The sequence below is a fragment of the Trematomus bernacchii genome, unplaced genomic scaffold (genome assembly GCF_902827165.1).
Source record: "Trematomus bernacchii unplaced genomic scaffold, fTreBer1.1, whole genome shotgun sequence".
In the NCBI taxonomy this organism is placed as follows: domain Eukaryota; kingdom Metazoa; phylum Chordata; class Actinopteri; order Perciformes; family Nototheniidae; genus Trematomus; species Trematomus bernacchii.
Genome location: NW_022988050.1, coordinates 8916304 through 8981685, shown reverse-complemented (window position 1 = coordinate 8981685; position 65382 = coordinate 8916304). Strand labels below are relative to the sequence as shown.

Sequence of the window (65382 nt, the reverse complement as noted above, 5' to 3'; positions counted from 1 at the left end):
CATCCAGTCAGGCAGTGGGGCTCCTGGGGGATTTCTCTGTCTGTCGGATGGAACACAGCTTCTTCATTAAGAAGAAGCTGCTTGACGCAAATCCTCAGAGGTTCGACCGTTGGCCCTTTGGTAGGTTTGGTTTTGTGGTATTTGTTGGTAAAAAAATAATCTCAGCAAATTATATATTTTTTGTATTCAGTTTCACTATATAAAAAAATGTAAATTGATATGTATAATGCCACCATGTTTGATCCTGATTTTATGTTTTTATTACAGCAATGTATTTCAGTGATGCGTGTTGTGACTGTTCCTCATTGTGTGATTATCTACTTACACGCCTAATGAGCTGTTATGTTTCACTTTACAGATTACCCAGCCAGCAGGAGTTTATTGATTCAATATTTTTAGTTCAATGTTGCTTCAGTTGTGTCCTCAGAGAGGGTGCGCGGCACTGAATGGAGTCCTGGGAGCCTGTATGTGAATGAATGAGGAGTAGGCGTCTCTGGTGCTGAGCCTTCATGGAATCAGGACTTGAAGTAGGTGGGTCTCTCTTTGTAGCCGGCTGAGTTCAAAAGAAGCCTTTCGTGGCGTCTCCAGGGGGATCCATCACAGACACACGGGGGTTTCTTACTGGATAGATCCCTTTGCCGAGAACCCCATGTGTGTGTTTGACCTTTTGGCTACAGTCTGCCATAAAGTTACAAACATGAACAGTGTTTAGTCTCTTCAACATGATCACACTTTGACACATTTCACGGTTATGCAGTTTGGCGATGAACAGCTGGATCAATGATGTAGTTTCGAGCTGCTGCTATTTATTATATATGTTTCAATTTATAATTTAAACACCTTTGAGCAAAAACAATAACACACCCCTACCTGTCACTCTTCCAATACAAATGTTTTTCTTTGTACAGACACCCTGCCATGGATTAAGTGCAAAGAAAATTGCCCAATTGATTAAGAGAAGTTTGGTCAAATGCATTTTTGACATCATTGTTCGACTTTTGAGCATTGTGTTGAAGCATTAATAAGATTGTTACAAACGGTGGGCAAAGTCTGATGAGTGGATTGATGTTGAGAATCGGGGGATCAACTTTTCTTTTAAGAAGTACCTATATACTCATACAGCGCTACAGAAATGCTGAGTTTTTATTTAGCCTATAGTATGAATTATCTATGCTCCCCAAAGAGCAAATCAATTGCATCAACCAGTTCATGATTAGATTCTGTTTGAATCTGGAATGACATTGCCACATCATCTTTCCACTTTTCCTTTGTTTCCCTCCAAGAAGGTCAGCTCTTATAACGAGGCTACTGTATTATGAATGGAAAGGCCTATTTGAATTCATTATGATCTATTTACTTCATATTTCCTTATCATCAGTGGATTTCTTTGGCAGTGTTGGAGTGATGGAAGGATCTCTTGGCCACAGATTAAAGGAATTATCAGCTGAATATTGATATGTTTGATTGAACCCTGGGAGCTGTGGCTTACATTTGTTTGGACTGAACACATAAGACACAAATATGATTCGTAGTCATGAGCTTCCTTTTGGTAAATATTCATACTTCGTCCTTTCCGTTATAAACATCTTATTTAATGAAAAACAGAAGGGTGCTGCACATAATGCATATACATACCGGCGCACTGGGGTCCATATGGGATGCACCTCATTTGCAATTGACTTAATCTTCAAACATCTGCAATTAACTATTACTATTTGAAAATATTTTGGTAAAAGAAAAGAAACCTCTGCAGTGTAACGAAAAATAGAAATCGAGAACTCAAGGTTATATTTATTACTGTAATGAATTTGTGCCTTTTGCAATTTTCACAGGTGCATTTTGTTACAGTATTTGGCTTTCTGGAAAGGGACACAGTCCTTCTTGGTGAATCTGACACCCTTATTCAAAGGACACACATAAAAGCTAAATGTTATTAGGAAAAACTCTAGCAGGGAACAAACTGCTTAACACTAATCATTGTTATTGAAACAAATGACAGCCACTGAGATGAAAGACAATATTCTGTTACACACCCGCAGTATTTAATCCAAACCAGCAAGTATTATGTTGTGTTTGCCATGTCATGCTCTTCTTTAAATCAATTGTGTGCCATCATGATTAACTCATTTTGCATCATCTGGTAATGTCCTAAGCTTTCACTCCTGTAGCTGTTAGCATGTTTGAACTCGGGGTGACCTAAATGTTTCACCGCTTCCTCCGTGTCCTGTGTGGCGCCTCAGCAGTGTCATCGCTGCTATCGTTTGATGGTAATTGCGTCTCTCCTCCGGCTCTTAGCATGCTGAGATGGTTCCTCATCCAAAGGCAGTTCCTTTACTGCTCTGAAAACCTGCATGCATTGTCTTTTTTTATTCAATCCAAATAGCTTGTGGTCAAAAAACACTCTTAAATATGGGTTGCTGGAAAGGAGGCGGAGGAGGCGTATACATCCATAACAACAGCAATTATTTATTAGTGACAGCTTTCGATAGCCATTTTAGTTCAAATGCTTTCACTGCAATTGATCCCCAAAGAAAAATCAATGTTTATGTGAAAGCCGTAGCTTTTAACCAAACGGACTGCTGGCTCCGTAAGGTCAAGGATTGAGTGAGTGAAGTTATTTTTGCTCCTTGTGTTATTAGATTGCCTATCTATCATTGTAGTGTCATGTGATTGATACTGACTCTGCGTGAATGAAAGATGGAGCAAGGCCATTGTTGCTCCCACACAAGTGTAAAGTGCTGAATGCAACAGCAACTTGTGTAGAAAAAGGGTTTGAAATGAGCCACCAGCTAATCACCTACTGCTTCTGCTGCGTCATGGCTCTACATAACATTTACAAACTCAGCATGTTGAGTAGAAAAGCAGCAGTTGGATTTGCAGTTGTGGAAGGATGATTACCACCATGTATGTTCGCAAAATCTGTTAAATTAGGGAAAATCTACTCATCGCTGTCCACTTAAAATCGCATGAACTGTTCATTCGCTTTTTCGTATGCTTGATGAATTCATTTAACCATATATTAGGATTCTAACCATCACATTTAACTTTCCAGGTATGAAATAATTATTTTCTGTATACTGCTGAATTGGTTTACTCTCCTGAGCGTATCTGTTTTGAACTGAAGGCATCTCTTCAGGCCTTTAATTGCTCACGTGTTGCTCCTTCCATCCACGAGGTAGATAACACCATCTGCTCCTTGTCCGCACAAGTCCAATCATAATTTCAAAAAGAGAAAAATATATTCAGTTCCTTGGCAAAGATTTCATAGTGCTAAGGGAAGCTTATTAGAGAATATGAAATGCATGTTTTTATTTGTACTTTAAAAGTGTTTAATATTACACCATTATTTGCAGTGGTATGTGTTTGAACGAGATGTATGCAATAGGTGTTGATCTTTGGGATTGTAAGCACATCAGGCAGATGTCTCTCTCTGGGTTTCAAAGGTGCCAGAAACAGATGCTTCCCACGCATTTCAAAGGAGACATTTTCCTGGCGTTTGGCCTTGATCATTTTCCGGATATGATTAGATCCCAACACATGGCTTCAGTCATTAACTGGGAGACAAACAAAGTCAATCAAATAAGTTTGAGTGTGTTTTACTTCACCTTTAAGTGCGGTGCTGAAACGATTGGATATTGAATTGATTTGATCCATACTATTCTGATAATGGATTAATCGGCAACGCAATTTTGAAAGCAGGAGTCCCAAAGAATGACCAATTTCTCAAATGTGAGAATGTGTTACTTTTCGTCTTTTTCTATATCCTTACAAATTGAATTTATATTCAGTTTTTCTTTTTGTCAAACAAACATGCAATTTGACTTCTCCTCTGGTTCTTTTTCATCAACTAGACAAACATCTTATGCAAAATCTTTAAAAAAAAGGGATGGAATAATGTACAGTAAGCCTCCTTTAAGTGCAAACCTATAATGTGATGGTCAATGCTTGGGAGAACGGGACCCTCAGCCGGACCTTTCCCTGACATCTCAAAGTGCTTGATATGTTGTTTTCTGCATGCATGTGAGAAGTGTGTGACAGTGGGCTGTGGGGGATATCAGAGCAGAGCGACTGGAGGGCCTGTCACGTGTCGCAGGTTGACTCCGTCGGTCCACAGAGAGGAGGGAGCTGTCTGCATGGGCCTCTAGTGCCTTTCAGAGTAGCTTTGTTAGAGTGGACCTCGAGGCTCTGACTTGCTGTGGAGCTGTCAACGTTAGGGTGGCAGCGCACAATGCAACGACCCCTCTCCTGGAAGTTGGACAGGATGTATGTGGAGCGTAAAAAAAAAATCACAAGCAAATTGGTTATGTTAAGACCTCTGTTTGTGCTCTGTTGTTCACACATTAATTACAGTCAGTATTTGTCTGTTTTTTGTGACAAAACAGTCATTTGAAAGCACAATTAATTCACCAACAAGGGTGACCGTGGGTTGAGGATTTCCTGGTTAGAAAGTGAATCCCCCTGGGCCTTTTTACTGAATCTTAATTGGATTTCATCTGCGAAAGCCCTCCAGTCTTTACATAGACATCCTTTTTAAAACATAAATGAGACATGCTAAAATGATCGCAAGTATCATAACTCAGGGGGATTCATGACTTGTAATTGAGATCATTCTTTTATCTTTTCACTCTGCTTAGCATCTTATTAATGATCAAATACTTCATTTTTTGATTAAGACCATACTGTATATAAAAGCACATTGACAAAATGTATGATAAGATATCACTTTTTTCTAGAGAGATGTAAGTCTAATGACATAATGCTGCATACGATTATTTGTATTGTGGTGCAAAGTTATAACAAAAACTGCACTTGTTCACAGATCACATAAATAAACAAATACAACATGTATTAACTTGTATTTGAGAGAAAAAGGGCCCAGGAAAAGCTTACTTTAAAGAAACCTTTTTATGGCCCAAAATGTAGTTTGTAGTTTCAGTAGTACAAAAAAGAATTGGCAGTCATTTACCCACTTCAATTACTATGCTGACCAGCAAGCCCATGTATACTACAGTTTAACAACCAGTTCGATTACATGTCATTCACAACTCCCCATCACTGGTTATTGTTGCACAAGCACCTTTACAGCCATATTGGAAACTCCGCCAACATTTGCTCTTTTCTACATGTCAGTTATATGTTTATTGTAAATATAAAAGTCCTCAATTTGCAGCTGTTAGGGTTTGTCCAAAAAGCGGACTTTTCTGAGTCCGTTTAGAGACTGGAGATGCTATGAAGTCTGTCTCCCTGTTGGGTAATGGTGAACCACACTGACAAAGACTATTTGTTGCGCCCATCAAAGCTGTCTTGTGGGTCAGTTTCTCTGACAAGTGTGGTTAGAAGGGCCATAAAGCAGCACCACCACCATTTCTCAGTCCTGTCCATTACATATGAACAAGTGTCTAAACTGACAGGCTTATTTGCACCAGGACACATGTAGCTTAGATTACACTATTAAACTCCACTGGTTCACAAACAAATCTCATTGACAAAGTATTACGAGTGAAAGCTAACAGAGAGAGGGTAAAGAGAGAATACCAATATAAATCCACCAGTCAGTCAGTTTGCATACACTTCCTTTACGGATAAGGGAATGAGACCCTTTTTCCTCCTGCTGCTCAATTACCCAAGCACCCATAAAAACCTGAAGTTCTGTCTCCAGAGTGAGATATCGTCGCGCTGCTCCCAGCAATATAAGAGCGAGATTTAGGATGAGCCTTTCCTCTGTGACAGTGACTCGGCAGAGGGACCCTCTCTGTCACCAGATATTGCGGTCCCCAGCCGCTCATTAAAGATGGAACCATTACTTCACGGCTCCGGCTCGCTTCTCTCTGCTCCTTCTTCATCTGCCTTCACAACCCCCTGGAAGTAAATAGACACAAATTAGCTCAGGAATGTACAGAAAGCACATGAGCCGATTCTGTGAAAGGTGGCCGTACAGTACCAATTGTGTGGCCCATTAAGTTCCTAATGCCTCTCACCATATTTCTCATAGCGTCTCTTTGTGGTAGGATTAAGTTTAAACTCCCCTGTGCACCATGCAGCGTAATGTGTTTGTTGTTCATTGTGTGTGTGCGTTCCCCCATGGTGCAGTTTGGATTGAACTGTTTTGTTGGCTTCACCCAAAGAGGAAGGAAGATCACAGAACAAATTTATTCATTTTTACATTACATTATAGTTCTTTAGCTGACGCCTATACAAAGTAACTAACGATAAGTGCATTTAAACCATGAAGATACAACATAAACATGGCAACAATTATTGTTTGAAGGCTTGATTCAATGCTCTTTAACTCGACTGTACACATTGTATGTAAAGTTGCAACATGAACTGCATAGCTTTTCATATCAAATCTTAGTTGTCAGTTAACCTGAACTAATGCAAAGGCAATTGAAATATGTATAGTGTGTACAATCACCATAAGGTTAAACATGCAAACATCAGTAATCCTTGACATATGTTTATTACCATTAAACAGTCAAACTGATTCATCTTCGAATGGCAATTACCCAAAAATACTATAAGACTTTCACCTGACCCGTTAAACCTCTCATTATGGCAAAATAACAACATCAATGTCCTAATAAAATCCAAACAATCTATTAGGAAACTTTTTTAATGCTCTTTTTTTCCATTTAGGCTAGACTAGTGTCTCATTCCACCAAACACGGGAATGAAAACACCTCTGTTCTCCCATCTGTTGGCGCTGCATTGGCTTCCTCTTAATGGGTCACTGTAATTGGAAGAGTCAGGAAGCGGGCGCTGCTCCGTGCCGTGTGGTGTAGTTACTGGAGTCGTGAGAGTGATGGGAGCCATTGGCAGCTGGGGTCTGGAGGGTGCTGCTTCTGAACAGGCCTCTGTTCATCTCCTCTCCACCCCACACAGCTCTGCTCCAGAGGGACAAAGCTGCTGGGACAAATGGTCACCTGGGAGCCGAGCACTTAATGAAGCACACCTTCTCAATAAACCCCCTTTTAAAAACCGGCAACAACCTCCCATCTGCCGTGGCAGCACAACAGATCTGTTGGGGAACTTGTGAGGGAATTGCCTTTTTGCAAAGTGTGTGTCTCACATGATCAGAGCCACAAAGCCTACATGCATGCAAACTCATGCCTTTTTATTTGCCCTCCATGACAGTATAGCTATTAGCTGCCTGGTGGCGGTTTTCACTTGTCAAGCGTTATGAGATGTCCTTCAGAACTCATGGCCAGTTTACAAATGTCTCTGCTTTACCGAGATGGGCTTTGTGAGGAGAGTGCTGCGCTCTTAATGAGTTCCTTCCATCTAACTTTTATCCTTCCTGTCGTCTTGGATCCATTCACATTTGGCACTTATGCAATCGTCTCTCTGAGTTTCTCTCATGCTGAACTGTGAGGCCGCGCAGGACGAGGAGTTGTTACTCCGATGTGAGGAGAGCATTTAAGTGATTGTCTCTTCGCAGTGCTTGTGTGGATGATTGACTCGAGTCTTGGAATGATGGCCTGGCACAACCATTTACCTTCTCGACTCGAAACCAGTCGTGAACTCACTTCTTCCCTCTTTTTTTCTTTGTTTATCTCTGCAAGTGTGTGCTTTATAGAAGCATTTATACTGCGCTGAGCTGATAGAGTATATGATAATGATCAAAATGATACATCTAATGATTAATGACTGTTGGGATTTCTGTTCTTCACACTAATCATGACTTTCTGCACTTTCTCTAAATGTAACACCCTGACCCTTTCGCTTACCATCCCCACTATTCACTCGGGAAGCTCTTTCACTGAGGCCACTCAAATTAGCTCCGGCCCCTCGGTGAGAGCCCCACTGCTACAGGACCTGTCGCAGAACCCGAGGCATAAATCATTCCCCAGAGCAGGAGCTGTGGCAGGCCGAGACGCACATCCACCACCCGAGATTTACGCTGCACAGCGAAGCACGGCCCCCGCAATCTGGATCCTCTCCACCTGGTCATCTTCAAATTGGTTATTGATCTTCCAATCACAAAATGAATCATACGTTGCCAAGACTGTTTAGGTACCGCGTTTACAGTAGCTGTTGATGCTGATATGGAACCTGGGGATGGATTATTGTTTTAGAAACCAGCGAGAAAACAACTACCTGCACTGAACCGGGAGTAAATGGGAAAATAAATTAGAAGCAGTCTACCTTGAGATGAATATATGTCATGTTGTCATCCAGCAGAGCCTCATTATCACATATCAAAACAGCTGAAGAAACTCCTGACAGTCACTGAAGTGAAGAGCTTGAAGTTGGCTATATTCTCCTGTTGTGATATTCAACAGTGTGTGATTATGGCTGCAGTCCTTTTAATTTGTTATTCAAGAATAATTGCAGGGCCTGTGATCATATTATACTGCAGTTCTTTAGAAAGCATAACCAATTCATGCTGTAGGCTATTTTGTCTTTTCTTCTCCTTTATCTGATGGAAACAAATTCTTCACACACATTTCTAACTTTGTTTTGAATAGAAGCTTCTTCATCACTATACTTCATAACGCTGAAATACACACGATTCTGCCATAGCAGTATCACTACTTCTATCTACAGCTGACTCAAATCGGACAGGTTCAATAGACTTACTTGCTTTCAGTTCTTGGCATATACTGTATTGTGGCGTAATATTTAATGGGGCTTCACTTCTTGCCCAATTAGGCTCCAAGATGGTATGTAAATGTAGCTTCTGCCCTGGGTGCAGTTTCCTCATAAATGCCAGATTGGCCATTATCTGAACTCCTTTGTGAATGAAAACAGACAGCTATAATATAGTCCTTCACCACCTTAATTGAAAGATTGTAAGAGTGGTCCTGTCTTTGAATTTCCTTCTTAAATGTCAATATCTAAAACCAAAACACACCGTTTTAGATGGATAATGTCAAGCTCAGTTTAATTTTCAAAGGTGGCTGCATCATTGCTCATGACTCCCGAACTACCTAATCAATTAATCGTGCTGTGGAACACATTTATTTGACAGGATCAGTGTAACTAATTGGCTGTTGAATGGAGTCAGATAGTAATCTAGTAGCTGTTATTTGTCATTCCAGGACACAGGTTTAATTACAGAGGCTCATTAGGACTATATGGCGATGAGTGGTTACAGAACATGACATGATTTAAGCTGATGTGTTGCGGAGCATGTCCATGGTCAGATGTGAGGACAGGAAGCTGTGTTTCTACTAATTGACACCTTGCTCACTTCAAATGAAGCTATAGTCATTTATATTTGCTAACCCAATTTATGACCTATTCCTGCTAAGATCACCTTCAATGTCTTGTTGTACAGATGTGGATCTCTTTGTAATTCAACCTACCAAGGCATATTTTTTATGGAGGATGTTTATTTATATTAAAGGTCCCCTATTATACTGTTTTTTATCAATATATTATAGTTCTCAGATATATACAAAACATGTCTCTGAAGTGTTTGGCTCAAAATACCAAACAGATAATGCATTTTTGTAGCATCCCATAATCCCCTCTGTTTCAGCCCTGTTTCAAAAGTGCTGATTCTCTGTCTTTTACTTTAGATGCTCTAGGAGGAGATTCAGGTGATAAGGTGTGTGTGTGGGGGGGGGGTTACCTTGGTTGGTTATTGGCTAATGGTTACACAAGCCAAAAAATCGTTATGACATCATAAAGAGGCCAAAATCTGATCAGATCATTTTCAGACAGGTTTTTATATAAATGGATCAGGACAAAAAGTGAGCGAACCTTTTTGCCTGAAACTTTCAGAATCTCTTTACACAGAGGGGACACATGTTTATGTATAAAAGACATGAAAAAGTGGATTTTGCACAATAGGTGGCCTTTAAGTATGAGGGTCTTGATTTACAGATACACTGACCGTGCTTTGTCGTTCTCAGGTAAGGTAGAAATCCAGCCTCAGTGGCCTTTCATTTTTCTTGGACCCTGGCAGCCTCTAAGCAGGGAGGAGGGACTCTGGTTGGACAGCTCTGCTCCCCCCTGCTCCCCCCTGCTCCCCCCTGCTCCCCTCTGCTCCCCTCTCCAGTCGATAGCAGCCAGCAGGTAAGGCTCTGTCTCTGTCTGCAGTGTGGCAGACTCTTATTAGTGGTAATGTACTCCCATCATCCATCTCCAGGTGGGCTTCCACCATTGATCTCGATGCCAAGCCTTGTCACTTATTGCTCCTCACACAGTGAAAGCTCTGGTCGCCGCCAGCACGGGCTTTAGATGACCCGGCTTAATGTTCTGTCGATAGCCTCGCTGCTGGACAGCCGGTGTTAGAGCTGTGAGGAGACTTTTCCTCACAGTGAATTCAATATCTAAATCCAGCAAGGACAAAAAAGTTGATTGTTTGTTTCTGTTTGCGATCGTCATGACGGAAAATCCAATAATTGCTGCCGTAATAATCTTCCAGAGTTCAACAATCCTGTTTGTGAGCGTTAATAACCACTGTTCTGAGTTGTTGTAAAACGTTTATAAAAAACGTATTCCAACTAGCCGTCCTGAATCATATTTATTACCAGTATCTTAATTAACAGGGGCAAAACAATGTAGATGTTTAGATCAGAATTTGTGCTAGATAATAGGTTTACGGTTACAAATAATTTCAAGGTAAGTAATACCTCATAATGTTCCTATATTCTCATAAGTAGGGAAGTTTAGGTATAGGTCGGGCCTTGCTCATGCTCATCTTGGAAGGTAAAGACTAATGCTTGGTATTGAACGGAACAGTTTAAGGAACACTGAGAAGCACTTGGGATTGTGGACTTCTTCCTTAAAACTTTAAAAAACGTAATTTTCAATCACAACACCAGCATATGAAAAAAGAAATTGGGTTTTACACTTTCTGCGTGCAGGAAAGCTTGTGTGAGGGTGCAGTTCTTGCAATGATATCTGAAAGATCACAATACTTTTCCCTCAAAGTCTTCATTTTCTTTGTAGACTTAGGGATTTCACTCTTAACACACTGAACTGCTTTGTATTCCAAGTTTAATTGTACCAGTTCATGGGAGCTTGACTAAATGTTTAATTTTCTCCGGGCACTTGATCGACCTGGTTCAGTGATTTAACCAATGGAGAATTAAATGTGGGTTTCTCCCCGAACACCTCATCAGATGCCAGTGAAAACGAGGCCATCTGTTGGGAGTGTGTTAGTTAAGTGGCCATGCTGCAAACAGACAACCCCATGCAAATAAGTCCAGAGGTTTCTGCAGTTAAAGTTGTACTTGAGGCCAAATATCATGGTTTGAGTTTCCTTCACAGACATGTTAGCTTTGCTTATGTTCCTTAGCTTCCTGAATTTCCCAACGGGGATAAATAAAGGTCCATCTTAGCTTAGTTTATGTCAGAAATGAGTTTCCAACATTGCTGCAATTACTGTAAAAGCTGTTTTTCTGAAACAGTGACTAAATTAAGTTTTCATATCTATTCTGATTAAGAGCATAGCAACACACAAGAGGGATTTTATTTTTCTATCAGTTGTGGAAACCAATGTAGATTTCCAAACTGTATGTATGTCTTGTATCCGTCGAATGGCACAAATTAAATAAACACCCAGAAACAACATTTAATGATTTGACTGCCATGTCCGCATTTGACTATACATACGCATCAATCTACTCGAAGAAATGTATATTAAGAAATAAGATACACAAGGCATCCATTTAAAAAGAACACACTGACACTATTAGACATAATAGCACGATGTTCATTTTATTTTCTTAAATCGAGTATCAGATTTATCTAAACAACAGTTTTATCAGAACTCAAATTAGCAATGTCTTCTATCAACACCATTTTTTTGTAGCCTAAAAAAATAAATCAACATTTTCTTTTCTTTTCATAAACATATGAGTTTCCACTGAACATTCATTGAATATTAAATGGCTTCATAAAACACTATAATATCCCTGTCAAGGACGTGTTACACGTTAATTACCATTCACAAATGTTGTCATGGATGAGTGTATCAATGATTTATCAGGCCACATTATTACTATGCCACGGTTCAATGGATATCACAGCTGGATTTACTCACAGGGATTATATATGACTCTTTATGAACAAGACAAAGGGGGAACCCACTGAAGAACACATAACAAATAGTACATTCTTTTACAGATATCACTCAGGTTACACCATTAACACCAAGTAGAACAGTTCAAATGAACATCAGAGGTAAAACATGAAACATTTATAGAATATCTGGCAGGAAAACAGTTTGCATCACTTTATTTTAAGGCATTTTTCTTACGTTTGTGTACCTTTCACAAGTATTTTACTATATATTTAATCTTTTCAGGTGAACATATAAAAATACAGTTAGTTTGAAAGAATAAACATGCAACGTGTGTCGCTTATATAGTCTTTTCTTGAGAGGATGGTTCACATTCAGTTTGGCTGATTATTTGGAGATCAAACAACTGTCATCTGAATACAACAGGACAACACATATCCTCACATTTTCACAGCAGACCCCAGATTGAAACACAATATATCTTTTTTGAAGAATCCAAGTCACAGAACACTTTGAATGGACCATTTTGACAGCATGCATGTTTTAATGTCACCAATATCTCTGAGTATCAAAAATAGGTCATTTAATACTACACAAGCTCCATGCATCTACAGCAATTGTTGATTTGCTAAATTGCACATATACCCTCACTGCACTTGCTACTGTGTTATTGCACTACAGTATATCAATACATCCCCTACTCTACCATTAATAAAAAGCACTTCTACAGTATACACACGAACACAGTGGTCTGCCTCTATTACCACTGGACTGTATTTGACTTACAAAGCAGCACTGTTTATTAAAAGCTACACTTTTAAACTATTGCTATGGAACACATACATCTAAACTCCAAAAGTGCCACTAACACCACATAATGTTCTCCCTCTAAACACATGATTCATAACCAGTTCTCTATGTTTACAGTTATGAATTCATATATATATCAATATAATTATCTTAAAGTGCCTCATCAGACAGACTTCACGTATACACAACATCTTTGGCAACCTTTGTGGTGTCGTCAATAGAATACAAAAATACTTAACTTGAGCACAAAATGGATCTAGTATAATATAAAGTATATATGATCCAGTTTGTTACAATGGCAAGAACAACGTGAAACAGAATCACATTTACAGGATGTCATGATTGTTATAATTCACTTAAATATACTCTTATTTTCAGAAACCTCTCATATATTATACTCCTACTCTATATGCGTTATATATATTTATATTGGGATCACTCATATGATTCTCTCTGATGGAGGAGTTGCCCCTTTCATCAGTGTTACATAGAGTGCATGGCTTCAGTTTCCTAAAGGCAGCTTAACTTAACGTCAGTCTGCCGAGTCAAACAGGGCCATAGTTGGACCTGAAATCATTATGTCTACACACATCAACAACAAAAAGTTCCCTTTACATACTATATAATAAGTTTAAGGCTTTGCATTTTGTTGTTAAAGGAACACTATTGCACAGACAACAAAAAACACTCTACTCTAGTCTAGGTCTAAGGCTGCGGTCAAAAAGTAAAAAAAATCTTCCTTTGTCTTTCCCTAACCACTTTTCCTTAACCTTGATGAGGTCAAGGAAAGAAGCAATGAAGAATAATAAGGACAAAGGAAAGGACGTGTGAAGTAAATATTTTCCAACACCAAATCATTTGGTGATGCCGGATGTTATTAACGTGGTTGAGCAGTCAATTGAAATGTTGCTGCCACCAGGAATTGTGGGACCACATTATCTCCTGTCCAGTCTACCCTGTGCTAAAGAGGGTAAGAAAGGAAGCATTCAACCACATATCCTTGAGATTTAGAGAATACGCCTGAAACATCAGGTCATTTCCTTCAGTTAGGAACCGCCCTATCCAATAATACTAATGGACCGCAGCCTTAGGTTGTTCAGAGGAGCCTCTGAGTGGGAGATGCTCTCTGTGAATGGCTTACTTCCCTGATTTATAAGGCAGGCCGGCTCCCTGGCCGCTACCAGCCGGTTTGGTAGCCGCAGCGCTGCTTCTATTGCACAGGTCCCTGATCTCCAGCAGGCTCTCGTTCAGGGCTTTGACGAAGACAGCCGAGCTCGTCCCCGTGTTCTCCCAGAAACTAGACACACAGAATATGATGTGGTCCGACTGCGGGTTATAACAGGCACCGTAGCCGTTGGGCACCACCGGGCCGTAGCAACAGAACATTTCCACTGTGGTAGAAACCTGACGACAGGAGGACACAGAATGGGTTAGAACAGTTTTTCAACTAACAATTTGTATTGTTGTTTTATATGAGGAATCTTGGTGAGTCACTGTGCACGTTCAAGAGTATGTGGTTGATCTCCACTTTCTTGTAATCATGGTCATGTCATGGAAAAGCTGAGGGACTCAATGTACCTTCAAAAACGATCTCTTTGAAGCTTAATCAGGATCCAACAAGAATTAAGTACATTTCTGTTGCAGCGACTTGTTTCCTATCACATTTATCTTTGCTCACAAGAGAATCAAGTTTGATTCAAGGCAAAAATTACAAGGAGGAGAACATGTTATTTGTTTAAAATGAAAACAAAACCTGTTACCTGACTGGTAGAAAGGATGAACTGGTTACTGGTCGAATACGTCTCATCACTGAAGATCTCTGGCTTCTCCATGTTGAGCTCCTTTGCGATTCTCAGAAGCCCGAGGAGATGATTGTCTATTGCCATTCCTGTGATAGCCTACGAAATAATTGTTTTCTTAGTTTCACTTTTTAATAATTGAATTAATATAATGGCAAATGGTTTAAAATACTTACTGCAATTGTATAATTTGTCTGGGCATTAATTACGTCCCTCAGTCGTTTCATTTTTTCTGAATCCTGTTAAAGAAGTACAAATAAAATTGGGGAAAAAAAGCATGGCATTATTCCACAGTACAAAAAGAGAGCCAGTAAATTCATTTTTCATGGACACGTTTAAATCTGCAGGGACATCACCTGTTTGGACGGGGACACTGGTCGCACCTGTTTCATCTAAGCAGGCGTGATGAACAGTAATGTGGGAGTTATTCAGTAATTGGGGTCAAAGTGAGAAAAATGACTCACGGTGAAAGTGGCCCTCTCGTCTGTCATGGACATCACGAAGGCCAGAGCCTCGGGGGTGGCAGAGCGAATGTTATCTACCCGACCGTCTTGGAATCGCCGAATGGACGCGCTCTCATACGTGGACACCAGCCTTTTATTGCATCTATACAACGGGACAAAATCACATTAATTAATGAGTATATTTAAAGGGTTTATTAATGGCCACATTCATTGATAGAGATGATGAATTTACTTGTAAAATGCAAGTTGTAAGGCAACTTGTATAAATGCATCCGGGCTCATCTTCAGTTTTTTGATCAACTCTTTTCCATAAACGTTGAAGTTTAAAACATCCATGTCAAGATTATCCACCAGCCTGAATGAGAAAGCGCAACAAATATAAGACATGATGTTTATAGAAATGATTAATTTTAAAGTTTAGTTTCATGGTCTTGCCTCTGGAGTCTGTCTCCAGATGCTGCTAAGAGTCCTTGGATGTGTGGGTTACATTTCCAGAGCAGCCTTTTCGGAGGGGGCGGGTCTCTGATGCTGGACGCCCTCGCCATCTTGGAGGGACTTCCTGTTCTGTTCGGGAACACAACATCACATCCACTGTTGGTCTCAGCAGCATTTATTGAGACAATGATAATTAGAGTATCTTTCTCACTGACTTACATGTATTTCATCAGGTATTCAGAGAGCTGCACCATAACTATTCCCTCAAATGGGGAATGGTCGCACACCACTCCACATACTCCATCCATTCCTACAACAAACTGAGAGAAGGGGGATTAGCTAAAAGCCCAAACTCTACATTCATGTAGGATTGAAGTGTCTTGGTGCAGCCCTACCTGCATCGACTTGTCATACCAGCGATTCGCTCCATTCTTCTCCCGGCCTCCACCATGCAGCATCAGCACGGCCCGGGTGGTGTCTCTAGCCTCCAGACCACACGGCTCATCCAGACACAGCACACACATACAGCTCTCCATCAGAGCCAGAGAGTCCCTGTTGGTTTGATCTGGATGGAGGAGAGAAGTATCAGATTTCAGACTTTGTTTATTTGTCTGAAAATAGTTTATTGTTGATAAAAAGCCTCCTCAAAAGATGCGTTTCAGACCTTTCGTAAGTGCATCTCTGGCTTGTGCCCATTCTGTTCTCCCGTCAGACGTCAGGACGCCCAATGGAGGGAGTCTCTCTTTGGCGTTTTCGGACATTTTCATGATTTTCTCCAGTTGGGATAAGATCTCCGTCTCGTTGAGCTGCTTGCTGTTTGCGACTACATCCAACACGAAGAACTAGTGAGAAAAATGGATAACAGAAATCATATGTTTCTTCATTGTGTACTGTGTCACATGAGGCAACTTTAATAGTGGATTTTTGTTTGTGTTCAGATTTGCCTGCTATGAGAAATGTATATCTGAGCTTATTGTTACTGTGGTACAATATTGGACCACTCAGGTAAATAGGTAACTAGGTAATTATGGTAAGGACTGCAAATGGCCAGTTGCTGCCTTAAATATGGCTCCTCTACTGCAATCACTTAAACCGGCATCTCAAGGAAGCTCTGGCAGACTAAATCAACAGTAATGAAGTTAACCGCCTGTATCTCCACAGGGACGGGCCCTTATGTGCCACAGATTGATAGTTCCCAGAACCATTTCCAGGTGGGAGCTCCCACTGTGCCTTTTTCTGCGGTCATTTAAAGGCACAGTCTGCGAGCTAAATGTAATGAAAACAGGGACCTAAGACATGTTGGCTACGGGCGTTTTATACATTCATGGGAATCACTATTGTGGATTAAGAGAGTTGTTGTGCGGTCTTAAGACATTTGTTAAATGTGATCGTTTTAGAAACACGATTTTGCATTTGTAGTCGGATGTGACACAAATCCAATGTCTATGTTGATTGATATATGCCTACTGTAGGACAATATGAAGCGTCTACCATGCTTTACAGTTTTAGAAATGTCTCTTTTGAGTTGGAAATCTTCAAGTTAAAAATAACAGGGCAATACTTCCTTCTTAGTAAGCTAACCCTTAATTTATTTATTTATTTTAAATTCCTTCAAGACAAGTGTCCTACTGCCTGTTACTGGATAAAAAACCATTATATTCAATACTGATCATGTTCATTGGGGTTCTTGTGTCTGATGTGACGTTCTGACCACTTTCACCCACAGCTACTGTATAGAGGAAATAATAATATAACATTAAAGGATCCTTACATGTACTTATATGTTCTCTCAAATGCACAGGCACCTGTCTCCAGTTAGAAGTGTGATGGAGTGTGAAAGGTTTCCTCAGAAGCCGGCGTGCTGACCTGGTTCTTGCAAGCCACGATGATGTGCTCCGGCGCTGAGGAGGCTGCCTTCATCTGGACCTTCAGCGTGTCTGTCTTCTGCCCCGGGTAACGGTAGGAGTTGAAGATGCGGTAGTACTGCTCCATGCACAGAGGGGTCCCAGCTAGCTGCCCTCGAGCAAAATCCACTGGCAGCGCTCGCCTGAGAGACATTATTACACACATCAAATGACCTCTAGACTAGGGGTGTCCTAACTCTTTTCTCCGAGGGCCACATACAGAAAAACATACGAAGGGCTGGGCCTCTCACTAGAGGTATTCTGTAAGAAAAAGACAGCACACAGCTCTCCAGAGGGTTTCATTTATTGTGTTGGCAGCTCATTCCTTAAAACAGAAGCTTCAGATTGCTTATAATAAGAGGAAATATGAAGGGTATATTTCAAGGTTGTTATGTGAATTTGTCATTGGGCTTTTTTCTTATCAATTTAGATTTGTTAGAAAAATGTTTCAACTTTAATTGACTGGATTTATTTGAAAATTGGGCCTATTAACACATGAATACTGTGTAATATATTTGAACATATATATTTAAGAAGTACAATATAAGACAAGCAGAAGTGTATTATACTTAAAGTGGACCTATCATGCTATATTTGAATAATATAGTGTAGGACCATACCTATAAGGCATATTTATACTTTTTTTTCCTTCAAAATACCAAACAGATCATGCATTTTAGCCATGCCTCATTTTGCTCAATTTGACAATTTCTAGCTCTGTTTTTGCAAGGGCAGATTCAGTGAGAACAGCACCATCTACTGGCCTGGCATATGTACTACAGCGTCTCCAGCGCTTTCGAACGGCAATGGCCGTGGCTGTCTCCTCCTGATTGGTGGAGTTGGCCCAATAGCCGTAGCGCCACCGTCCTGACGTCAGGACAGTGTTCAAATCTGGATCAGTTTTTATCAGATCCGTTGCAGCCCCTTTTTTAGAGATTTGGGTATGGAGGAAAATAGAGAGGGTTGTGTTTTCTGAGACTTGGTGAGTTCCCTGGAACACCGGGGACACATATTCATGTAGAAAAGACGTACAAAAGTGCATTTTGCATGATAGGTCCCCTTTAAGTCATTATACTTTTTTAATTTGCTGAGTGAGGGCCGCATTTGGCCCCCGGGCCGTAGTTTGGACACCCCTACTCTCACTTTATCACTTATCATTATACTCCATTTTATTTTCATCCTCTGCTGATTCATCATAGATGAGGTGTAGGGCATGCAGGTGGACACTGAGGGTGAGACAGGTTATCTATTACAGGTAAACTTACGCATCAATGAGAGCCTTGTAGTCCAACACTCCTCTGACGAGACGAGCAGCAAATCTTAAAAGAGAGAGAAATTTGACATGTATAGAAACTCTGAACATACACAGTGTACTGGCTGGATTATAATTAGATCTACTCTCATCTCTCACAGGACTAACAGTAATCTCATTATGGTAAATTAGTAGGATACAGTGGGCGGGCTGTGTGCGTTTATCTGTGTTTGTGAGAGAGACACAGAGAGTTAGTCGGTACGTGTGAGTGGGCGGTGTGGGCAAATAGGGAAAACACAGAGCCCTGTCAGGTCTCATGTTGTGTGTCATTTGTCTTGGTGTTATTACGTTCAAAGCCAGATCAATACAAAGGAGGCGGCCGCGGTGTACCACACCCCTAAATGAGGCTGACTAGCAGTCTCTGTGGAGAGCTTGGCCCTGTCACTCCCAATCTAATAAGTGTCTGTGTCAGTGCATTACCAGCTCGGGGTGCTCTGGAAGTATTCAGTTAGTACGACATGAGCTGACAAAAGATGATGTTGAGTTACAGGGCTGGGTGGACTGGAGTAATGTTCGGTGGAGCACGGCTCATTTAATAATGGGCAGAGATTTGGCCAAGAGATGATGCCAGTGATTTTCTTCATGTCTGTGTTTCAGATCTTTATCTGAGTCTGCTGAGAAACATAAACCCTGTCAGTGGCTGCACAAGTGAGTGATATATTGTGCACATGGCATTGTAGTGTGTTGTCACTTCTAGTACCTTTTGAGAACTTCTGCAACCAACCATCTGTGATGTTGCAGAGCATTCTGGGAGTTATTATGTGATAGGAAGTACTTTCTTTGGTGGAACTTGGTCCACTTATGTACTTTTTTATTAAATTAGAGTTTACCTCTTTTCCCAAAATGACTGAACAGTTAGAACAAAGTGAAAAGAGGGTTTCCCACAGAGCTGAACATATTAGGCGGATTGACTGAAAATGATTCTGCAGCTGTTTGTAAATTATACGGAAAAACATTATTTAGGTTGCAGCATCTGAACAATGTGAAATGTCTTTTGTGAAAATGAACTAAGAATCTGTGGGATGTGGATGGTTGGTTGGAGAAAAGAAGCAGATTGAAGACAACCTTGAGTGAGATTAATTGATAAATTGTATTTTGTTCTGTTGGCTGCTTTTCTTGAAGTTTACATGCCTCAGATATTTTCTGAAAAATGTAAATGTCCTAATTCAGATGCATATTTTTCATATTGTCTGCTTCTTTCTTTCAAAGATAAGGAAGGAGAGTGGATACAGTAAAAATGTACATCACATGCAACCTTTCTACAATAACAGACCCACGAGTCGAGCACTTACCTGAGGGCGTCTTTCTGATCTCTGAACGTCTGCTTGGGAAACACCATGACGGGACTGGAGTTGACCGGCAGGGCCAGCCTGTTGTTCAGGTACATGTCCTCCAGCCAGTAGTCATAGATCTAGATGAAAACACAGGCACATTTTTTGAGAGAACATTGTGTTGAGACTTTGTTCAACATTTTGGACTCCAGTTAATACTTTCAGAGGTGAGACGTATGGGCAATAGAGTGAACAACCATTACAGTGTGTCACTGCCAGGTGTAAATAAGAGTGGGAGAGAGTATGTGTGTGAGGGGGGGGGGGGGGGGGGGGGGGGGGGGGCGAGATGGATGAGCAGGATGAGTTGTGGACTGACTGCAGGTGGAGAGATTGAAGCTACAAAGGCTCCAATAAATCTTCATCCTCAGAGGTTTCACTTTCTTCAACTTTTTTATGAATGGGTTATTTATTAGTATAGAAGAATTTGAGATCATATCATTTTTTTATTTTCACACTTTATAGAGCCGAAGCAGAGTGGGATGCCATATTATAACAAAAAGACAGAATCAATGCTTAATGCGGATGACAAATTCTGTTTTGTAAATACATTGGATTATAATGATAATGCATGAAACAGAAAGATTATTGACTGAAGAAAAATCATCCGGGGAAAGATTTTTCAATAACTGTGTTGAGTTTTGCAAATGAGAGTGTGATTAACTAGAAAGGAGAAATGCATCCAACTGTTCTTTTACACGAATAAAGCCAAAACAAATCTTTATTGATACAGGGGAAGGACTGAGAACGTTTTTATTTTCTGTGTTTTCCCAGTTGATGCACATACAGCGAAGAGTAGCAGTGTTACCCAGTTTGTTGTCTTGTCCCTCCGTTCTAAAAGCTTCTTCTGGAGAACCTCTCCGACACCTCCGGGAGCCCCAAACTTCTCCGCGATAGCCTTTGTTTTCTTGAACTGCTCCTCCTTCACCAGGTGTTGAACACACTTCAGGTAAGTGTCGAGTGTTTGTTTCAGCGGGGGCAAAGGGACCTTTGGCAACACCTGAGGTCATATCAAAAACAGCTTGGTGTAAATACTTGTAACAAGTAATGAAAGAACTGCAGCTGTTCAGCATTTTGATGTCCTCTTGATTCACGGTGGGTTCATAGCTAAAGGGGGAATTCCAACACATCTTTTCTTTATGTGTTATTATTAGACACTGAGTTAATAATTCATCCTTAGTGCTTTGAGGCCTATTTAAGAAAACATTAGACAGCCCTTGGGACATGAAACACTTGTTTTCTATATGGTTGGGAAATTGATTATCTTTTCTGTCTGATGTTTGATCATTAGCATAATGATAACCGAAGAAGCCCAATATGTTAATATTGACCAGTTTGTTGGGACTTAAAATAATTGGTCTAGTTTTGGATTCCTGGGATCAGGGATTGTGTCGTTTTATTTATTTATTTATTTTGAGCAAGTCACATCAAGTTTTACCCTGGAAAAAAACATTGAAAAACAAATGTAGAGCCAACCAAACCACAGAACAGCATTATGATACAATGTGCCACTGTCATGGTGTGGATTTCATTACAGCACATTTGCTATATCATTGCAATAAGGTTTTATACCCCTGAAAGGTAAAAGGCATGCTGTCATTTCGCCCCTAGCGGTAGGTTAGAGTAAATGCTGCTGCCGCTGTACTTGGTGCTGAAAATCAGGCCTTACTTTGCCCGCTTCAGCACCATGGACAGCAACAGCGCTCCGTGTTAAAAGGTATAGTAAAAGATAAGGAGTGGGTGCTGATGTAAAGAAAAACACTTTGACTATAGAGACAATGACATGTTTTCATACTTGGCTGACTGTTGTTCTCCCCGTCTCTTTCTCCATGATTGGCATCTTTGCGTTCCTGTCCAGTCAAGGGGAAGTGATGGAGAGCCTGTAGAGACGATCTGAGGTCAGTCCTCCCTGCACGAAGCATGTAAAGACATTTGAGAAAGAAAGCAGACAAGTTTAAAAATGCAGTAAATACAATTAAGCCTACTGAGCAATGGGACTACTGAAAGTGAACCAGCGGGCTTCCATTCTTCTTCATTTTGTAACCTAATGCAATTTGCCGCATGTCCTTGAATCCCAGCTGCGCCTCATCGTTCACCACTGCAAAGAGATACGCCTCTTAAAAACTCATTTCATCCCTGTATGTCTCAAAAGCTTTATTTATCCTAAAACGAATAATAATTCAGCCAATAAATCGTAAACGTGCACGTGCTTATTTTCAGATACGTTTGACTTTGTAATGGCATTTTGATTTAAACTAAAGTTCTAAAACTAAAACATTTGGAACGATTTTTGAGAATAATTTGTCCTTGGATGCAAGTTGTTTGTTCAAAAAACGTTGATAATAATAATAAGAAATGAAAAACATTTCGTATTCACAGAAAAGAGAACTTTGAAGTAGATTAAATGAGTTGTTAAAATGCATATTCTTAGTCTCAGTGCGCCAAAGAAGCTCACAACAAGTTTCAAATAACCACATACACAAAAGAGAAGAAAAGTGACTTTACCTGACCGGTGCACCACTGACGATGTCAGAGAAGTGTGTGGAAGTTTACTTCGCCTCCCACCTCCACGCTGTGAAATCCCATATTAGTGAGCTCCGTTCAGGCGCTGGACTTCTCCCCCGTCCCCTCGTCTCGCCATGCGGCTGTGGCTCCACATAAAAGCGCGCCTCGGAAAAGATGCTGAAGGTGTTTGCATCTACCTACCCCCTTGGGGCAAGAAACTCCTCCCATCGAAATCTATTCGCGGAACATATTATCTGACAGCTCGCCCCCCCCTCCCTTGCCCACACCCGATAATACATTTAGCATAGAAGAATGAAGTGGTGGCCATTTTTTGGTTTGACATTCAAGGGTCCTGTGATGGTCCTGCGATGGTCCTGTGGGTCGGCAGAGATGAGAATGTTGCGGCTTTTAAGGTTCAGATTCAAGACTTGCACTTTCTGCAGAGTTTGACTGATTTCAGACAATAGATGCTGCACTTGTGCGGAAAATAAATCTGCTTTGCAGCTTGAGCCTAATTGTATAAACTGCTGCGCACTTGGGTCTGTTGATTTGTGTTTTATTTAGTTTTCATATTGTGGATTTATCTGCACTTTATGTGCGTTGGTTGTGCACTGTGAAAGAGGTGTATAATCAAAAGTCTGATTTCAAAGTTAAAATCATTATTTTTTATTCATCACATTAATATTTGTCGTTTTTCATACACAATGACATACACATGTGACTTGTCTTTTAAACCAATGTGTCTTAATGCTTCTTAAAATATGTAATAAACCAAATTCGTGATTTAACAAAATAGGTCCAACAGTCAGTTTGTTTTGATTCGTTTGAAGCTTGAAATAAAAATGAAATCAGCAGTGTCACACAGATTCAAACAGAGATTTATTAAAACGACAATTGATAAATGAATACATACTTTTTCATCTGAAGGAGACTGACTTCATTGGCTACGTCTTGACAAAATGTTTCATACATACACGCGCGCGCACACACGAACGCACACACACTTTGTAGAGGTCCACGTATGTTGCAAACATTTACATTGTGCATATATCCACATATGTACAAAATCCATGTATTATGATACATTTAATTTCAAACAACAGAAAACATTGAATTAAAAAGAAACAACAAACAGGCCCACGTGTTACAAAATTGAAACGGACGATTTTTTGTAACAAACAAAGAGGAAAATCAGGCCTTTGATGTGCAAGTAAAAAAAGTTATTTCAGAGACTACAAATATAGGCTATTTTGTGTAAGGGGGAAATGTGCTGTTTATAGTTGGTCCCATATAATCTTGTACGCACATTTATCTATTTATATCTTTTTACAGTACACACAAATTCAACAGTAGCTGATAGATCTCTCACAAAACTCCAGATATACGTCCATGACAAACGCCACATAGACTTGTTCGACACAATGAAATCACAGTCAAAAAAGAAACTCTGGAAAGCGGGTCACACCATCATGATTTGGGTGATTGGGTGTTTATATTGCACATCGGTACTTAAATAAAAATGTACTTTACTTTAACCTTTCCAAATATCTCCAGGGGAATGTTAAGGGGGCGGTGAGAGTGTGGCCGGGCTAAGTGTACTCCGGACCGGACGACTCTTCTGACAAAGACCGCTGTGCTCTAAACGGGTCAAACCCATTTTCATCTACTGACAGGGAATTCCCTGCCGTACTGTAGCCCTTCTTTTTAGCTCTCCTTTCCTCCATCTTGATAGTATCGTATAGCCCCTGCGGAGCCTCCTCTAACAGGTTATCTCTCTCTGAGTAGGACGGTTTCATTTGGCACACGTTGCGCAGCAGCAGCAGGGCTGGTGCGTAAAGCACATTGACGAGGCCCATACCCAGATTAAGTTGTACAAACCCGAAATTGTGCACTATCTGGCCGGCCACTATAGGACCCATAGCATAAGCAACAGAATAGGAAATATCTGCTATAGCGTAAACACTACCGTACACTGAAGTATGACGAACGTCAACCAAAAACGCAAGAGTCGGCAGCAGAGCAGTGTCTACCAGTGCAATGCCAAAACAAATGCCGCACAACGGCAGCATGAGCTGGCCGAAAGTTTTACATGCAGGGACTGTGCAGGAGCTCGCTCCTATGATAACCATACCTAAAGCTCCATAAAACCACTGCAAATGTGGATGCTTTGCTGCTAATTTAACCGTAATGTAAACACCGAGGACATGGGGGAAGAAGGCTGGGAGCCAGACGAGCCCCATTTCCCACTGAGTGGAGTGCATGTTGGTCTCCATCCAGTTGGCTATGGTGGGCTCTAGAAAGGCCAGGGGGATGTTACACACTGTGAGCGCCCCGGCCACCACAACAATGTACGGGTCAACCATGAGTTTGTATATTGGGGTACCGACTGGCATGTTCTCTCTAGTCCTGTTGGAGAACGGCTTGATCACGGTCAGCAGCATTAAGCCGTCCGCCAGGCAAATGCAGGCGAGCACGATGAAGGGCACTTTCTTGCCCGCAAACTCGTACAGGACGCCCCCGAATGGAGGCGCCACCAGACTCCCGAAAGAGATAAATGCCAGAGCGATGCCCAGCGCCGTGCTCCTCTCCGACTCCTCCGTGTATTTGTCAGCTATCATTGCGAATCCAGAGGTGTCCGCGAAGGCAGACCCCAGACCCTGCAAACTTCTGGCCACAAAGAGAGTTGCGTAGTTTTCCGCGATTGCAAATATGCAGGTGGACACGAACATAACAGAGAGTCCGATTAAAAGTGGAATGTCATATCCAACACGGTCTATAAAAGTTCCCGACAGCGGGTTAACTAAGAGCTGCAGGATGGCTTTGGATGCGAAAAGTACTCCTATCTGGATATCTAGATTGTTCCTGTTGATTTTGTCTAGAGCTGTGCTGTTGTATGAGGAGTTGGGGTGTATCACTACGTGGACGTGCTCTGCCTGCTCACTCTCCAGCTCAGCAAGATAGTCTGGAATAATTGGCACGATTACCATGTACAGCATATTGTCCAGCAGGAGAGCCACGCAAACAATCACTAATATGATCCGTCTCTGCTGGTGGGGATCCCTCATCGCGGTGCCTAGTTGCTTGGTCTTTTCACCCATCTCGGACAGTTTTACTGCGGCTGATTTCACCAGCCCGGATGATCCTCCTTCTCCATCCATGATGTGCTTTTAAAAAAAAACGATTTTCAATTACAAATTGTAATTGTTGTGCTTCTCCCGTCTGCTGTCGATCTTTCAACACCTCGGATGACTCATTGTTGTTTCCTCTACATTGGCGTGATGCTCTCCGTCCTCACCTCGCCTGTGCGTAAAGGGAGAGGCGAAGGGGAACTTGGCTGCCTCATCGGTGAAGATGGCTTTCTTCAGCTTCCTCAACGTGTCCTCGCCTCAGAAGCATCCGATGTTGTTTCATGATCTCCCGAGAAGTGACGTGGTGAAATCGCAGACTTTCTGCACCGTGCAGAGGTTTCGGTCGCAAATCTTACATGGCAAAGTTTGTTTCAAGCGATTTTTGGTTACTTATTTGCAACACATAGGACGCGCAAACTCTCATCTCCGTGTCCATTCCTCCTATCACCTGTGGCACTTTTGCGCTCTGCTCTGAGACCACGAGTGACTTCTTGGCCATTGGTGCACATTAACCCGCAGGTTCGGGGCTATTTTAGTCCCCTTTTTTGTCTCCTCTTTTCACCAAGAGCTGTGACGCATCACCAGCTTGCCCCCAAGTGGATCCCTTCGCCACTCGCCTCCTTTATGTTAATTTCCAACCATGGCAGCAATCACTTCAACCAATAAGAGCCAGTGAGCACCATCTCGCGAGCCTCTTCAAGAGCGTCGAAGAAAAAGAGGCTTTATTCTTCTTATTGTCCAGTTTGTGACTCTCCACTTTGGCGTTATTCTTTCATGCTTTTCTATAATTCTACATTTGTAGACATACACGCTCACGCAGGTAGATGTAGTGATACTTCTTTATCAAGGCAAGTTTATGTATTTCAACAAAACACTTAAAGTGCTTTACCCAACAGATTCACAACGATCAATCAAGCTTTTTATCAAACCAAAATCTATACAATGTTAATCTCGAGATAATATACAAAAAACATGCACGTTTCTAGTATTTAGGCACACACCCACAATGGGTACATTTAATATATTTAAATCCCAAAGGAGACTTAAAACAGTACAAACATAAATACAAAACAAATATAAACACTCTATATGAATCAAATTTCATTAAATGTCAGTAGACTTAATTGTTGCTGAAAAGAAAACTTTGGAAGCTTACTATATTAGCGATGTTTTTTTAAATGTGTACCACACTTGAACTCATAAACGAGCCGCTGCTGCAGGAGCAGAAGAAACGTCAGCACCACGAGGCTTTGGACAGCTCCTGTCACCACAGACAAAGAGTATTACTTGAATGAACAGTAAAAACTTTAACATATAAGGAAATAATCATGTGAACAACAACAACAACAACAACAACAACAACAACAACAACAACCACCACCACAAAACCATGTATGAATGTAAAAGACCATTGCAGGCAGCTCTTACTAACAGGACATCTTGCCACTGTACGGGGATGTAAAGGGACCTTTTTAGATGGTATACAGGACACGGGTGACATCTTGTGGTAGAAATAAAAAATGACTTACAACACCGGTAAAACCATCCCGTTAAAAACACTTCTTATCAGTGATGTTGCCCATAAAGGTAAAGATAGCTTAAAAATCTATGATATTACAGCCATTTGTTATCACTCTATGACTTTGGTTATCACTTAAATCTGATGTTTTTATTTTTCGTTCCTTATTGTCTCCTGTAGTTTTAGATTATTTCATTTTATTAATGTGTAAAAACAACAAACCAATAATTTGTTTCCGTCATGTTAAACGAATAAAAGCTTTGTTTGTTTTTCCTCTTTATTTTTGAAACACTATTTCTTTACTAGAACCATTATCATGTTGCCAGTAGAGGGCAGTGAAGACTAGCACATAATGCAATCCATGGTTTAACTGTTTTACCTATCAGCATTGTATTACAGTTTATGGGTTGCCCCTACAAAAAACTCAAAACACAGGACTGGAAACTCCTTTCTTGGAAAGATAAATAACCACACATTTAAATCAACCTGAGTTCTTCAATCCAAGTTAAAACGTGATTGAATATATTCATTTTATATTTTCTGGTGCTACAAAATGGTGTAAAATGTGTTTTGAAATCAGTTAAATTATTAAAAACAAAACGTTGTATTCCTATCTTTTAACAGGGAACTAGTATGCTCAATTTAGATACTTGTGTAGAATGTATAAACTACACAATAGTTTATAATACTTGCATCCCTTTAAATACAAAATAAAACAATAGTATCTGGGAAAAGGTCCTATGAGATTATTTATCTTATTTTACTTCCACTACAACTGTAAACAATTATTATTAAGATAACAATAACAGTGAATTGTGTCCCTCATGCTATGTATTACTACTTCGTGTCCTCTGTGTGAAACTAGATTATCCCGGATGTATCTTGTATTTTCATACTGAATGTACAACCAAGAAAAAGGAAATACTTTGTAATGCTTATGATGATAACTTTTATAAAGCAGCATTTTGTCTGATGATCTCGTGTAACGTGCAGGCAGTGTTCGCCGTGCTTGATGCAGAAAAAGAACATTAATAAACTAACAGGAAATAGCTGCCCAATTTCACTAATGAGGAAAGCTTGGCACAGCAGCAGTCGTTAGATTAATGCGCTTCATTTTTTTTAACACAGATTTCATACAGGGATGTGACTCCATACTGCAACCTCTCACTCATGCTGGTGGCTTGGCAGAGTCTGCAGGAGTTCAGAGTGTCGGCTTTGTGTTTTGGGTTGAGATAAGGGCAGTGACCTGGCCTTTGAAGACAATGTAAAAGAGGTTTAAGGCCAGAAGAAAGGCTGTAACGCAAATATCATCTAATCCAGATCTGGAAAACAATCCTTTTAAAGGTGTTTCAAGAACAAATCCACATCTTTAACACAATTTGTTATCGTGTGAAAAAAGAAATGGTTACGGCTCATGGACCGACACATGCGGTGTTACGTAAAAGCTTTGTTTTTGTCATGTGACATGTCCCTGTGTCTAATGTGTCATATAATCTGACCCCTGGACGGTATCGTGTTACTTCACTGCAACCTTTGCTTTTTTCTCTCTCACAAGCTCTCATCTAAATAATAATTGAACATAAACCATGGTGCTTATCAGGCCAATACAGAGTTTATCATTAACTTGGCAGCTAATGCAAACAATGTTTTCCTCAATTGACCTCTGTCGCTCAGCTTTTACACGGGAAAGACGGTCTGTTTATTTGGTTTTTCCCCCCAGATTGTAACAAGTGGATCTTGTATACTTAAACAGATCATTAGTTGGCAAAAGATAAAGTGCTCTTTGACCATAATCCTCCTTTTAAAATGCATCTTTTTTGATTATGTAAGTTATCAAGCTGCAGTTAATACAATGTATATTGTATGCTCTAAAACACATATGTCAAACTCAAGGCCCGGGGGCCAAATCCGGCCCGTGGTGGATTTAATTTCGGCCCGCAGGTTCATTTCTAATTACTATTAGATCAGGCCCGCCGGTATATTGCACGCACACCTTCACTCAATCCTGAGGATTTCCTCAGCTCAGAGTCTGACCCCAAACATTGATGAACTTGCACCCAAGATGAGATGCCAAGTATCTGGCTTGAACTAGCATTACAGCAGCAAACTGAGTTTCAATGGATGTTTCCTTCTGCACTTTTTTTCTTGCAACAACAGGGCATGTTTGTTTTTTTCTTTGAGGGAAAGTGTTTTTTTGAAGCTGTTGTTGGCCTGTGGAAAAATGTAATCATAAGAAATGACTCTGGAAAAGCTGCGGATAGAGCCATAAGAAATGAATACAACTGATTATTTAATGTTTAATGTTGTTTTTATTGGCAATAATTTAAGCTTTGTTAGTTCCAGGTTTAATATGTGCAATAAGTTCATTTCAATACGTTTTGCAATAAACATTGAACCAGTCCGGCCCTCGACTAGTACCCATTTTTTTATTTTGGCCCACTGTGTATTTGAGTTTGACACCCCTGCTCTAAGAGATTCAGAATAGAAAAGGAAAGCACCACTGACAGCATTTTTTATCTTGGTTGTTCTGTTTTGGATATTTAAATCGTAACTTGTGTCATGGCTCTTCAGGGATTGCCATGTCATGAATATTCTCTGAATTATGAGGGATTTTAGTGATTGATTCAGGCTCTTTTTATCTAAATGTAACTTGTTCTGGCTTATCTCTCCTGCAGAGTGCTTGCCTGCTTGGACAACAACATTTGATATTGGACACTTCTGTGTGTCTTTATTAAGGTAGTGCTTTTCAAATGACTTGTGCTGTCACATTGGTGGGTTAAGAAGAAATTAGATGAATTTAGAAAAACTGGAGATGAGATGATGATATTAAAGATTTCTCAGTTGCATCAGGGGCCTCAGAATATTAGCATTTCTGGCTATGAGCCTATTTCTCGGGTGCTATTTAGGACTCAATCTGATTATTAAATCTCTGAACATGTCACACATTGTGCACCTGTGTGGTGGGGCTGCTGTTTCTGCTGCGTCAGGTTTTATTACAGATGTTTTACTCTGACTGTGACTAGCATTTAATCTAACGGTCATATCCAAGCACAGACAGCAACACCTTCACCTCATCCCTTGGGTTCATAATCTAAATCCTTCCTCTCTACCAAATGAAAAGGGTTGTACAGAAGTCCGATTGAGTCTCTAGCTCAATGTGTTGTTAAACTCAAGCTGTCTGTGACACGTTCTCCTTTGGTACTGTGAGCTTGTTGCTATAAAACTGCTTCTATCTACAGCTCTGACCGAATTAGATCACTAGTCTATAAACACTTGTCCTGCAATCAGCTGTCTATCAATGACTCGGCTGTTTCCACGAATGTGATGCTAATCTGTTGGATTTCCCTGTCTTTCCTGATCAGCAGGTGAATGAGGAGCAGTGGAGTTTATGAGGAAGTAGATGAGTATGCCTGGCATTTAATACCTGCTGATAGAAAGAGCTTGCAAGGACACTAAAGAGTTGGCTGCATGACAGCGCTGTGAAACCTTCTGACCTTCTGACTGACAAATGTAGCTTAGCAACTTTACACTTAATTTAGCTTTCTGTGTTTTTTGAAACAGTCTTAAAAAAACAAACTAAAACATTCAACTGCTTCTTCTATATACACCAACAATGTTATTCAAATATAAATATATATTACAAAATAAATAAATATTTTATTAAATAGAAAATAGAAAAAAAACACCAAAATCCTGTATTAAAAGATGAGTGTGTCCAACTCATCCAGTTAAGCAATTCAATTATGCTGTGATTTGGAGTAATTAGGTCACATTATATGAATATAATGTTCAATTAAACTGCTGATTCTTCATTTTGATAATAATAAATATAGCATGTGGAATAAAATCCTTAAAAAAAGGTGTGTCTCACTTGTTTAGTGTAGTTCTAAAAGGCATTGGTCTGGTGTCAATGGGTTTTCAGACAAAACTAAAAGCTTGAGATAAAAAAGAATAGAAGATAAAGGATTGGACACGTGTGAAATATATGAGATGTTATGGTAATGTAGGACATCAACGGAAATATATATTTGGATGGCTATGAGAGGGTTCTCGGCTCCTCCTCCGTGAGGCTGCCATTGGTGGAGAGAGGATTTCACCTGCTGACGGCCGCCTGGCAGTAACGTCAGTAGCGCCTGAGGTTATTGTGACACAGGCTTATTTCTGGAGTGCATGTATTAAGCAGCTCAGAGATCAGCAGGCTGGATTCTTTCCCTTGGAGTGGATGAATGGCTCATATTTAGAAACTACAGAATGGCTTGCATGCAATCTAAGAAATTGGGTTCAACGATCAAATTCCACTGTGTCAGTCCAGCTGCTTGAATTCTCATTTCGTTCAGTCAAATAGGTTTATCTGATTAAACTTAACTAAAATATTTCAGGTTTGATATGCGGTCCATTTGGTAAAAAATGCATTTATGAGCATTGTGGCATCCAACAACTCAATTTGTTTTTAAACAACTCATCACAATGTAAGAAGTGTGCAAAGAGTACTTAGTAAATTCCATTTTGGCACACCAGTTAATTTTGTTAAGCTACAAGGCAATCCAACATGAGATCTAACACAGTATCTACCTCTTCATTTATCAGTTTATGGAGAATCAGATACTTTCAAATGAGCTTAAGTTGACTTTACCCCAGGTGTTTACACATAGTATAATTGCATAATACAGTCTCTGCTTTTCTTACTATATATAGAAGTTACATCACTACAAACCACCTACACAGTGAGGGTATGTCTGGATGCAGGTTACATGTAGAAATTAGACTTCCTACTCAAAGCAGCTCAGCTATTCAGCTTTAAAACAATGCGGCTTTAAAGTAGATGGAGCATACATTATAAGAGCAGCAATACAAAGTGTTTATTGTAAGTGGTCTAACATGTAGGGGGAGCAGATTAAAGACACATTGCAGATGGCAGTCATTTGAAAGTTATTACATTACATGCAAAACGTTTAGCTAATGTACAGAAATCTTACTCAGGTGTCAAAAATGCAGGGATTGTCATGAGTTTCAGCTGTCAGTCCACACATGAAAATATAACAACTGTACAGGCATCAGAGCTTAATTATGTTTACAACAAGACAAATGTTTGTTTAGGACTCTTGTCAGAATGTGTTGAGTTTCCTTTTATTTTAGCTTTGACTTAATATCCGGTTGAACAATCTTCGCTCCGGTGAGGAAGTGCCACACGCCGCCTCTGTAGAACTCGTTTCCAAACGAGTAGAGGAGAGCGTTGAAGAAGGGGTTTGTCTTCGCAATAATTGGAAGCACCTGTGAACACAAGGATTTTCTCTATGTTAGTACTTGATTTAAAGGGCAGTACAAGTTTGTTACAACTTGGGTCTCTTTTGTGCATCAGGGTCTATAATAAAAACAAAGTATTGGCAGATAAGGCCCCAAAGAGATAGAAATGAGCAGTCAATTATTTTTTTTCTGTAGGGTATTTTCTCACCAAATGGTATGTTAAATCAAACAAAAAAAGTGCTTACCATTCTTAGCTTGGGAGATACGACGGTCACGTTCTCGAAGCAGGCGTAGACACACATGGCGACGTAGGGGCACCAGCACATCAGCATCACCCTCAACGGCACCTTGGTGTTAAACTGGAGAACAAAGTTCATTAAGTGTTACTGTCGCTGTACACATGAAATGTAGTGGAAATGCTAACTAGCTAAACTAGCATGCTAACATAGCATCTGTAGTTGTTGTGTTGTTGTTGTTGTTGTTAAGGAATGGAGGTCAATTCACACATTCAACTTAAGTAGCTACTGACATGTTGGCGGCCTCATTGCGTTAGCATCTCCAAGTATGACAATTAAAATGGCCACTGTGTAAGCTACAACAGGAACAACTAAAACAAGACAGGAGAGTTCAGGTTGATAATTAGAAAAGGGCATTTTTTTTTCTGTCAAACTGATCTAACATCAAAACAAAACAAAAAGAAGTGGAAGTTCCTTTTAAAATATATCTTGCACATGTACCCTGTGGTGATGGATCTTTTTGAAGTGCTTGTTGATGGCGTCGTAACATGACATCATGATATAAGCTGGGAACAACAAGTAGAGCAGCGTCAGGGTCAGCATGTAGGTCATATAGTCCCTGTTGAAAAGAAACAAAGAGGAAAATAATTAGCCATACCTAGTGTAGGTGTTGTTTTGTCATTTTCTGCTGAATATAGGCATTGCATTGTGAATTTATAGTGATGAAAAACAGCAAACTGGCCATTTTGACCATGCCAACATTCCAGTTTGGTTAGCATTGCATATTTCTAAACTGTACCTGTCCCCTCTGGTGTAGTCCAGTGTGCAGCAGGTCCTCATAGGCTCAAAGTCATAGGCGGCCCATCCCATGAGAGGAACAGCAGCCCAGAAGATGGACAGAACCCAGATGATGACGGTCATCGTCACCGTGGTGCTCCAGAAGAGCTTCTGTTCTACAGAATAAACACATACATACTGTCACTTGGATGTGAGTAGACATTTGATTAAATATCTGTTTGTTTAGAGATTGCTAATAACGTGTGTAATGACTTTTTTTTTGCTATTTCTATTGCAATAAAAAGACTGAATCTGAAATATTCGGTTAGTGCATTATTTATTTCAATGTTTTAAGGGCGCAATGGAATACTGATGACAATACAAATACAAATGCCTGCTATATTTATTAATTGGTTTGTGTAATTCAGTGTATTAAATGGGTTTACTTTAGTGATGTTTTATATTACAGTGGAACATTTCTGGTGATGTGTTGTACTCACTGGTGCAGTACTGGTGATACCTGTCCCAAGAGAGGGCAGCCATGAAACTGATGGAGGCAAGGACCGCTATCATGCCCTGAAAACCATGAAAGGCACATCCATTTTGACCAAATGGCCAATATCTAGAGAGGACAACAAACCAAAAACAAATCATTCTCCAGCATGTATGGGGGTGTTGCCAACACCACATTTTACAAACATTTCCTATACGACTACATCAGGCTGTAAAAGCATGTTGGAAACAATGTTGAAAACATAGACAAATAGTAATATGTGAGACCCAAAGAGTGATGTGCTCTTTATTCAGTCCTGAAAAGGTAAAAACTCTAGGTGTTCACCAAAACAGTCATTCAAAAATCAACTTTAATCATTTGTCTTACTATTGCAGTTTTGGTGCTAACATGGTTCATTTTAATTAACAAATGGTGTAGGGTTCATACACAGTTCATAATGGGGTCAACACAATAAGGGGGGTCAATAGGGGCCCCTAGTGTGTTAATCTGGCCTGCTGAGGTTTTAACAGGATGTTACAAAAGTAAATGTTGCAACATTTAAATGAAGATCCTATTAGTTAACCTGCAATAGATCTGTGGAAAAAATAATCGTTCCACCCTGAATAAAGTGGAGTTTGGATTGTGAAACCCAAAAGGTTATTTAGTTTGTGCAACCCATTGGCTAATATCAAATCAAGGGGCCTTTGTATAAAGAATACAAGGGGCCTTTGTATAAAGAAGTCATCTTTGATACCTGAGGTAGCTCGAATACGCAGCTGTGAGTCCATTAATATTCAATAAGAGGTCAGCCACAGCCAGGTTGAACACAAAGAAGTTGCTGGGAGTTCGCAACTCCTTCACTCTGACAAAAGCCAAGATGCTGATAGCATTTAGGAGAAATCCAAGCAGACCTGAAAGTAAAAAAAGAAAACACATGTCTATTTAGTTTTACACTGTTATTAGTCTGAGTTTATCAACACAGTTCTTTGTAAGGTTGTAAATAATATCACCAGCTTAATTGTTAACATCACAATGAGAACAACATGAAAGGTTGGGATTTTCCTGATTTAAGATGCTTTTATTATTTAGGGGAATTCAGAGTGAACTGTCCCTTTAATTGTCTCAAGATTCCGGTGTGCTCGTTGAACTCACTTACCCCCAACAAGAAGCGCTGAGCCGTATGTAAACATATCAAACTCCGTGAATCCCTCCGGTAATGAATACGCTGCCATGTTGAAGTACACAAATCAAACTTTTGCATAAAAATACCAAGTCCTTTTCCCGTGTAACGCACCACCGTCTGCTGCAAAACGACGCCTTATAAAGGCTCTTTCACGTGAAAAAGCACAAAGACACTAATCTTAGTCAACCCCTCCTGAAATCCCCCAAAGAATGTCCTAACGAGCAGACTTTCTGCAATGTGCGATCACCAAAAGTTTGCGCGTTTGCTGCTCAACTCTTTGGTGCACGTTTGTTGATTCAGAGCTCAGCTGTGATTTTGGTCAATTTGAGTGAATTTATGGCCACAGCAGGAAACTTTCTGGAGAGACGAACTTTTCCCTCAACAACTTGGCTCGGCTGTTATGTTGCTGTGGTTAATGGGGGGGAAATGGAAACATGGGAAATGTTGTTTTCCACGAAAGTGTATCGATTAGCAAAGATGTGAGACACCAAGAAGCATGTTAACCCCACATATTGTAGGTTTAACTTCACATATCACAACATAACCGGTAGAATAACAATTTAATGGTTATTTATTTTAGCTTCATGTTATTGTTGCTCATTGACATGTCTCTCCGATGTCTGAAGCACATTTTTAATTTTGGTCTATATAAATAATGTATTATTGGACCGTTTTTTAAACTTTATCCATGAATATAATAAGGAACTGCGCATTTAAATTTGATCTAGGTTTTTAATTTTAAAACGTCAACTAAATTAATTGCATACATTTGTGTGTATATATACACATATTGATACCACTTTACAATAAGACTACCCTTATAAAGGATTCAAAAAGGGTTTATAATTAGGTTATTAATTAGGTTGTAAACACTTTATTAATCATTAAGAACCATTTATAAACCAGTTCTAACATAGTTTTCATAGGCTCACTATTTGGCAAGATGACTAAGCCTTATATTGGCTACCTATAGCTTAGTTCGTCTTCTTCATCAGCCAGCATCCTTGGTATCTGTTGTTCACTGAGTTGATTCTCCCCCATCCATCTTGATGTTTCTTGGCATCTCTTTATGACCATTTATTTACGAGTTACTAACATTTATAACTGCCAAAAGGGAGCCTTATTGTAAAGTGTAAAACACATTCCCATTTATGAATGAGTTACTACCATTTATAATAAGGTTTAGCAGTACAGATACATGTGGGCTCATTATTTGGAAAGCAACCGGTCACAGTTGCCCTATTAATCTCATGTCTTATAAAAGCTTATTAATGATGTATAAAGTGTTCACAACCTAATTAATAAATGAAGTACAAACTATTCGTAAACCCTTTATAAGAGTCTTATTGTAAAGTACCCACATATTACAAACAGTTATAGGCCTATGTTGTTAAGTATATGTTAAAACACCATAACGAGATGTGTACCTGCTATTGCACAGAAAACTCAAGAGTTTTAATGTCAGGAAAGAAATGTCACCAATGTCTAAACTCACTTTCATTAATAATCCACGTAAAAGGCCCCTTAGTTCCAACTACCAGATATCAACACTAGTCATTTAGACAGAATACAACCCTCACATGCTGTATCATTTACTTTTAAGACATGTTATGGACACATTTCTGTTGCCTTACAGAGAATCAATGTTTTTTTCAACAATGTGAATCTGAGGTTTCAGCTCAAAGTTTGCATGTTTTATAAACCTTTAATGAGGAAACCCTGTTTTAATCTTTTCACAAAACATAAATGATGGATGTACAGTCAAGAAATTAAATAACTCACAACACAAACTCTACTTTATTAGAGCCGCACTTATTAGCCACATTAAGTAATAAAGACATCTAAGAATTCATCACAAACGTATTCATTTCTGTTCACCAAAATAACCCTCAGTATCATTTGACTTGAGGCAGCCCTTACATTTAAAAATGTAACAGTTGGGGAGTCTGATTGCATAACTAATCTGCCAACAGATTACCACAAACTCATTAACTATGAAGTCATGATGTGTCCCGGTAGACTTATAATACCCTTTTCACAAACCGTCCATATTGTCCTGAGTTAGAACTCAGTGTGCCGTACCGTTACAGACTTCCTCACATACGGACAAAAGAGCTGCAGAGTGGATGCTTATCACTGCTCTGACACTGCTCAATATTACAGATAAAATACAACATTTTGAGCATATGATGTGTATATCAGATATTTGGTCTTATGCCCAATCACAACAGTAGGCTATACAATGTTCACAGTCAGGTTCATAGAGCTGCACAGTCCCAGTTTCACAATGCAAACGTTTAAATACAACAATCTGTTAATCTTCTGCAGCTGAGTGTGAGGAAATAATAGCCGGCCTAAACCGATATCACCAACAACATGAATAGAGTGGATTGATCGATTGCAAATATCCTCAAAGCCAACGTCACAGATGTACTTTTAAATTTAGAGAAGATTAATCTGAACAACTTTATTTGTTGTACTTTCCTTTCGTGTACTGTTTGATGCCTAGTTGACAACAAACTATTCTTTAGCACAATAAAGCCTTATCTTCCAGGAAGAAATCCTTATCTCATTTACTTTGTTAATCAATATCATCTTAGCAGGAGGCTAGCAACAAATGAGGAAATGAACTGTAACTCAACTGAATCAAATATTACAAACCCTGTCTGTAATATGTATTTTGTATTTCTCCAAAGTGCTTGCAAGCTTGCAAGTGCTTACACATTGATGCATTGACCAATAGTTAATCACACCGTCATAATCTGTTGGTTTGGCAACAAAACAATGGTCCACTGTTAACCTTTACACCGACAGACTCCAGAGAACAGGAGTAAGATGAAAAACCGAACTAATGTTTTGGTTTATTCCTGTCAAGTATCACAGAAATACGGCATTAGGGTACTTTTTCTCCTCAACAACTAAGAGGGATGAGTATTCATTATTATTCCACTGTAATTTGATGCTAGATATTTTGTCCCATTTTACATTTACCATGAGAACATAATGCCATGATGGAAAGTAACTGCACATTCACTAAACTAAAGAACAATTTTGAGTTAAATTCACTTGTATTGTCATCTCTACACACAAACAATAATATAACTGAAATAAGTGTGTGTACAATGTATAATTAATACTTTTACTTTTGACACTTTGATCAATTTGCTGATATATATTATTGCTGAATAATTCATGTACTTTTACTTAAGCAATATTTTGAATGCAGGACTTTTTGGAATATTTTTTAATTGGTGTTTCTACTTTAACTTAAAGGTCCCCTATTATACTGTTTTTCATCAATATATTATAGGTCTCAGTTATATACAAAACATGTCTCTGAAGTGTTTAGCTCGAAATACCAAACAGATCATTGCAGCATCCCATAAACCCCTCTGTTTCAGCCCTGTTTCAAAAGTGCTGATTCTGTGTCTGTTACTTTAGATGAAAATAAGGAGCCACTCCCCACGCCCCTCTGAGAGATATTTGGTTAAAAAGAACACAATGGTGCTCTAGGAGGAGATTCAGGTGATAAGGTGGAGGGTGTTACCTTGGTTGGTGATTGGCTAATGGTTACACAAGCCAAAACATCGTTATGACATCATAAAGTGGCCACAATCTGGTCAGCTCATTTTCAGACAGGTTTTTATATAAATGGATCAGGACAAAAAGAGAGGGGGTATTTTTTCCTGAAACTTTCAGAATCTCTTTACACATAGGGGACACATGTTTATGTATACAAGACGTGAACAAGTGGATTTTACATAATAGGTCCCCTTTACGAATCGTAATACTACGTATACACACACGTATCAACCTTGTTGAGCAGCTTTACATCCAATTTTTTCCAATTGCTTTTCTGTACTATTTCACTTTCTCCAGATAGTGGGATTTTCAAGCTGTACACAGACTTGGGCTATGACAACAATTTATTCTTGGATTTATGTTTTTCCTTTGGCCTAGGACAACCCTCCTGAAAGAAATAGAACAAAGATGTATTAATAAGAGACGGAGAGATGACTGGATTAAAGGATTTCAAATCCTGTTGCACGGCCGTGTCTAAACCTCTGCACCTGGGAAAAACCTCAGAAACCGTGACAACACTTCTGTCCTCATAAAGTGTGTCATAGATAAAATACTAACATGTTCTACAGAATATTAATGCAAATGATAATAACATAATACAGCATCATAAATAAATAATAATGCAAGAATATTCTCACATGATTATTACACTACTAAAAAGCATGGTTTATTTTATATTTATTTAAACCCAGTGATCAACTGCATATGGTTACATAGTGATATATTTGTTCTTGTTTAAAGTTTGGGATTAATATAAAGAAAGTGAGTAACACAACACAATAGGTGCCTGCAGAAACTCTCCACTGCCATCTAGTGGTCGTGTATTGCACATGTTCTGAATGCTGATTCAACCTGTCTGCATGTATTAAACATTATTAATGCACCACGTAAATAAACAGCCATTATTTTAGTACAGGCTAACATACCAAGAAAAGATGAACATGTCCTGAAACTGTAAAACATTCCTGGGTTTTCATATCAGAGTTGTGATCTGTTTTTGGTGACTACTTTGAGGTAGGAGTCCCATCACTCTAATAGTGTTTACTCAAAAACAAAATATATATATTTCATTTGTGTCTAGGAATTCGTCTTTTTAAATGATTCTATCTGACAAAATTAATTGTTTCAATTATCCATTAAGGTAAACTATATGCAGATAGAGTTGTATCTACCTGCAGCTTCCACTTTATTTATGTGCGGTACAGTTTTACGTGTCTACAATAAACCATCCAATCAACTATTGGAAAGTATTTTTCAGAGAATAAAAGTAAAAACGGTACAGCCTATCAGCGTCCAGGAAGCAATAGCCTTATCGTGTGATTGAAAATAACCCAAGTCCCTTCACTAATCCCTGCCTATCCTTTTTATCTCAGGATTCAGACCAGTCGGAGCAGTATGGAGCTGTGAGCCTGCAATCCACCACGATGCATCCCATGCCCCGTTAACCGCGAGCTGTAGCGCCTTTTTTAATTGTAGTTTAGCTGCTTAGCCTTTTGTAGCTTGCAGGAGTAAAAATGAGTCGACATTTTACTGCTGCTTTTTGTCTGGCTTTAGTTGTTCTCCCTTTGTTGTGCAGTTCATGTCCTGCACAATGCAGCTGCTTCTACCACAAATTAAGCGACGGATCAAAAGCAAGGTAAATATGTCAATTTATTAAATTAAGCATTATTGTCGTTGGATTTAATTCTCAGCAGGCCCTACATGTTTTATTCTTTAGTGCGTGCCAAAGTGATTTTCACGGAAGCCTTCTTCTGTCCTGTCACTCTGCATAGTGGAGGATTAACTTGGAGTGGCCCTTTAATCTCCTTTGCTTGTTACTGAACAATAGGTTACTACGTTTTTCTCAAATATCTGTGTTATTTTAAATCCAAAATGAAGGCTGAAAATATATATTTTGTATTATTAAATCCACTCCAGCAAACCCCTCCAATTTTAAAGAAGCATTTATTTAGTTCCTCCTGACTGAACATTTCATTGATTATATTTGTGTTATTTTCTGCAGGAGTGTACTTTGCAATGACCCAGAGATCACTGTGGTTCCTCCAAATTTTCCCAGTGACACATCGAAGCTGCGAATTGAAAAGACAGCAATCACACGGATTTCAAGTGACAACTTCCACTACCTCAACAACCTGGAGTTTTTGTGGATGTCTTTTAATTCACTGAATTCACTGAATGTGGACAGTTTCCGGGGTCTGCACAACCTGGATGAGCTCCGGCTAGATGGCAATTCTCTGACCTCTTTCCCCTGGGAGTCTCTGACTGACATGCCAACCCTGAGGCTCCTGGACTTACACAACAACAAGATCTCCGCCATCCCAGCCGATGCCACTATTTACATAAAGAATCTCACCTATCTGGATTTATCCAGCAACACTCTTAACACAGTTCCCTCTGAAGTTCTCACATTGTGGCTGAGTGTGAAGCCATCCCAGGAAGCAGATTCCTCTAAACTAATTCTCGGTGAGGATCAAGCGGTGACATACTGTATTGGGACACAAGAACTTATTATTTTTAAGCTGCCTTGCATGACGACCACTTCTTTGACATTAGAAGCATTTAAAGCTAAATTAGGGATTAGTCTAATTATGTGTGTCATGTCGTAATGACGATGAATATTTTCATTTAAACAAACAGCCACATGTACTTGGTCCTGGTATTACTTGTTTTTGTGCATAGGAAAATGTACTGGACTATAGTGACAGAACTATTTTTGTTTTACCGTCTGCTGTTTGTCACTTGATTTCCCCTGCAGGTCTCCATGACAATCCGTGGATGTGTGACTGCCGACTGTACGATCTGGTCCAGTTTCAGAAATCTCCATCATCATCTGTTGCTCTCATCGACACCAGGCTGCGGTGCGCTGATCCAGAGAGTTTGTCAGGGGTTCTTTTCACTGAGGCGGAGCTGCAGAGGTGTCAGGGCCCACGGGTGCACACGGCCGTGGCTCGTGTACGCTCGTCACTGGGCAACAACGTCCTGCTGCGCTGTGGCACAGTTGGAGTCCCCATTCCCGAGCTGTCCTGGAGCCGCGCTGATGGCAAGAAGATGAACGGCACCAGTAAGTTCTGCTGATCTACTTCCAGATGTGCTTAGAATAGAACATTATCTATTTCTGTTGATAGTGAATGTGTCAATGAGATTAAAGCTGTTCTTTTTGTGCTAATCTATTGAACTAATCACTGATCGTCTGCCCTTTGCATTATCCAGTTCAGGAAGAGATTTCGAAGGAGGGCATCATATGGTCGATTCTGAGTGTCCCTGCAGTCGCCTACAGAGATTCTGGGAAATATGTGTGCAAAGCAACCAACTTCGTGGGCACTGCAGACGCCATTATCTCTTTGGTGATCACAGATTCCATTCAGTCGGAGGAATCGATTGCTGCTGTCTCCAAGAAAACAAGAGGGAAGAAACCTGGGGGCATGGGAAGAGCGGCATACCAGGAGAAACTTATTGCCAGATACGTTCCTCCATCAACCACCGCAGCTGCTCGGCCCATAATCGAACCTCTAAATGGCAAAGGAGTCACTGGGAAGTATAAGATTGAAAGCTACAGCATCTCTGATGGTGCTTCTGAGGGTAAAGGCAAGGCAGCAGACCCTCAGAAACCGGTGGAGGTGGACGCTCTGAGCAACCTAGCAGCCAATGCCTCATCCTTACAGAAAGTTCCGGAGAAAAGGGTAGTGCGATCGGTGAAAGTGATTGGCGACACGGACCATACTGTCTCTTTGAACTGGCGAGCCCCTACAGCCACAAACATCACAGAATTCAGCGTCCTTTATGCTGTATTTGGCGAGAGAGACATGCGTCGGCTGAACGTAGCCGCGGGGAAGAACCGAATCACCATTGCCGGTCTTGTGCCTAAAACAAAGTACATTGCTTGTGTTTGCGTCAAAGGCCTGATCCCGAAAAAGGAGCAGTGTGTAATCTTCTCAACAGATGAAGCAGCCAGTGCTAGCGGCACTCAGAAGCTCATTAATGTGGTGGTGATAACAGTGGCATGTGTGATCGCCGTCCCCCTGACACTGATCGTGTGCTGCGGGGCGTTAAAAAAGCGCTGCAAAAAGCTGCTGGGGCGAGAGTCCAAAGAAATTCAGGACTCGTACGTAACGTTTGAGACCCTGGGCCCCGGGGCCAAAGGTAAAGGGGTGGAGGGCGAGTATCTGACCAGGATGAACCCTGATGAATCCAACAGGTTGCTCTCAGCGAGGTCCAGTGTTGACTCCGAGGCCACAGCCAGGAATGAGGGGCCACCTAACGAGTACTTCTGCTAAAACCAAACGAATGCCTCAACTTCCAGATGATGCACTTTGTTTTCTAACGGTTTACGATGGGAATAGATTACTGCTGTGCTCAGAGACTTGAAAGGCTGAGGACAGCGGACACTGATTGGATGTATGGAGTTGTTTTAAAGCCTTGTGGGAATAAAAACCACCATTCATTTGGTGGACCACGAAAAAGGGAAAATAAACACAGTGACACGGTTCATTTACATGTTGTGTACAGTATGTTTGTAATAAATAACTTTTTTTTGTATTCATCATGCACTTTTAAAGTTTGTTTTGCAGAGGGAAATGTTGCCCTTAACTTTCTGAAATCAAATAATTTCAATTTTTCCAAAATGTACCTTCTGCATTGTGTTAAAATCTGTTTTAAAAACTAAGTATTTAGAGAGATGATGAAGCAGCAGTTATGAGTGTATTTTCTATGTAAGTACGTTAATGTGCCAGGTTTAATGTTGGGTCAAAAAACCTAAAATATTGTACATTTTATAATGTGTAAATATTTGTGACCAAAAATAAATGTCTATATACATGAATGTACTATATAAAAATAAACATTTTTCATATTGATGTATGCTCCCAAGTTTTTTCTTTCTTTGCAAAATATTGATTTTTATCATTATTCATCTTGACTGAAGCGAAAATTAGCTTGCTGGCACGTTACATAATGCATGTTGCTAACTAAAGGAACATTAAATGTTAATGTATTGTACAGCCAAAGTCACTAAGCATTTAATATTTTGTGAAACTTTCCTAAATTAATAGATCTGTGCGGTGGATCAAGATCCTAATGTTGTGTTCATGGCTAAGTAGCACATGCTTACATGCTAAACTAAGACGGTAAACATTAGACCTGTTAGCATAGCTCTCAGAGCAGCTAGCGAGCTTTGTTTAGGCCTGTTAACATGTGAAGCATCAACCATACCTGCATTCTCTGAAAAAGATTTAGGTGTAATGAATTTAACTTGAAAGCCTAGAATATAAAGATGTGTAGATAAGTTAACAACAAATCCTCAATCAAATTCCCTTAATCAGAACTAGCTACTGTAGATAGCATTTTTCAAGAAAGTTGGCAATTGTCTCTGGATGAATTGTACTGCCATGCACGTAAACAAACACAATTATCAATACTTAACTTAAAATGTGTATGATAATATGGAGATTGCTGACATTACCAATAGCGGATTCATGTCTTTGTCTGCTAAACTAGCATGCGCAGCAATAAAGAACATGGATATGTAGGAAACTCAAGGACTATAGATGTTGTCTGTTTTCACACTTGCTTTTTATGCTGATTCAACAACCTGAGAGAGAACCAGTGTTCAGATTAGAGAGGTCAGATTACAGTCCTCTCCAGACATCTGTCACTCTGTCTCTGTGCGGCCCTCCCTCTCTGTGCGGCTAAGCCTGACCGGCTCCGGCCCGCTTAATACAGATGGCCCTCCTGTCAATGCCTGTGCTTTGGTAGGGGACAAATACATTAAATTTCACTGGTGCTAAGCAGTTTGTTGCTGAAATATCAAAACTCAATTTTGATTGAACATATTGTGTTGTCCTTCTTTTGAGCTAAACTGACGATGTTTTCCAGACAAGGTGTACTATTGCTATAAATACCTTTCCTGTCTCCTGTGTGTCTCACATGTCACTCGGTGTCTTAAGTGTTACGTCAATGAAGATTAAAGTAATAGGCTTTCTTCCAAGCAGTCCTGCCCTCACAGGCCTATTTCACATGCTCCTCCGGGAATATGGACAACTTTGGTGTCGCATTACGTATCACTTTGGTATTTTATCTTTTCACCTCTGGATCATCAACTTGTTTGACCGGTTGCTCTTGCACAGATGACAACTTGGGAAGGTAGGTGAACATTGAAACTATACAATCTCTTAAAGTAGGTTATGTGTTAACCCCATTGTTTTCAATGCTACCAAGAAGATCTTTGTGAACAATATCTTTACATTTGCACAAATGGTGCATGTACATGAGTAGATATATAAAATAAACACTTTAATTGTCTAAAAATATCCCACATTTCCATTCTAGGTCTTTACTATGTATGGAAACCTCCATGGGACGAATCCCAGACAACATCCCACATGATTTCACTAAAATCCGAATTGAAAACTGCCACCTGACCGAGTTACCGCAGGGATCTTTCTCTAAAGTTAGTGCCTTGGAGTTCCTCTGGCTGAATTTTAATGAGATCACCTTGATGAACGTTAAAAGTCTGGATGGGTTGGAAAACCTGACCGAGCTCCGGCTGCAAGGGAACAAGCTGACTTCAGTAACATGGACAGCGTTTCAGGACACGCCAAAACTGAAGATTTTGGACCTGAAGCACAATCGACTGGATGTCCTGCCCGAACACGCTCTGAGACATTTACCTGCACTGACCTACTTAGATTTATCCTTCAATCAGCTTAGTGTGATATCAAAAGATGTCTTCATTAATTGGCCTCTTTACCAAACTGCAGAAAAAACATGGGGGAAAGAAGGCGTGGTCTCAAATGTGGTTTTGGCACTGCATGACAACCCCTGGTTGTGCGATTGTCGTCTCAAAGGCTTTGTTGAATTCATCAGGGTGGTCAGCCCTCCCATCATTCTCATGAACTCTTATTTGATGTGCTCTGGCCCCGCCTCCAAAGCTGACAAGTTCTTCCATGAGATCCAGTTAAAAACATGCATGAAGCCAGTGGCCTCTGCCCCAGAGACTAACATCACTTTACCTCTCGGAGCAAATGCAACGCTCACATGCTTAGTAAAGGCCAGGCCAGGTCCAACCATTAAGTGGATGTACAGTCTGAAGATTATAAGAGGATTTGCGGGTAAGATTTTTTTTTTATTACTACCATCCATTAAACTGTTGTGAACCTGCTCCCGGAGCACTTAGTGTGGTGTATGTCAAACTCAGGCTGCATCTATGATGAAAAGATTCAGGAACAATACCATTTCAGGGTTACCTTACTATGTCTATATTGCATGTAAACAAACCTCTGACTCTATGGTTTCTCCTTGCAGCCACAGAGACCAACACAGACGAGGAGACCATCACCTCAGAGCTGGTGATCCCCTCTCTTCACCTGGCAGACCAAGGACTCTATACCTGCACTGCCAACAATTTCATTGGCAACTCCTCTGTCGCCATCACGGTTAATATCAGCCCCTTCAACTCCTCTGCTCTTCTCCCTCCACCTGTTCCCATGGTGTCGTCCGATGAGAATTCCAACATTGACATCCGCATCGCCAAGCAGACAGTTTACGGTATCACCCTCGAGTGGCACGCAGAAACAGACAACCCAGCAGAAACCTGGTTCACCATCCACTTTGGTAAATATGATTTACCCAAGAAGGAGATGATCTACATCGGCCCCGGCATCAACACCTACAGCCTCAACGACCTGCTTCCTGTCACCAAGTACGAGGTGTGCGTGACCATAAAGAACCACAAGCCAAAGGAAGGCCAGTGCATTGTGTTTGTGACAGGAAGTGACATCAGTGAGCTGGAGCAAAGAGAGAGGCTCATCCACATTATCGTCATTGTGTGCGCCATGGTGTTGGCAGTACCAGTGGGCATGTTCGCCTGCACCACGGAGGCCAGGTTCAGCTGCTTCGATCGCTGCGTGAATCTGTGGAAGAAGCGCAGGCTGCATGGGGGAAACCTCCAGGGGACCGAGAGGCAGGGGACCTTTGACAGCCTGCAGGCAGCCAGCGATGAAGGCCTGTGTAGGGACTCGGAAGAAAAGCCGAAAAAGAGGCGGAAGTCTGAGGACAAGTGCAAAGGAGGAAGTGCAGCTCAGCTCTACTAGAATCTAAATCTAAAACTGTACATAGATGTGCATTTGGAAATAATGTCAGTGTGCTTCTAATGTATCATGTTGCTGTTTGAGTCACAGGGCTGAGCATTCGGTTTTCCGGAAAAATACCGTAATCTTAAAAACTAGGATCATTTAACAAAGATGATTTACACTACACTAAGATTATTGCTACATCTGGATGAAAAAACACAAACACACTTTGAGAATTCTTGAATCAAGATCAATGATAAGTTTGATTGCATATTCCTTGAGATGTTTTTTTATTTGCAGGGTTTTTATTTGTCGGAAAACTCTGCGACTGAATTGTAACACTAACACATAACAGGTACAATCGGGCTATTTTAAGTTTACTCATGCTGTAAATATATATATGTATACCTCAAGCTAATAGCTCAAAGTGGAGATGCCTTTCTTCCTTATTATAAGGAGAGTTTGTTAATATCTGTGTTAATATACATGTACAGAAAGAACTTTGTGATAAAATGCATTTGATATTTCTGTAGTTTTGATACTAAATGAAAAATTATGCTAAATGTAAAACATGTAAAAATCAATATTGTGTATATTTTAACTCCCTCAAACAAAAATGTAATTGTTTGTTTTGGCTCAGGAGGTTTCAATTCACTTTATGTTAAAAAAATATCCTTTTTCATTGTGTTTCTTTTGGCAGATTCCAGATTTGATGTCTTGCAATGGAATGAAATGCTGTTTGGATTAAAGGGAAGTCAGAGACAAATGCTGAGACATACTCTGATTTCTTTACATAAGCTGTGTTTTCCCGTGCATTTATACATACGTAAGCAGATTAAAGCGATTTTCTATCTGAATCCTAGTCAGCAGGACATGATATTTCCATTTAATGACAGCTCCGAGCCCACTGTGTCTCTCTGTATCAATTGTAGGCATACTGAATAGAGGGCCTTTTTTTTACATTTCCTATTCATTTTTCAGTCTAATTAAAAAAATTCTATACTATATACCTCTTCTTTTATTAAATGAATACAATTTGACATACTATACACTGACATTTTTTCTAATATTTTTGACGTACTATACTATGACTTTTAATTTAAAAATAGTGTACACTCACTGATATATGCTATGTAATCTTTTCAGATATCTTTGACATTTTATACTATGATTGCTTTTCAAAATACTATACACTGAGAATACACTTAACAATGCCATTACTTTTATATATTTTTTTGACATACTATACCATGATTTTTGTTCAATACAACGACTTTTTTCATTATATTTTTGACTTTTTTCATATTTCCATTATACTATACTATAATCTTTTCATGATATTTTCAAGATACCATACTTTGATTTTTTTCGACATACTATACTATGACTTTTCTTTCGACGTACTATGACTTTTTTTTCCGACATACTATGTTGTTTTTTCTGAAATGTTTGAGATACTATACTATGACTTTTCTTTCAAAATACTAAACACTGACTGTTTTCTGATATTTTTGACATAGTATACTATTTCGTTTTTTCTGATATTTTAGATATACTATGATAAGACTTTTATTCGAGGTACTATACTTTATTTGAAAATAGTAGACACTGACTGATATCCACTATGTAGTTATTTATGATTTCTTCCACATTTTGAACTATGACTTATTTTTCAAAGTACTCGACATACTACTGTATACTATGTTGTTGTTTTTTGGGATACTATACTATGAATTTTTCAACAAACTACACTATTACTTTTTTATAATCTTTATATAAATACTACATGATGACTTTTCTTCATATTCTTTTATATAGTATACTATATTCTTTATAGTCATGAAGAATAATGACTTTCTTCAACATACTACATACTACTACATGCTGAGCCCCAGACGGCCCCCTCACATGTAAATATCACCCATGTGTGAGATCCGTTGTTTCTAAATGTTTTGTTTCTACTTTAAATGAATCAAAACATATTAAAAACTAATATAGCCTCGGGACAAAATGGAGCACAGACCAAATCATTTTTTAAATATTTATTCAAAATCAAGACAGTACAAAGACGGTACAAATGTTACTTCAAAGGACCAGGCAAGTGTTATTTAAGGGAAGATATATACTGTTTATCTTCAAGATATTTAAAATGAAAGATATAGTCAGATACAAGGTATGGGTTACAGCAATTAAATGTATTTTATTTGCCTATACATTTGAAGGCATTGAAGAGAAACATGGAAAGTAATACCTAAATGTTCAACATAGACTTTTTATTTCTATATCTATATATACAAAAGAAATGCCCAAGCATGTTATGTACATAGTTATCTATTCCTAAAAATCTTGTGAAGTTGGATGGTTTAATTTTTACGATTTACTTGTATGTTATGTATTGCTGCAAGATACAACAGAGACATGTTTGTATCTTGTCATATATGCATTATGTACATTTCAAATGTCATTGATATAAAAGCATTTTTCTAGAATTACACACTCAAAAGAATAACATTACATTGTTAGCTGTTTACTTTGAAAACCTACAGTGGCACATTGTAATCATACAAAATAGCAACCTCTCAGCTTTCAGACAGCTGATGTAAAACAGTTAAAAATGAACAAACAGGTCATTTAGCACTTAATAAGAAGCAGTGTCATTTCTGACCGTGTCGTTCAGCTGCACGCTCTAGTGAGCAAGAAAACGTTTTTTTCAAGGATTTCTTTCAGTTAAATCCTAAATCTGTGTTTAAAACACAATCAATTAATCTTTTCAGAGAGAGATGCAACTAATGTATACAGATTGAGTCTAAGTAATCCTCTTCCTGGTGCTTCTTACTGTTGAGACGATTACATCTTCCTCAAGATGGCAGTGTGGTGAGTTATGTCCCACTACCAGACACACACTACAGCTCTCTTGAGACTGATGATGCCCACTTGTTTAATACCTCATCTCAAGACGTAAATATCTGTACATCTTCTTGTTACACTTCTCTTACCATTCCGTCATGAATGATCTACAGGTAGGCCCACCCTAATAGATCATCACATGCCGGAGACAACTTCCGGGCAGTAGAGAGTGACAGTAGTTACAGCACCTCAAACTGGGCGCTTGTTTGACAAAGTTAATAATTACTTTGGTTGCTCTCAACGATTTTCTGCTCAAGCCTCATTTTAAGCTCTGACACCAAAGCAGAGCTGAAATTTCCCTCTTTGAGCTGGCAATATTTAGCTTTTTTCATGGAGCCTTTCGACGCCAGCACACCAGATACTGTCGGGACCGCCCAAGACCTCTCATTGGACCGTGTGTTACATGGGGGCGGAGGAGCGCAGGGGGGTGGAGGCCTCAGTCGGGGGCTGTTGGTTTTTCTATCTTGGTTGACTATGAGCAACTCATCAGGGTTATTGAATTTGACAACAGGTGATTTGAAGATCCAGGGCTTCTGGTTCCTGGTTCGCCTCTTAATGATGCGCCGTGCTGGCAGGACCCTGTTTGACTTTAAGTTGCGCATGTACATCACTGTAGAGATCAAGACAGTCACCCCTACCATTAAGCTAATGACAACAATTACCATGCCTAGAGCTCTCATTGGATTGTCCCTACTTTTCATTAAAAAGGCCGCCATAGGCCCCTTGAGAGGAGTCTGTGAAAGAGCAAAATAAAAAAATTGTTTTAATCAAGTCCAAAGGACAGAATCCAAGCGTTAACTGAGCATTTGTTCAAAGCATGCAAGCATGAGATGGATGCGCAAAGCACTGACAGAGGAAGACCAAACAACAAAGTGATGCTCCTAAACTCACCCCTGTCTTCCTCCTGTCCTCAGCACAGGACAGCTAGTGCAGAGCTAACTATGCTGACACTAGGTGTTGGGAATGCGTCTGGCAGTGCGATGCATTAGGGTTTCTCTTTGGCATGTGACGTATGAGGGCTGAGTAAGAATGATAACAGCTCATGAGGTCAGAATGAAATGAAGTGCATGTTTGAGACAAATGGACATAAAATGCAAGAATCCAGGATTAAATCCAAAGAAAAGAGCTCGTCTTTGTCACTTGAAAAGCCTTAGAGTCTGAGTCATGCACTAGAAAAAACATTTTAAACAATTCTGTAAAAATCAAATTTTCCATCAATTTGGAATATTTACCAAAAAATAAAACTAATAAAAAACGTTCAAAAACGCTCCAGTACTCCTTTACACAACATAACCGATACAAAATATATAGCTATCTTAAAGCTTTCATATATCCCTCACTTGGTTCTGCGCACCACTTTGATATAGCTACTCTCTGGGTTGATTCTGGACCGTTTCACCGAGTCACAGTACAGGATTGTGGATATGCAGGTTGTTAGTAAAATGAGGGAAGTGACAATGCTGAGACAAATTCCAAAAACAGTCAGCGGACGCTTGCTGAGGCCCATGAAGTATGAAATAATTCGGCCTTTGATCTGAAAAGCACGATACAGAAAACAGAAACAACACCAAAGACAGGGAGTCATCCATCATGCAGAGTGAAGGAATGAAACAAGGTAATAACAAGGTACTTTATAACATAAAGTAATATATGGAATAATGTAAATGACTGAACCAGTTAAAGGATAATGCTGCTGTTGATATTTTTCACACAATTAATTGTTGGTTTTGGTCTCTTCGTAGGACTTGATGCTAATTATGACAGCCAAGAAATTAGCAGCATTATCCTTTAAAGAATATGAGATCAATGAAGGATGATTGGCTGAAACAATGATGATGAAATAGCATCTGTGTAGCATGACAACAATGCCTATTACCATATGTTAAACTGCTGAATCTACAGCTCAAGCTGCCTAAAGCGTGCAATAGAAAGCGCTGTTAGCATGCTGCGCGTCAGAACCAGCCTTACCGCCTCAGTGATATCGATGTTGACCACGGCCGTTGTGCTGAAGGATGGAGAGCCTCGGTCCCTGGCCTGGACCACCAGAGACCACTTGCAGTCCTTCTGCTTGGTGATGTTCTGCACAATCTCCATGGACTTGATGTACGGCTTCAGCTGGATCTCTCCTGTGTCTGCATTGATGTCAAACGCGTTGTCGGGATCTGCCGTCATGATGGAGTACTCGATGACGTTGTTCGGAGACTCTGCATCTTCATCCACTGCCTAGAGAAAGTAGCAGAAATAACATAAAATTGTTAGGCTGCCAGCTTCAAATCAATGTACTTAATGGAAATGTGTTTTGCAAATCACAAAGCAAGCCTACAAGAGTATTGTGATGAAGGTGATGTACAGTGCATTTCATAAGGACATATGCAGGAATCCTTAATTTAAAATGAATACATTTTAAGACCTTTTTTAAGACCCTTTCCATACATTTTAAGAACACTTTACCACTTTAAATACTAACCAATCACATAAGCTATACACTTAACTTATATATGATAACCTTCTTGTATTAACTTGTCAAAATAACATACAACAATACAAAAAATTATAATTGTGAATGCCATAAAAAAAGTAATATGAAGTCATATTATAATCATAGTATACCAAAAAATGGCATAAATAACATGAAGGTCTCATAGTTAAGTACAATTGCTAATCCATGACATAAAAAGGTAATTGTTCATTAAAATCAGTCCTTTCAATGTCATTTTTGTATTATTATTTTGTATTATTTAGCTTTAAAATTGGCACTCCTGGACTTCCATACAATGTTGTTTAAATGCCAGCAGGACCACACACAGCTAGTGCCTTATCGATTCTGAGTAAAAGGGGGAAATGCTTTGACATTATGTACCTCCACTCTGACTGGTGTACCAATTATCATGGTCTTTTCCAGGAGTTGTTCATCAAACGATGGAGAGTGGTCGTTTATGTCGAGCACCGTGACAAAGGTTTCCGCCAAGCTGTACTTCCCCTCCGAATCTTCAGCCTTGACGTAGAAGTTGTATTTGGACCTGACCTCTGCGTCCAGGCTGGTCCAGGGCTGCGTGGAGATGAGGCCTGTCGCCGGGTGGATGGAGAACCTGCAGGATCAGAGACGTTCAGACAGTGTATGAGTCATTCTGAGTCAAACACGAGCCAGGTGTTAACTAAGGCGTCTCAAATTCACAGCAGATGACATCGTGTGAAGCTCCACATGACTCGCTTTGAAAGTACGATAAAAAAAGCAGATCCTTTATCGCAGGAAACATGTTGTCAAAACATCCTGATTGGTCATAGAAATAGGAATACACAGTGAATTATTATCCTGTAATGTGTCTAAGGTGCTGTGTTGTTTATAGCTTATGAATGTTATATTTAAATTCCTTCATTTCAAATGATTCATTATAATGAGTTACATTTATTTGTATGTTGTCTACCTTCTTTGTCTGTTTGCCATGATCCTTTAACATGTGACTTCCCTCTCTAATGATCAAAAAAGTCTGAGCTATGAATATGAATAAAGATTGACACTATCTCCGACAATAATGTTGTGTTTCTTTGTCCTGAATATGTAGTTGTTTTTCTACAAGCAAAGTATTTTGCCAACATAACAATACATAATCATTCACATAACATATGCATGTACAGTACTGGCGTAGGTTTGTGTTTTCAGAGAGCTATCTTATTCAACACCAAGCCATTTCATTCAGTCACTTTTTCTGTCTAATTTTCCACTGTGAAAAATCACAAGTTGCCTCGAAACTGATAACTTTCACACTATTAATTTAACTCGCCTGCAGAGGAGCATAAATTCTCACTTTCCTTGCTGCATGCTGCCGTTAATGTAGCTCCAGCTGTCACCTTGCATGTTAATTGGCTCTCTCTTCATGAGACAGACCAGGCTGCCTATTTTTAACCCTCCAATCCAATTAGGAGATTAGCCAGCATCTTGCAGCCATTTTAGAGTGAGCTGTCAGTGCTGGAGAGGGGCCAATCAAACTGTTTCTCTGCTTACCTCTTCTTTCAAAACAACAAAGATGAATCAAGACTGGGTGTCCTGCTGGCCTAGCTTACAAAGCACCAGCAGTATTGAGTTGTATATACATTCAAAAACAACTTTTAAGTCCTTGAAATGTGCTTTGCGGAAGTGCAAGAGTTAAATATCCGATCAGATCAAACCTAAACTGGCAGAAGTGACAGGTTTTCACTTACAAATCTGATCCTGATCCATAAATCGTGTATTTGACTTCACCCCAGGGCCCTGAATCTGGATCATTTGCCTGTTGGACAGGACAGAACAGAGATTAAAAACCAAATACTTATGGCACATTTAGTATATAATGAAAACTGCACGTATGTTACATAATAATTTAATGAAAATGTATTCAAATTATCTAAATTGGGAAGCAAAAACCTAAACCAAGGTGACTGAAGGTTGTTCAGTTAGTGTTCATTTTAATGCTGCTGGCTGAGGATAACCAGCTAGGGTCTTAAGCTCATGCGGGGGGGGGGGCACACTATAAGTCGCTTCCTGTGGTGGGCGGGGAGGGAGGTATAGGTCAGCATGATTAACCTTGAGGCAAAATTAAGCCTTTGACATGTCGCCTGGTTGCAGTATAATGGAAAGGAAGAGACACGTGTGCAAATATTTCCGTAAATAAACCGTCTGCCAACAACCTGCTTTCATCTAATGAACTGCATCGAGTAATATGCATGTATTGGAGCATGATGGATTATGTAATCACTTTGTTCAGGTTGAATCAGAGTGTAATTGTGATTGACTCACTGTCACAGACACAACGCTGGAGCTTCCAGGTGAGTTCTCAGCGACTCTGGCGATGTAATACTCGGACGTGAATTTGGGGACGTTGTCGTTGGTGTCCAGCAGGTTGATCACTATGTCAGCTGTTGCACTGAACCGCTCAGGCGTGTCGATCTCCACCGCCAGCAGCTGCAGAGAAACATATGCAGAGTGGGAATAAATCAGTGCTGAAATCTAATTGATCGATTTGGTTGTTGACACATAAAACTTGCAGTTCTGTGATGCTGAAAGGCTAATATAACAAACTTAGATATTCCTTTTTGTTTTCAACATTTAAGGGTAATTTCAGAATCCAAAAATTATTCCCACACAAATATTTCACTAATAATCGCAGATGCTTTGCTACCATAAGAAATAACAAGTCTTAGTGGCTTGTTATTGTTTTAAGATTAACAGCTAACCACTCTGATAATTCATAAACTTATTTAGGAAGCTGGAAGCTATCAAACTGTACATCCTTCTTTATGAACATCATTGGGTTAGGTGGATGTTGTTCAGAGAAAACTGTCAATTTGAAGACATCATCTTTGGCTTTAAGCAAAGGAACTAATCAATTGAAAATACAGGCAAAAGACTTAAAAGAGGGGCAGATTCAAATGAGCTGCAGCCACAGAATAAATATGTGTTCAATAATACATTATGTGGTCATATATAAAGTCAAACCTTGAAAGAAAGTGTTGGTCCCTTTTCATAGTCGATGCCAGATGTGTCTTCCACAATGATGGTCACCTGCGCTTCATTGAGGACCGTCTGGGGAACGACTCGCAGCACTCGACTCGGACCCACCAGCCTCAGTTTGAATTTAGCGTTAGCTCCCTGCAAAGGAAATTAGACAGCAAGAATTTAAAAACCATGAAGAGAAAATGTTGAATAGAAGATTCACCAGAACTAAGAAGATTTCAGCAAACATTGGTGGTAAAAGAAAGTGAACAATTTGAGCAGAAGTCATACAATTAGTTGAAGTACAGCAGGAACACACCCGACCAATAGACCCAGAGGAAGGATTTAAATAAATCCTAAGGGAAGATTGGGTAAAAATGTACCTGATCTGAGTCATTGACGGTGATCTTGAAGCCTCGGAGGATCTCCCCTGCAGGAGGATGCTCGTACATGGTGACCTCAAACTTAATCTGAGGTCCGTTCTCGCCGTAAAAAGTCGGAGGATGGTTGTTGAGATCCACCACCCGGACCGTCACCAAGGTAACGTCGTATTCCAGCAGCCGATTGTCTGGTCCTAACTCAGACGCCTAGGTTTAAAAAAGATAAATGCATTCAGTACTAATAAGAGAAGTTTAAAAAAAAAAATGGTGTTTCACTTTAAAAACAAAACGGTATTACCTTGACTATTATTTCATATAATTCATTTGACAGCAGATTTGGATTAGTTGTCAGGGTGATGCATCCACTGGTGCTGTTTATGTCAAAGACACCATCACTGCCTGAAAGGTGATAACATCTTGTTAATAATGCGTCTGATAAAAAGACTGAAAAGAGAAGGGAAGATCGTTGTTCTAATGTATTGTTCTTACCGTTCATAATGGAATAATGGATCGGATTCGGGTTGCCTTGATCTCCATCTTTAGCGTACACAGTGAAAATCTCAGAACCCTGAAAGAAAGAATATGTATTAGTCTTATTTACTAAATCAGACCCTTGATCCTCATCACTGGTGTGTGATGAATATGAGAAAAACTCACAGCAATTGAGACTTCGTAGACGTAGCCAAAGTAAGGGGTTCCTACGAAGGACGGAGGCATGTCCTGCACATCGAGCACATTGATGGTCATGGTGGCAGTGGAGGTCAAAACCTGGTGCTTCCCCTTGTACTTTCCCCCTCCATCCTGATGCGACAAACAGTGAGAAAGAATACAAAGTGTATAATGTTTCTAGTCAATTTTGGATTGTTCTTTTATCCAAGGCAAATTATAATACAGAATAATGAACATGCACAATGTTAGATTGAACCTTTATGTGATCTCCGTGCGTAATATGAGATATTGAAGTATTTTTGGGATAAATTATATACAGAGGGTTTGTTTTACATGATTGTATTTCCCTATTTTTTTAATTCTGAAATAAACAAGCCTCCACAAGTAAATAGATGTCTAGCTTGAAATAGTTAGTTTTTCTTGGCTATTACAAAGTACAATTAACACCACCAGCACTACACAAACAACAATGGATGCAGAGACACATTTTTCTGCTAGGACAAAATGCGGCATTGTGTTTTATTAATTACAGTTGTATATTAAACTGACTATATTGATGTATTTGATTGCTTTATCAACATTACATATTTAGATATGTTATCATAGGTTTAACCTCTTAGTAACTGATTTGTAATCTATTAAGCTTTATTTAAAAAGTTGCCAATGTTATTCGACACACAGTGGATTTAAGGCGAGAACAATAACCAGTGTTTGATTTCTAGCAATGGAGGGATTACATGTCAGGTTACTCACACAGGGAGCTCTACCACTTCACAAGACTTCCATTTATTTCACATGCTGACACTGTTGGAGAAAGCTTAGTGGTGACTGCACTTTCCATGACATTTGGCGAGCTGCTTTTACTTTCCTGCAAATAGTTTCATGTCCAAAGCAGTGCAGAGGTTAATCTCAGCCCATTTCAACATTTTTGTTTTCAGATTAAACTTGTTTAAAGGAAAGCTCTCGGAGAAATGGTGTTGGGGTCATTGATAAACTCTTCATCCCTTTTCCCTGCTTGATGCTGATTTTGAAAAAGGCAAACTAACAACATGGAGGAATCTAAAAGTTCTTGCTCATCCAAGCTGCTGCTCACAGTGTAAACATGTTTTTAGGGAGTCATGCGTGACCTCTCACCTTTGCAACCACGGTCACAAAGTGCGTGGGCGTGCTCTCGTAGTCCAAAGTCTCCCCAGGTTTGACTCTCAGGACTCCGCTGTGCCCGTCGATGGTAAACTTGGCAACAGCTGAACTCTGATGATGTATAAAGCCACATAGTTAGCCGTGTTAACAGTAGATTTTCAACTGAATTTAGCAATCTCGCTAATTCTTCTGCTTGCTTCTAACCAGTTTTAACCCTTGACCTACCTCCTTTCAACCTTGACTTTTTTTACACACTTTTGACACATGAACAGTAACAAATACTGTGCTTACCAATGTTGGCACGAACCAAACTTAAGCCCCTATTAAGCCTTCAGTGCCTTGCTCAAATGTAATTGAAAATTAATCCACTAAAGTAAAACCGTTTCCAGACTGCTCTGGTATGAGATTAATCTTTCCCGGCACACACTGCCTCGTCATTCGAGTGCCCTTTTCCTCCCTCCACATGGCAGCACAGCCCTCATGATGTCAGCTCGACCGCCTGTCTCACCCGCAAGTGTTAGGGCCACAGCAGGCCAGTTATCAGTATCACTGTGTAGATAATAATTGTGCGTGGAGAGGGAATCAAACGGTAGAAAAACAGCAATACAAAATAAGTGTGAAAGAAATGCTGGCTCATGCTATCAAATATGAGAGCTGAGGGGATTAACTTGTTGGCAGACTTCAAAGAGCATCCTGGGGTATAGGAGTAGAGAAATCCGGAGATGCAGGCTGGAGCCACATCTCTATACTTTTTGTCATTAGACAAATCTAACAATCAACTCAGAAATGAACTTGAGGCCATGTGCATGGAGGAAAAAACACGACAATTTCCACTAATGTATTGCTCTAAAGGCTTGCCTGCTTCATTTTGAAAGACATTTTTCCACTTAATACCAGAGTATGATGTTGTAGATGGAATAGTCTGAGCAAAACAAAATAAAAGCATGACCTACATGGAAATATTTCAATGTCATGATAACACTTTAGTGCTTCAATTTCCACACTAAGCTTCTACTGTCTTAATGACATCTTAGACAAACAAACCAGAACGGATTGTTTTAAGTCAGTAGCAAAATGTTCCTATTTAGCACTCCATTTTAGCAAGGCACAACCGTGCACCATCTGCATAAAAACACAGCTGTAGGTTTACCTGTAGGTAATAAGACACGCTGCCTCCTGAGCCCATATCTCTATCCACTGCTTGGACTCTGTAGATGCTGCTCCCAGCTGCAGTGTCCTAGGGAAGAGACAAGAGATTTTATAAAACAAACTTGATTCTCAATGGTTTGTTCAACGATTAAGAGGTGGTTTGTGCCACAGAAAGACATTTAGAAAGGATTCATTGTGTGTATTGTGTTGTATCGGGTGTGTTTATTCGATATATGCTGTACCTCTGGGATGTTGATGATGAAAGGCAGGTTTTGAAATTCAGGTGGTTCATCATTTGCATCAGTTACAAACACTCTAACTGTCTCAACAACCTGAAAGTAAAGTAAAACATACATTTAAAAAAAATAGATTATTTCCTTAAAAAGACTGTAAACATGGCAGGTTCCTTCTATCACAGCACATATGTTGTCAGAGCATATAGCCTTTTAACAGAAATATATCACAAAACATAAAAAACGTACTTTATTACGCCCGTCTGTTATGCTCACGAGCACTGAGATCTCATCTTGTGTCTACAAAGAAAAGATGAACATCACTTTGAGCCTCAGTGGGGACATATTTACAGCAGGTTTCTTCAAAACAAGTGACTTATCAACATTCCCACCTCTCTGTCGAGCTCCTGAACTAGAGTCACGTTTCCTGACTTGGACTCCACCCTAAAATATTCTTTGGAGCCCTTCTCAAAAGTCAGACCATATTGCACCGGATCGTCCTCTGGATCTGTGCCATTCAGAATGTATATCTGTGTCCCTATGTGGGGAAAACGACAAAGAAACAGCGATGTCAAACAAAAACATGACATTTATTTGTTCATTCAAATCATGCAAATCCTTTGTTTCCATTCTTGTTTCTTATGCAGTGTTAATGGCACGTCTAATAATAAGGTTAGATGATGCCACACTTGTTTTTTGCCAGAAAGTGTTGATGTACGTCACAACAGGAATCCACTGGCACCTCAATACCAATGTGATAATGAATGCGTTCACCTACGCATATAAATATTATACCGTTAAACATCACCTCACACCAAAATGAACCAGAACTGTGATATTTAAAATGAGACTCACCAACTGGTGTATCCTCAGAGATGCTGAACAAGGCCATGTTCCCATGTGTACTGCTGGGTCCATAATCATAGAAATGTGGAGCATAGTCCAATTGCCCTTTAAAAAAAACATACATTAACATGCAAGTTAATTGTGCAGAAGCAACTCCAAATACTTCATGGCGATATATTTGTTCAATTTCCGATATAAATGCTTATGTAATCAACACATAACTGTTGCACTCACTTGCTACAAAGGGCAGGAACCGAAAGCAGGGAGAAGGAGGAGGAAGGGGGGCATGATTTAATGCATATATTTGTATTTAATGTTACCACTATCACAACAAAGGCCTACTATCACAAATGAGTACAAGCAGCATGAGCAGTCCCCACTAAGAGGGACGTGCCCTCTTAGTGTTAGAGGATTAACCAGATAAGAGCAAGGCAAGAAGTCCTAACCACATACAAAGAAAACACACAAAAAAGAGCCTTACCCAAAGTGGAGTGAAGCAGGAGGAGAAACAGTAAAGCATGCGTTTTCTTTTCTTTCTTCATCCTGGTGGGGAGGCAAGGCTTGGCTGGCTCATGTGGAAGGCTTGGCTGGAGGTGAAGCGAGCAGCGAGCTGTCGTGCCCTTTCTGAAGGCGTCTCAGCAGCTCAGGAGGAAGAGGCTGGGGCAGATTCTCAGGCACTAATCCAGTGACGCATCCCTTCCCTCTTCTTCCACCACACTGCTCTCTCTCTCCGTTTTCTCCTGAAAAACTACTTGTCGAGGGGAGAGAGTTCACACAATGTGGTGTGATCATCACACCTCAGCATGATGGGAAAATGTATATGAAGCACTGCCTCTTTCATTGCCTAAAATCAACGTTATGATATAACATACTTACTAAGACTGAAGTTCTGAGTACAGTATATTCTGGAGCTTACACATTGGGAACATTAAACGTCCTTTCTGTTTTGTGCTGCATTTGCGTTTGCTTTTGTTGATGGAAACAGACACATGGCACATTTGACTTCTCTTGCTGTTGTTTTAAGGGTTTCAACAAGTCATTGGTCACATGTGGCGAGTCCCACTGGGCTAAGTTTCTCTGTGGACACTCTTCTTGGCAGCTTGCTGACCAACATTGGCACTTGTGGATCTGTGATGCGCTAAAAGACCAACAGGCTTTCTTTGAGATTTTGCACTCCACTTTCTCTGCATAGTCTAGTGACCTGCACTCGAGACACAACACAAGGCTTTTACAAATAGTCACTATTGTAAGTCAACATTGCTTGATTTAAACATTTAAAAAGAGAGTTGCAAGTATACTTCATACGTTGACAGAAGCCAGAAGATGTTTGACACTTAGCACTGTTGAGAGAAATCCATCTGGTATGAATCCCTTACAGCTTATGCAGGTCAGACCTAAAACGCTGTTCTCAATCTCAAAGACAAACAGGCCACAGATGAACAGCTGACCTGATAAAAAAGGCTTAATTGGAGCATTGAGTATGATGTTTTTATGTTACAAGCTTATCTGACGATGGCACACAGCCCGATTCCTTACACCTTTTATTTTAGAATATAATTTCCACTTTGGCTCTGGGAGATTTTTGCACCTTTCGAAAAAACCTCACATCCGCTGATGGGAAGGTGTCAAAGAGTGCATGTTGAACTGACTGTGTCAGCGTGGTGTGTTAACTGCGTAGGAGTACTCACAAAGGTGCAGACTTGTGCACTTCCTACTTTCACAGGTATAAAAATAGTGTGTGACGTTTACACACACACTCTCACATCGTACTGGTGGGCAGCCAATGGCAGATCTCTGATCATTAAAATAAACACAGAATCCATGCGCTGCTCTGTGTTTACAGCAAAGTTTGCCAGTGCACAAACAAGAATCCATGTTATTGGATGTAAAATATTTCAGGAAGTAAAAACATATATGAAAGAAATATCAGTACATCTTGATTTAAAGATTCAAAATGATTATTTAGGTAAAAGGACAGATGTATTATCTGAAATGTACTTTGAATGAATAGCACAAGTTCACATTAAGCAGGCTGTCTTTATTTTACAATTGGAATATTATAACAGATTCATTGACAAGAATCCTTTCAATTTTGTTTAGTCAATGTTGAGATAATTTGAAACACTTCCCATACTGTTAAGTGTTTTTATTTGTAACAATAGATATTTCGTTTTTTTGTACCGGGAAAGTCTGAATCTGCAAAGAATAACTATATAATATAAATGTAACGCAATAAAAAAGTCAAATGTCCTGACTAAAAGCAGTTAAGATGTTTATTTTTAAAGTATATAATTTAATATTATATCATGTATGTTTTATATCACATTACATCAATATATATTGAGTCAATTCAAATTAAGTTTATTTATTATTATTAAAGTAACATACAGTAAACTCTCTTCTGTGTAAGTGCAAATCAGCACAACAAGCTACTACAGGGGATAATAGGAAAGTCTGTCGTTATATTTAGTCATAAATCAAGGATTTGGCAATATTTAAATCATGACTTGTCTGAAGCATAATCCCCTAGGGACTATGAATGTTGTAAAAAATGTCGCACGGACCATCTTAAAAGACGAAATATTTTAAAACATTTGTGAAAACGTTCACCATGAATGTCTGTTCTAAATTTCCAGCGATCCATTGGATAGTCTGTGTTTGTCTATTTAGGATTTACATTTTTTTTTTTTTTTAATGAAAACATTGTAGGCATTGTTCATGTAATAATGGAAGACAGTGCTTGCACGGTCCTCCCCCCCCTGCCCCACGTCAAGCATAAAGAGCATTGGACCCTTACCAAATATTGGTCATCAATTTGAAAAGGACTGCCAGAGCGCAACTTTTATCCCCAGTAATGCCAGAGCTCCACATGCTGGAGCTTTTCCCAATCTCATCCATTATTGCCCTCTTCATCCCTCCCATCTGCAGGCTTTTCGATATGTAGTATATATGAATCATACGTGTCCTAAACGTGAACATGATCTGAGAGATTGAAACACCCCGAGCAGCTGTGTGCTCCACGTGTACGGGCTTTAACGAAGCACCTGCATATTTACAGATGTTAGCATCTGTTCCAAGTGCCCTGGTTTGGAGGTTTAATTTTAGAGGAGCGGCCAGATGGTGGACAAGAGGATTACTATGCTAAGCCTTTGTCATCTGCTGCTCCACACTGCCTGTCTATAGGAAAAGACAAAGTGGACCCCCGCTGGTCCCTCTTTGTCTGATTAAAGCTGGGTGTGGATGACAAATGGTAAAATATGTAAGTTTTGGCACTATGACAATTTTTCAGACACACTGTCTTATGACTTTAATGGCAAACTATGATTTTTTTTTAATGCATGCTAAGCTATGACAGTTATTAACAAACACCTATATGGGGACTTTCTATGACATTTCCTTATGGCATACTTTTCCATTTGATTTTTTACAGTAAACTATGCTGACAGTTATGAAGACTTCTTATGACAAAGGGCTACAATACTGATACATTTATATTACAAATAATCAATGATTCTAATAATCATTGCTATACAACATGCAGTGCTTTCACTTTTTAAATGGCCTTTTAGTATGTATTATTTTGTTTTGTATGTATTATGGACAGGGTTCATACACTTTTTCACCAATGATTTTCAATGACTTTTCCATGACTTCTCCATGACCTTTACCTAATTTTCCATGACTAAAAGAATTACTCTTTCTCAGCGTACCACTGAAAATGGTTTATTTGAACATGGAACAGGAAAATAAGGTCTGCATATGAAACATGTTGTTCCTATCTAAAACAAATCCAATAGTAGGCTTACTAGCTTCTACAGGCTAAAGCAACTAAAATCTCTCACCAGCAAAATACCTCGTCAGTTAAATGCCATTGTACGTTTAATTACTATACAGTATTTATTATCATTATAGTATTACTATTTCGGCGATTAGATAAAATATAAATTATATTTGATGCAACTTTAGTTACATTTCCATGACTTTTCCAAAACTTTGGGAAAAATATTGTTTTCCATAACTTTTCCAGGGCCTGGAATTTGCATTTGGAATTTCCATTACTTTTCCAGGTTTTTAATGACCGTAAGAACCCTGTATGGAAGTGTTTTATGTATGTTTCCTAGCAAGCTGTGACTGCGTGACAGGGAGCCAGCATGCACACTACCAGGACCATGAAACTGGAGCAGCTTAATATAATTCAGTCTGACAATAATACATCACTTTGGACATGTTTATTGATTGGTTCCATTGTTGAAATGACTGTACAATGTCAGAAATATATGGACTAGTGCCAACCTCTTGAACGCATAACAGAAGTGCAAAATCAGTGTATAGTGGAGCGAGTCGGGACCAGTCTGTGTTGTACTTTGTTAGCATACACCATATATTTTTGAACTTTCATTCTCGTTGGAAACAGAAACACCACTCAGTTGAAATAAATACAAAACATAAAGAATACAAAGGACATCGGAAGCTGGAGAGAGGATGCAGACAAGAAAGACTTAACCCATCTGTAACCCCCATAATTAACCAGATACTTCCACAATCAAGGTTAGAACATGTTATCAATGCACAACGATTTATCTTCTTTGCACCAGAGTACAATCTTCTTCTTCGCACTCTTTCAAAGCATGGATGTATTGTTCCCAGTTAGATAAGACGTGTCACTAAGAGATAACATCTGGTGTATGCTGCTAGTAATAAAATATGATTTTGATCAGCTTTGTAAAGGGTCAAACTGAAATCAGAATGCAGCGGTTTACTTCTTCCTGCTGCCGCCAGACAGAATCATCGCCATCCTCATGAAGATGTTCAGTGTGTCCATGTAGATCCCCATACACCTGTGAGATTAAACATAATATGAGAGAAATACCTTAGTGAGAGTTCATGGCTAACATTCTGCTTGAACCCACGTATATTTTCTGTGATGACTTACGCGTTGATGGGGTCATATTTCTGTACGCCGTACAGCGGGTGTGTCTCTGCTCTCCTGATGACCTTCTGCGTGTCGTACAGGAGGAACATGCTGAACAGGACCAGGCCTCCGTAGATGGCCACTGAGTACAGGCCTGCTCCCATTACTGAGGTGGGCGGCAGGAACATTGATCCTGGAGAAGACGGGGAGATTTGCTGTGAGACTGACACGTAGGGTTTCAAAATGGTAGCATACAGATATCAATAATTAATGAGCTTATTATCCAATCCTATTATGGGTGTAAGTAACTGATATATCAGATACATTCCTACAGTTTCTGTAAAAGCTATGAGATTTTGTGCACAGTACTTTATTTTGGCGACTCATCTTTTTTAAAACAACTTGTATTTGAACATACTGTGTAGAAATTGTTACAATTGTAATGACAGCATCATATGAAATTGATATGCCTACTGTTTTCAGAATATGACATGACAGAGATGGTACTCGGTCGTGACCGACACATTTCTGTCGCACATTCAAAAGAAGTGCTTGTACCAACGCTGAATTTTGCAAGCTCTTATGATTTTGGTCCCGCATTCCCCTAAATGTGGAGCACACGATCGAAAAACTAACACTTTGGGTGTGATATGCTTATCAGATTTGCAGATTGTGCAAAAAAAGTGAAGTTTCTCATGTGGCCCTACAGGGACATATTCATGGTAAAAATACATTTTGCCATGATGCTTACACTTTAATAACTTGACTTTAACCTCAATGCCCTTTTTGGTTGGAAGCATTCAGTACTGTGTGTACTGCACCTGAGACAGGGTTTACGAGGTGAAACTTCTTTGTACTAACCAATAGAAGAAGCGAACACCACTCCAAAGCCAACAGCCAGGGGCCCGCCCATG

General features: G+C 39.7%; 7 protein-coding genes across 8 annotated transcripts in view; 2 read left to right on the top strand and 5 right to left on the bottom strand.

Annotated features, from left to right (window-relative positions):
- Nucleotides 1–11699: 11699 nt before the first annotated feature.
- On the bottom strand, nt 11700–22653 carry LOC117473303 (choline O-acetyltransferase-like). Its single transcript, XM_034118818.1, has 15 exons — nt 22535–22653; nt 21825–21938; nt 20838–21029; nt 19994–20112; nt 18655–18708; nt 17352–17532; nt 16150–16327; nt 15881–16050; nt 15705–15805; nt 15486–15614; nt 15283–15405; nt 15051–15192; nt 14763–14825; nt 14548–14685; nt 11700–14191 (listed from the first exon to the last, which is right to left on the bottom strand). Exons 2-15 carry the CDS (start codon nt 21867–21869, stop codon nt 13925–13927), a joined length of 1902 nt encoding a protein of 633 aa, XP_033974709.1. The 5' UTR covers nt 21870–21938; nt 22535–22653; the 3' UTR covers nt 11700–13924.
- A 683-nt stretch (nt 22654–23336) lies between these two features.
- On the bottom strand, nt 23337–26222 carry slc18a3b (solute carrier family 18 member 3b). Its single transcript, XM_034118817.1, has one exon. It carries the CDS (start codon nt 25690–25692, stop codon nt 24124–24126), a length of 1569 nt encoding a protein of 522 aa, XP_033974708.1. The 5' UTR covers nt 25693–26222; the 3' UTR covers nt 23337–24123.
- Nucleotides 26223–32030: 5808 nt separating this feature from the next.
- On the bottom strand, nt 32031–35387 carry rgrb (retinal G protein coupled receptor b). Its single transcript, XM_034118816.1, has 7 exons — nt 35088–35387; nt 34686–34842; nt 33939–34060; nt 33461–33614; nt 33163–33280; nt 32671–32784; nt 32031–32452 (listed from the first exon to the last, which is right to left on the bottom strand). The coding sequence occupies exons 1-7, from the start codon at nt 35161–35163 to the stop codon at nt 32309–32311; spliced, it is 885 nt and encodes a 294-aa protein (XP_033974707.1). The 5' UTR covers nt 35164–35387; the 3' UTR covers nt 32031–32308.
- A 4632-nt stretch (nt 35388–40019) lies between these two features.
- lrit1b (leucine-rich repeat, immunoglobulin-like and transmembrane domains 1b) lies at nt 40020–43549 on the top strand. The gene is made up of 4 exons (XM_034118815.1): nt 40020–40332; nt 40699–41159; nt 41452–41757; nt 41907–43549. Exons 1-4 carry the CDS (start codon nt 40211–40213, stop codon nt 42968–42970), a joined length of 1953 nt encoding a protein of 650 aa, XP_033974706.1. The 5' UTR covers nt 40020–40210; the 3' UTR covers nt 42971–43549.
- Nucleotides 43550–44799: 1250 nt separating this feature from the next.
- Nucleotides 44800–46783, top strand: LOC117473298 (leucine-rich repeat, immunoglobulin-like domain and transmembrane domain-containing protein 2). Its single transcript, XM_034118814.1, has 3 exons — nt 44800–44834; nt 45021–45802; nt 45996–46783. Exons 2-3 carry the CDS (start codon nt 45034–45036, stop codon nt 46781–46783), a joined length of 1557 nt encoding a protein of 518 aa, XP_033974705.1. The 5' UTR covers nt 44800–44834; nt 45021–45033.
- Nucleotides 46784–49884: 3101 nt separating this feature from the next.
- LOC117473971 (cadherin-related family member 1) lies at nt 49885–60242 on the bottom strand. 2 transcript variants are annotated; one of them, XM_034119949.1, is made up of 18 exons: nt 60038–60242; nt 59791–59793; nt 59566–59661; nt 59103–59248; nt 58960–59010; nt 58720–58809; nt 58479–58565; nt 57323–57439; nt 56177–56320; nt 56009–56087; nt 55818–55918; nt 55523–55726; nt 55143–55295; nt 54444–54608; nt 53870–53937; nt 52530–52758; nt 51638–51892; nt 49885–50403 (listed from the first exon to the last, which is right to left on the bottom strand). In XM_034119949.1, the coding sequence occupies exons 1-18, from the start codon at nt 60096–60098 to the stop codon at nt 49885–49887; spliced, it is 2568 nt and encodes an 855-aa protein (XP_033975840.1). In that variant the 5' UTR covers nt 60099–60242. The 2 variants fall into 2 exon arrangements, with proteins under 2 accessions (XP_033975840.1, XP_033975841.1); XM_034119950.1 differs by lacking the exon at nt 59791–59793 and having other exon boundaries at nt 60038–60098.
- Nucleotides 60243–63769: 3527 nt separating this feature from the next.
- Nucleotides 63770–65382, bottom strand: part of ghitm (growth hormone inducible transmembrane protein) — a 4289-nt gene continuing 2676 nt past the window's right edge. The window contains exons 7-9 of the mRNA XM_034119956.1: nt 65330–65382; nt 64490–64661; nt 63770–64394 (exon numbers count right to left, since the gene is read on the bottom strand). The exon at nt 65330–65382 is cut by the window's right edge and continues 136 nt beyond it. Coding sequence (XP_033975847.1) covers nt 64313–64394; nt 64490–64661; nt 65330–65382 — 307 coding nt within the window. The 3' untranslated portion in view covers nt 63770–64312. The remainder of the gene's footprint in view (nt 64395–64489; nt 64662–65329) is intronic.

What these genes read in the sequence shown, in the direction of transcription:
- LOC117473303 (XM_034118818.1), bottom strand. Translation starts at nt 21,869, where the DNA reads ATGCCAATCATGGAGAAAGAGACGGGGAGAACAACAGTCAGCCAA. An exon ending in GGGACAAGACAACAAACTGG is followed by an intron (nt 20,113 to 20,837) that starts GTAACACTGCTA and finishes GTTTTCATCTAG; the next exon opens with ATCTATGACTACTGGCTGGA. An exon ending in GAATACCTGATGAAATACAT is followed by an intron (nt 15,615 to 15,704) that starts GTAAGTCAGTGA and finishes GTTCCCGAACAG; the next exon opens with AACAGGAAGTCCCTCCAAGA.
- slc18a3b (XM_034118817.1), bottom strand. Translation starts at nt 25,692, where the DNA reads ATGGATGGAGAAGGAGGATCATCCGGGCTGGTGAAATCAGCCGCAGTA.
- rgrb (XM_034118816.1), bottom strand. Translation starts at nt 35,163, where the DNA reads ATGGCAGCGTATTCATTACCGGAGGGATTCACGGAGTTTGATATGTTT. An exon ending in CTCAGCGCTTCTTGTTGGGG is followed by an intron (nt 34,843 to 35,087) that starts GTAAGTGAGTTC and finishes TTTTACTTTCAG; the next exon opens with GTCTGCTTGGATTTCTCCTA. An exon ending in GACTACACCAGAGGGGACAG is followed by an intron (nt 33,281 to 33,460) that starts GTACAGTTTAGA and finishes TCTTTTCAACAG; the next exon opens with GGACTATATGACCTACATGC.
- lrit1b (XM_034118815.1), top strand. Translation starts at nt 40,211, where the DNA reads ATGAGTCGACATTTTACTGCTGCTTTTTGTCTGGCTTTAGTTGTTCTC. An exon ending in AGCGACGGATCAAAAGCAAG is followed by an intron (nt 40,333 to 40,698) that starts GTAAATATGTCA and finishes TATTTTCTGCAG; the next exon opens with GAGTGTACTTTGCAATGACC. An exon ending in CAAGAAGATGAACGGCACCA is followed by an intron (nt 41,758 to 41,906) that starts GTAAGTTCTGCT and finishes TGCATTATCCAG; the next exon opens with TTCAGGAAGAGATTTCGAAG.
- LOC117473298 (XM_034118814.1), top strand. Translation starts at nt 45,034, where the DNA reads ATGGAAACCTCCATGGGACGAATCCCAGACAACATCCCACATGATTTC. An exon ending in GATTATAAGAGGATTTGCGG is followed by an intron (nt 45,803 to 45,995) that starts GTAAGATTTTTT and finishes TTCTCCTTGCAG; the next exon opens with CCACAGAGACCAACACAGAC.
- LOC117473971 (XM_034119949.1), bottom strand. Translation starts at nt 60,098, where the DNA reads ATGAAGAAAGAAAAGAAAACGCATGCTTTACTGTTTCTCCTCCTGCTT. An exon ending in TAACAGACGGGCGTAATAAA is followed by an intron (nt 58,810 to 58,959) that starts GTACGTTTTTTA and finishes CTTTACTTTCAG; the next exon opens with GTTGTTGAGACAGTTAGAGT. An exon ending in TCTACGAAGTCTCAATTGCT is followed by an intron (nt 56,088 to 56,176) that starts GTGAGTTTTTCT and finishes TCTTTCTTTCAG; the next exon opens with GGTTCTGAGATTTTCACTGT.